The 72089-nt window shown below is 42.4% G+C and overlaps 2 protein-coding genes across 6 annotated transcripts; one reads left to right on the top strand and one right to left on the bottom strand.

Moving 5' to 3' along the window:
* The first annotated feature begins 9150 nt into the window (after window positions 1–9150).
* Ccdc90b (coiled-coil domain containing 90B) lies at window positions 9151–27315 on the top strand. The gene is made up of 9 exons (XM_048360729.1): window positions 9151–9265; window positions 14403–14522; window positions 16961–17064; window positions 20836–20937; window positions 21557–21598; window positions 21679–21750; window positions 21830–21883; window positions 23525–23639; window positions 26846–27315. The coding sequence occupies exons 1-9, from the start codon at window positions 9166–9168 to the stop codon at window positions 26905–26907; spliced, it is 771 nt and encodes a 256-aa protein (XP_048216686.1). The 5' UTR covers window positions 9151–9165; the 3' UTR covers window positions 26908–27315.
* Window positions 27316–29668: 2353 nt separating this feature from the next.
* Ankrd42 (ankyrin repeat domain 42) lies at window positions 29669–69031 on the bottom strand. Of its 5 annotated transcripts, XM_048361652.1 has the most exons (12): window positions 68939–69031; window positions 64366–64529; window positions 58628–58735; window positions 53419–53538; window positions 50792–50927; window positions 44430–44630; window positions 43486–43611; window positions 40882–40987; window positions 36285–36460; window positions 34398–34524; window positions 33461–33605; window positions 29669–29895 (listed from the first exon to the last, which is right to left on the bottom strand). In XM_048361652.1, exons 1-12 carry the CDS (start codon window positions 68988–68990, stop codon window positions 29812–29814), a joined length of 1545 nt encoding a protein of 514 aa, XP_048217609.1. In that variant the 5' UTR covers window positions 68991–69031; the 3' UTR covers window positions 29669–29811. The 5 variants fall into 5 exon arrangements, 4 of the variants coding, with proteins under 4 accessions (XP_048217609.1, XP_048217611.1, XP_048217610.1 ...); XM_048361654.1 differs by lacking the exon at window positions 33461–33605; XM_048361653.1 differs by lacking the exon at window positions 58628–58735.
* Between the last annotated feature and the right edge of the window lie 3058 nt (window positions 69032–72089).

Genomic DNA, 72089 nt, shown 5'->3' with positions numbered 1-72089 from the left:
TAAGTTACACGCAATAAGGTGGTCTGAAAGAATGAATAACCAGGGGCTGGGGATATGGCCTAGTGGCAAGAGCGCTTGCCTCGTATACATGAGGCCCTGGGTTCGATTCCCCAGCACCACATATACAGAAAACGGCCAGAAGTGGCGCTGTGGCTCAAGTGGCAGAGTGCTAGCCTTGAGCGGGAAGAAGCCAGGGACGGTGCTCAGGCCCTGAGTTCAAGGCTCAGGACTGACAAAAGAAAAAAATTAAGAATAAATAACCAGTGAAGGAACATAACGAGTTGAGGGACGTTGTGGTCTTTTCTGGCTGCTTCCTGCAGACATGGGGGGCGTCGAGGAGTCACTGGCCCTGGCCAAGGCCACCACCCTTGGTGCCCAAAGGACAACAGCCCCTCACCCCAGGTGGAGTATCCCATTGTGGGGCTGGTCAAGGACAAGGCCCAGGGACCATCACCCATTTTGTTTCTGCTTGTTTCCTTGTTAAGCTCTAGATAAGCCCACTCCAAAACCCAGTTAGCAGCACAACCCCCAAACCCACAGGATGGTCTGTGCCCCTCAATATTACACAATAAACAGCCCTCGCCTGCTGAGAAAAAATAAAAAGAATAAATAACCACTGAATGTAATGCTATAAAATAAACGATGTTTTGACAGATCTATTTCTTTATTTAGTGATTCTCCCTTTGACTCAGAATCATTGGAAAGATGTAATTGTCACTATTGATTTCCTAATACAATCAGGAAAAAAAAAATCCCAGATTTGCAGGTCGTGGTCATTTTCAAGCCATGAAAAGAAAATTGTGTTGTTAACATAAATCTACCCAAAGCAATGGTGGCAATGGGCGCCTCTGATTTAGGAATTACACAAAACCTTCCAAATAAGAGCAAAAACTGCCTTCTATTTTTTTTTCCTCAGAGACTCCCCCTAGTGTCAAGAACTCCAAGAAGAAAATAAAACCCCGTAAGGCCCAACACTGTCTGTTTCACAGTTTCCCCTCCACTGCTTTAAAAAATGCACCGGGGAAGATGATGAAAGGCCCACATTAATCAAGATGCACGCTACTTACTCATCAATGGACACACTGAATCGAAATGCTTTTGTAGAGCTACTTACAGATAACTACTCAAACACGGGGGGCTCAGGCCTGTCAAACCAGCTACTCAGGCGGCTGAGATCTGAGGATCGTGGTTCAAAGCCAGCCCAGGCAGGAAAGTTTACAAGAGTCCTACTTCTAATTAACCACCAAAAAGCCCCAAGTGCAACTGTGGCTCAAATGGTCCAGCAAGTCCACTCCTAGATATTTATCAAAAAGATTATAATCCAGGATACAGTAAAGCCATCAGCAGAGCACTATTCGCCATAGCTAAGGTGTACAATCAGCCCAGATGCCCCCTTCATGGACAAATGGGTCAGAAAATGCGACACACACACACACACACACACACACACACACACACACACAATGGAATTTTATTCATTTTTTGTTAAGAAAAAAAAGAAAGATTTGGAAAAAAAATTATGCGTGAAGTAAGTTAGGCCCAAAGAGAGAACGGTTGCGTGATTTTCCTCATCTGTGGAAACTAAAATGAGCTTAGAAACTCCTGAGAAATCCTTTAGGTGGTCTGCAAGTGTGTAAAAATGTATTCATTCAAATAGAGTGATTCAAGGAAGAATTCAAACCCCCTTCTTCCTGTGGGATTTGCCTTTGCAAAGTCAAAATTCAACCAAACAAGCACCTGGCCGTGGGTCCTTGGAAGCGTGGAGTAGGGTCAAGGGGAAAGCGGTCGCTGCGTGACGGGGAGGAGAGAACGCAGTCAAGAACTAACATAGCCTACGAGATTAAGAGAGAAGGACAGGGCTGGGACGACGGGCGAGAATGTTGACATGGGTGACACTGATCAAGATGGGTCGTATTCACACACTGCCCTACTATGTAACTGTACCCTTTTTGCACAACACCTTGTCAAAAAATTTGTGTTCAATTAATAAATAATAAAAAAAAGATGGGTCGTATTCCTACAATGATCTGTTACACGGAAACTCCTTTGTATCACTACTTAAAGATATTTTTTCTTAAAAACTGAGATCTGAAGAATAAGAGCTGACCATGAAGAAAGGACAAAGTGCTTCCGGCTGAGGAAGTACCATGCACAAAGACCACAGGAGAAGGACCAAGGAGGTTGGCAAGGTCAAGGTCACTCACTCCGATCCTCTCCCCTGGAACTCCTCCCCTACACGCTCTACCTATCCAACAGTATTTAAAACAAGACTTCATTCCTGTCTCTCCTCGACAACTGTGCAGAAAGAACAGCTCTTCCTCAAGCCCACTGAATAATTATGCATATGACACTAACCCAGCGCTGCTTTCTGGGAAAGGATATTAGATACTTGGTATATTACCCCAGCTGCATTACAAGTTTTTGGAGAACAGAAATCCTGGCAATCCTTCCATATCCCAGCAGAAGTCCTTATACATAATAGAAATGCACATCATTGTGTGCGAGTTTTCCTGAATTATTTTTTTTCTTTATATTCCTCTGAACACTTAGCCTTAAAAATGGCTCTCATTCAGGCAATTCTGTGAGATTTTTTTTATTATTATTATAAAGTTCAGAGAAGGGTAATGATTATGGAAACCTGTGATGGGTTTGAGGTCTTGTCCTATGTGCAAGGTATCAAGTAAGCCTCCCACATTGGTACAGATGCTGGGAGAAGTTAAGTCTTTCGCCAGAACAAAATATTTACTGATGACACAGCCCAGAGTACAAGCACCAGCATATCTGTGTCAGTCCTCCAGGGCCCCTAACTCCCGTGGGCTCCATACCGATGGGGCAAGTAGATGCCGGAACACGCAATGCCTTACCGGACCCCGAGCTAGAGAATCAAGTCTTTCCTAATATGTGTTGTGTTGGGCTTTCGCCCCAAAGTAAGTCATTCTATTTCCCAAGGTTGCTCACTGCACAAACTGCCTTTCAAAGAGTCCCTAAAGTGGGGCACTGGAGGCGTATGCCTACAGTCTGGGTCCTGGGCTTGGAATTTCACATGTACTATCTCCTTTGTTCCTCTCAGCAAACTAATGAAAACGTATTCTTATAAATTAAGACCTTCAACATACATATTATAGCAACAACAGAGAAGGTTAAACACGTAGGGCCATTAGAGAGAACTCAGAAAGAACTTTAGCAGAATAAAATCTAGACTCACTGCATCTGCTAGCTCAAGCATCTAATTGCCAATTACACAAGAGGGAACAATTTTAAGGATCCAATTTTAATTGGGTGATAACAGTGTGTGCGTGTGTGTACATACACACTGGACAGAATTATATTGTAAATGATAGCCAACATGTATTACTATATAGAGGCCTTTTTGCATAATCATTACTTTAAAATAAGTGAAAATATGTGGTCCCCATTCAGTGGTCTGTATCTTCTACTAGCACATGCCTCCTTCAGACCAAACTCACAAACATCATTCTATAGAATTATAATCATGAGTGCGTGCACACGTACACACACACACACACACAGTTGGTCCCTGATTTATAAGAGTTCAACTTGTACGTTTTTTTACCTTTGTGATGATACAAAAGCAGGCCCATACAACCATTCTTTTCTTCACTTTCAGTACATGAGAATTTCAACGGCTTACTCCAAAATGGGCTTTGTGTCAGCTTTTTTTTTTTTTCCAGTTGTTGGATGGTGTAACTATTCCAAGGCAAACGGGTAGGCGAGGCTGCGACACTGATGTGCTAGGTCTATGCATGTATCATTGCTACTGGACTTCTACTAAAGGGGTTCTGTCGGGGTTTTTAGCCCCCCACGCTCCCCCGACCTGCAGGAGAGATGGGGAAGGCACCCCGTGACCGGACGAGCCTAGAAAGGAAAGGGCCGGCAGACCACCCGCACCCAGCCCCCCTTTTACCGGAGGACAAACAGACAAGTCCAGAAGCTAAGTCAGTGCAAAGTCTCATTTATTTGAGGTAGATCCCACCATTAAATAAGGCACAGGAGCCAATCAGGTCAAAGATCGGCAGGAAGGGGAGGGGTGTGCACCTGTCTTGGGACTGTGAGGGGAGGCCTGAGCTGTCCGTCAAGGGGAGGAAGAGCCGGGGACCAACCCTAGAGGCGGCCAGAGTTTTCATCACAGCCCACAGAACCGCCTCCGGGTTCACTGCCAGGCGCCATCTTAGCCACACGTGGCCCCAGGGCTGGGAAACAGGCGGGGCCAGCTAGTTCCGGGCGTGTCCCACATCTCCCCCTTTTTGTCTCATTAGCAGGTGGCTGCCTTACTCGAGAGTGTGCCTGTCTTAGGTCGCCCCCCTCTGAGGATCTTACCCGTCATTGACTACCACTCTAGCTCTTCAGGCAGTCCTACCTGCAGGGCTTGCCAGCCCAGTCGAAGGAGTCGGGGGGAGGGATTGACACTCAAGAGGAGCCCTGTTATTTTCGCCTCACGCCTGTACATCCTGGCAGGGCCGTGGCCAGCCTCATAGGCTTCCCAATCGGCCTCTTGTAAGGCAGCGTATTGCTGTCGGACCACCATTAACTGAACAGCTCTGGCTCGTTAGTAGAGAAAGGGTAGGAGTGGATACCCCTGAACGAGGGGGTAGGGCTGGGCAACTGGAAGGAAGGGAGGAGTCTTGTACCCCATAAAGAGGGAAGGTGGAATGACCCCCCTTTTAGGCACAGTCAACAATCGTCGGCTAAGGTAGGGTTTGTTGAGCAAGTAAGTCTGGCTGCCTCCATTGTTGCCCACAATCGCTGATACATGCAGGCAAGTTTCCCGTCCAGGAAGGAGCAGAAAAAAATCCACCATGGTCTCTTCATTCCTAGAGAGAAACAAACAAGGAATCGTACCTCAAGAGGGGGTGCTCTTGGGTAGTTATCTTTGTTCTGGAGACCAGTATTTTAGGTCTCTAGCAGGTACCCAAATTGGGCTCGGCTCCCCGATCGGGAAAACGCATCCAAAGCCCCTCCCCACGCTAATAAGCGGGTCAGGACCTCGCCATGATCCAGTGGGGGGGGGGGGGTCCTTCCATCGGACTTCCACCTTTAAATATGGTGTCTGATCTGACCAATGCCTCTGAAAGGCCGTCAGAGGTTGGTCTTTGGAAAAATTTAAAATATTTAATGTAAGCATGGCTGTCCTTAACTGCTCATGGGGGTTGCTTCCCCCCTTTTTGTTTTATTAATTGGTCCTTTAGGGTCTTATTATGCCTCTCAATTATAGCTTGACCCCTTGGATTGTATGGTATTCCAGTGGTGTGTTTAATATTCCATATTTGAAAAAAATTTTGTAATGAGTTGCTTATAAAGCAAGGCCCATTGTGTGTCTTAACCTGTAGGGGTAGCCCCAGAATGGCAAAACATTGTAGGAAATGGCTTTCAGCATTCCGGCCCCTTTCACCTGAATGGGCAGTTGCCCAACGAGCATGTGAGTGGGTGTCTATGGACACGAATAGGACGACTGGATAATTGAGGCTTAATGGGGCAAACAGAGTCTAGCCTAAGCTCAGCCCCCAGAATCTGAAAGGGAGGTAAGGTCTGAACCTTGTCATTGGATGTGTGCAATCCTCTCCTTTGTAGGAGTGTCTGTAGCCTCCTATAGGCGGCGCCCAACACTTGGGCGTCCGCCGCCCCAATGTCATCCATATAGATACATAAAATAATATCTGATTGGCTCTGAAGGGGTTGTAGGACCTGTGACACATAATGTTAGACAGAAGGCTGGACTGTTAGCCATGCCCTGAGGTAGTACTACCCACTCATATCTTTGGTCTGGCCCCTGATAGTTAACCGAGGGGATGGAGAAGGCAAACTTGTCACGGTCCTGTGGGTCAAGAGGAATGGAAAAGAAGCCGTCCTTGATGTCTGTTACAATAAAAGTCAGATCCCGAGGAATGGAGGGGATCCACGGCAGCCCTCGCAAAGGGGTGCCCGCGGGAATCATCCGCTCATCAACTTTTCTTAGGTCCTGTAACATTCTCCATTTACCTGTAGCCTTTTGTATGACAAATACAGGACTGTTCCAAGGACTCAACGAGGTCTAATATGTCCTAGGATCAACTGTTCTGATAGTATTTCTTTTTATTTTTGTAGTTTGTCTAGGGGGAGTGGCCACTGTTCCGCCCACACGGGGGACCCGGGAGCCATCGAATGGCAGGGACGGTAGGAACAGTGGCCTCTAGGATTGGGGGTGAGGCCTCAAACGGGGGACAGGAACCTTCTGCCTCGAGGCCTCAAAAGGAGGATCTCCCCGATAGTTGCTAAGGTTACCTGACAGGCCAAATTGTTGTTAGTATTCCTCATCCTCCCAGAAATCACAACATATCCCTTGATGATCTGTGGTGATATCCGCCCCAGCTTCCCCCAAACATCCCGTCCCAGCAGATGAGCTGTTAAGACAGACGCCACCAGGGGGCGTACTGCTCCCTGACCACCACCTACATCCCTCCAGGTAAGCCAGTCCTTGGTTTCTTCAGACCTACTCTCAACCCCCACCCCCAACAACCAAGGCCCGGGGCTCAGCCTCCACTGTGGCGGAACCTCCTCTTTTCTTAATATTGCCCGGTCTCCTCCAGTGTCAATCAAGCATCGGGACCTTTTCCCCGCTATGAAGATGTCCATTTGGGGCCTAATTCCCGGGACTATTGGGACTGTCCAGTGGGCCCCAGGCGGGTCACTAGACCAGTCGCCTCCTTTGGGTGACGGGGCTGGAGGGCACCCCGCTATCAGTTTAAAGGATTCCCCTTAATGTCAAATTTGGACCTACAATTCTTTCGCCAATGAAATCCCTTCCTGCACCGGGGGCAAAGTGTTTTAGGCAGAGGTTGCCCCTCAGCCTGACCTGAGGGATGTCCTTGCGAGGCACCAGGTCTTACCCGGCCTTCGAGACACTCTCTGTTGAAGTGGCCCTGTTGGCCACACCCAGAACAGACCCCTTTGTTAGCTCCGCTGGAAGGGGCAAGGGCGGGCGCCTCGGTAAGTGAAGCAGTCAGCGACTGAGTCCGGTGGGCCCGAGCACTGACACCCTTGGTGGCAACTATCCACGTTTCCATAGATCGATACTTCAACCCTGCACAGGCTAGTTTGTGGACTGTGGTCATTCCATCCCACACCACACTCTTAATAAGCTGGTGCGGCAGGGGCCCAATAGGGAACGTACTTTCGAGGCTACTTTCCACCCTGTCGATAAAGGTGACAAGGTCCTCGGTAGCCTCTTGAGTAATTACTATTAAGGGCTTCGAGGGGCCCTTTAACCTTTCCCATGCCGCCAGTCCCAGGGCCCGCACCTGCTCTTCGTAGAGGGCACAAATAGCAGCCTGTTGGAGGCGTGTAGAGAACTGATCACTGGACCCCGACAACATTCCATAAGTTATGGGGACTGGGGGATCGGCAACTTGATTTCTCACAGCCTGAGCATAGCACTTGTCCTCAAAAATGTCACACCATTTTAGGTACAGCGGGCCAGGAAGTACGTCTTTAGTTAACCTTCTCCAATCTAGGGGGGTGTAAAGTTGATAGGCCAGGTCACGGAGGAGGCTTTTGGCCAAGCGCGAATTAGGTCCACCCTCGGAAACTGCCTTTCTCAACTCTTCAAAATCCTGGGCCTCCCAGGGCGGCCTATGGCCTCCCGGGTTAACGGTCACTGGGAAGGCCATCTCCTCCTGGGCAGCGGGAGGTCTGTATCCCCCGCATGCAAGACATTGCTCAGCAGATGCTTCCCTGGCCGAGTCGCTCCCCCTTGGGGGGTCTGGGGGAAAGCAAGCCTTAAGGGCAGAAAGGGTTGGGTAGACTCCGAAAGGGGGGTCCTCTCCCAAGTTAACTTCCCTCTTCCTCACCGCTTGTTCTACCAGGTCCCAGGTGGCCCAGTTGAAAAGACTGGCAGTGGCTAGCCAGGGCACGGCGCCCGCCAGGGTTTCCCAGACCTTTTCGGCTTGGGGGTCCGAGATCTCTACACCTCGGCTTTTGAGCATGAATCTCAGCACCTTAAGCTCCAGGTCATCAGGCTTAGTGTGAGACTGCCCCATCTTTTTGGGGTTACCTCGGAACTCGCTCGGCTTGACTCCCCGATAATTTCACTTTGGGCGCCAGCGGCACTCACCCCCACCTGCGGGAGAGATGGGGAAGGCACAGGGTTCAGCCCAACAAACACATCAGACATTGAACATACTGGGGCAACTGTCCTGCCCAGCTACAATAGACTAAGAACACTTCACACTCTATCATAAAACTTCTTAAGTCTGTGGCTGAGACTCGAACTCAGTACCTTTCTCACTTCTGCTCACCGGCTAGCACTCCACCAACTGAGTCTCATCTCTAGCCTACAAAGCATATTTTATAATAAAATGGGGGGGTAGGGTGGGATGGGAGCTGGGGGCTGAGGGGGTGGGGTGGGGCTGGGAGGTGGGGGGTTGGGGAGATGGGGGAGTGGGGGGTAGGGGGTGAGGGGGGTGAGGTGGGATGGGAGAGGTGGGGGTGGGGTGGGGTGGTGGGATGGGGGAGTGGGGGGTGATAGCCCGACCTCCTTACTGGAGAAGCAGCCGCCGAGGGGAATCCGGTGCCCTGGAGGGAGGCTCGCGGGGTCGGCGGCTCGCACCCGGGTGCGCTGAGCCGCTGGAGCCGCTCCGGGCCGCGTGCCGGAGTCTGCGAGGGTCCGAGCGCCGGGACGAACTAAAGCGTGCGGTCCTCCGTAGCACCGGGGGGCGGAGCAACAGCCTGGCGCCGGCGCCGTGGGCCCCGCTTGTCCCACCTCTTCCGGGCGGACGGCTCCGTGGTTAGGACTACAGGTCCCAGCATGCCGCGCGGCTCCGTGCGTCTTCCCCCCCCCCCCCCGGCCCTCGCGCGAATGGCCGCCGGCTGTCCCGCGAGGCCGCCGGAAGCCTCGTCGAGATCTCGCCTTCTTGGGCAGGGAAGTGGCCACGGTGGGCGAGGCGAGGCGGAGGGTGAGCTGTCTGGAAAGGCCAGCGGTGCTCGTGGACTGCAGGCCGGTCCGTGGACAGGGCGGGCGTTCCCGGGCGCCCACGTGGAGTCTCCGCCGGAAACTACATCTCCCAGCATCCTCGGGGCGCCAGCACGCCCTCTCCCGGCGGCCCTCGCGAGCGGCGTCCCGCCTTCACTTCCGCCCGCCCGCCGGCCCGCCCGCTGGGCCGCGCCGGGACCATGAGGCGGCCGGGGGCCTGGCGGCTCCTGCGCGCGGCCGGCAGCCGGGGCCGCGGCGTCTCCGCTCCCCGCGGGCGTTGCTCGCCGGCCCTGCGGAGAGGTGAGCGGAAGCCCCGGACGCCGTCGGGGGAGCCGGTTGGGCTGGGGGGTGCGCCGTCCTGGGGAAGGCGGGGGGCCACGCCCTCCCCTGGGCCCCGCCCGCGCTCCGGGCCGGCGCCGGGGGGGGGGCGGGGGGGGTGGGGGGGCGGGGGGGGGTGGGGGGGCGGGGGGGGTGGGGGGGGGCGGGGGGGGGGGGGGGGGGGCGGGGGGGGTGGGGGGGCGGGGGGGGTGGGGGGGGGCGGCGAGGACCGACGGGGCCGCCTCCCTCCTTGCTCTCCTCCGGGGGTCCCCGTCGCTTCTGTGGCCCGTTCTTGCCCGTGGAGAGAGAGAGGCCGCGGAAGCAGCTTTCGAGTCCGTTACAGCGGGGAGGGGGAGGGGACGGTCCATGGCTGAGCGCTCGCCCCGCATGCGCGGAGCCCTGGGTTCGAGTCCCCAGCCCCACAGACACTGAAAAAGCCGGAAGGGGCGCTGTGGCTCAGGTGGCAGAGTGCTAGCCTTGAACAAAAAAGAAGCCAGGGACAGTGCTCAGGCTCTGAGTTCAAGGCCCAGGACTGGCAAAAAAACAAATATATATATATTTTTACATATATATTTATATATATTTATATATATAAATATATATATATATATACACTGTGTCCTACGTAAGTAAATAATGCTTGAATGCAGCTGTTCTCACTCGAGCTCTCGCATTCTTAGAGAATCTTGGTCTCTTCACACCTAATACACTCGTATCCCTCCTCACCAATAAATATCTCTACCGGATGCCTATCATGTACTAGTAGGAGCTTACCTGATGACCACGAATCTGAAAACCCCTACGTAATCCGTGCAAGGACCTTAGTCATCCGACTCCCTTTTTGAAGACGCGTTAGTGAAGGTTTTGTAAGATGAGGGATTGTATCTGATGCCCCCATGGTATATTGTATTCCTGGTCCATTACTCCTTCCTAAGCAGTAGAACATGAGACGTTTCGGAAAACAGATCTACAGGCCTTCTAAAACTCCTCACTACTGTGTTATTTAACTTGCGAATCCAAGTGAGAATACATGCCAAAATGCCCGTTCCTTGAATTCTTCACCCAGCTTACTCTAGCGTCTCAACTGGAAAGTTAGCAATAAATATAAGCCTTTCGATTTAATGGGATGATTTTTACATGTTTTTGAAAGTAAATCTGGCCCTTTCCATCAACGAAGAGCTTAGTACAAGATAAGCCAAAGTTTGTTTTTTTTTTTTTTTTGCCAGTCCTGGGCCTTGGACTCAGGGCCTGAGCACTGTCCCTGGCTTCTTCCCGCTCAAGGCTAGCACTCTACCACTTGAGCCACAGCGCCGCTTCTGGCCGTTTTCTGTATATGTGGTGCTGGGGAATCGAACCTAGGGCCTCGTGTATCCGAGGTAGGCACTCTTGCCACTAGGCCATATCCCCAGCCCCATAAGCCAAAGTTTTAACCTGACATATGATTTAGCTCTGTATGCTTGCTAGGTCTCTAAATACTGAGTTTGTTTCCTAGTTACAAAAAAATAAAAAAAACAGAAAGAACCAAAATGAATTGACAGTTAAAGTTAAAGATTTGACACAGGTGTTTAAGTTCCGGAACGCTGTCAGGTATTAAGGACCTATTCCACTTTGAGATGGAAACATTAATTTTGGGTCATTTCATCTTATCCACTGTTATGAGACTGCCTGGGCCCCAGTGAGAACAGGAGTCACGATACCATACTGGGAATAGCTGAAGGGCTTTTCCAGTTCCTTCTTGATCGCCAAAGATGAACCAAACCCTCTAAAGTCCTACTGGCAAAAAAAAAAGAATCAGTACTTACCTTTTAGGAATAAAAAAATTAAATACAATAATACATGTCTGTGCTGGGCTTGGGGTTTGAACTCATGGCCTGGTGCTGTCCCAGAGGATTTTGCTCAAAACTACCACGAGCTCAACTGGCGTTTTGGTGGTTAATTGGAGGTGAGAGTCTCGAGTCTCATCCAGTTTCCTGCTCTGGCTGGCTTTGAACCATGATTCTCAGCCCCCAGTCTCAGCAGCTAGGATTACCGGAGTGAGTCACCACTGTTGGGCCTGGGTAACTGCAACCTTAGTCGAGTGAACCAATGCACGCTTTATTTCAGGAGGGCCAGGGTTTATATAAGGTTAGAAATCAATTTCACAGCTTCAAGGGTAAAAATTAATAGCATGTTATCCATCTCTAATACAAAAGCTTTCCTATTACAGGAGGAAGTTAATACAAAGATTGTTGATATAAAAACAAGGGATTATAACCAGTCAAGGCAGAATTCTAATTATCACTTAGGTCCTATTTCCTCAAGACTAATTAACTTTGACCATGACTTCTCCATTTACTCCTGTAGAGACTTTCCTATCTACAGTGAGAATCTTCCCCTAAAGGGAAAGTCTCCTCAGGGAGACTCTAAGCTGGGGAAAGGGAGATTCTCATAACAAAAGGTGGCTTCCTTTGGCCCGCAAACACAAAGGCCTATTAGTATGCTAATGAGGCATCAGAATAACTGCCGACGCCCAGTTTTCCACTGGTCAGAGAAGTTAATTCTCCAACACACCACCACCTGAATTTCTAAGTACAATCACTTAGGCTGAGACGGGAGGATGATTTGAGTTCTGGAGTTGAAGACTAATCTAGTCAACACAGCAAGGCCCATTTTCAGAATCAAAGCCTTGTTCATCATTGTATAGACAATGCCAAACAGTACCTTTCAACAAATACTTTTGGAGTATCTAGAATCCTGTTAGGTACTAGCGATCAACAATGAGCAAGCAAGAACAGATGTGATCTCTACCCTCCAGGACTTTATGGTTTAGCACGGGGTTATCAAATTTTCTATAACATATCACATTCTTGCCATATCAGGAGGCTGGGTACATAGATCTCATCTTAAAGAAAAACATACTAGCCTTCATGGGCCTAATAACTCCTCGTGAAAATAGCCAAGGATAATCCCATAAATCTGTAAGTAATGTTCCAATTACACTGTTTTGTTTACTAAAACTATTTAGAACAACAGATGGTGGCCACCTGAGGCAGTAGGTGGCTGGCCGTGGGCCGGTGGAGGAAGCTGATGAGCGCTCCACACGCAATAGTGCAGGGTACCATGGAAGAATGAGGAAAGGCCTGACCTTCAGGCTGACCCTTCAGTGGAAGAGACCTTGGGACTGAGTTCCGAGCAACAAAGAACAGGAGGGCTTTCTGAGTAGAGGCTCCAGAAAGAACAGTCCCCAGAAGGGAAAGCATTTGGCCTGCATACAGAATCCAAAAAGCAAAGTGGGACATGAGATGTGTTCTGCAAGGCTAAAGTTGATTCCAAAGATGAGCTTTCCTACTACATTTGTGAGTTAATGTGTGCTGACTAAAGTTAGAGGAACTGCTCATTTGCCAACTCTAAACGACAATTTTCCCAGTCCATAAAATGAGAATAAAGATTTGGTAGTACATATGAAGTATAAATATAATTACTGCTTCATTTTTCTAAACAAAAAGTAAACTATCGGGGCTGGGGATATAGCCTAGCGGCAAGAGTGCCTGCCTCGGATACACGAGGCCCTAGGTTCGATTCCCCAGCACCACATATACAGAAAACGGCCAGAAGCGGCGCTGTGGCTCAAGTGGCAGAATGCTAGCCTTGAGCGGGAAGAAGCCAGGGACAGTGCTCAGGCCCTGAGTCCAAGGCCCAGGACTGGCCAAAAAAAAAAAGTAAACTATTAATCAGAAATAGCTAATTCAAAGTTCTAAGTTCATTACTCCTAGGGCAATTACTACTGCACCATTGAAATCCCCCTTTTCCCTGTAATTTTTCTTCTTTTCCTACTTTGGGTCTGACATTGACATACAAAGACACATTTCTTTTTTTTTTTTTTTTTTTGCCAGTCTTGGGCCTTGAACTCAGGGCCTGAGCACTGTCCCTGGCTTCTTTTTGTTCAAGGCTAGCACTCTGCCACTTGAGCCACAGCGCCACTTCTGGCCGTTTTCTGTATATGTGGTGCTGGGGAATCGAACCCAGGGCCTCATGTATACAAGGCAAGCACTCTTGCCACTAGGCCATATCCCCAGCCCCAAAGACACATTTCTTAACCCTTCTAGATGGCACTCAAGCCAAAAAGAAGGCTGACAGTGCTGTTATGTGCTGTGAAAAATTGTTCCATCTTTTGCAACTGTGTACGCATACCTCTGATTGTACAGAATTCTTCTGAGTGGCCAGGCGCTGATGGCCTAAGCCTGTTATCCGAGCTTCTCAGGCTGAAATCTGAGGAGCCTGGTTCAAAGGCAGCCAGAGCAGGAAAGTCCGTGAGACTCTTATCTCCAGTTAACCAACAGAAAGCCAGAACTGTGTGACACCAGTGATTGCTCCAGGACTTAAATTTATTGATTTTATAGTAAAATATTGTGATCTGGTTATGTGCTTGAAGGGCTGCTGTAGGTTTTAAAGATACAGTAATGTTAAACACAAGGCGTCATAAGGGTTACATTCTGATTCAGAGAGACAAACAGCAAACAAGAGGAGAGCTGAGAACTCTAGCAAAATAGCTATGTGGATATGTAAAAAGAGTGGGAGGGTACAATGTTAAGTTTAGAAGGTAATATATGTAAAAATATTTTTATAATTCTCTGAGAAACTTCTCAGCACTGAAGAAAATTAGGCAGTTTCGGTGCTTTCCACTAATAAGAAAATTGAGGCAATGATGTACAAAGGATTTGATATTTGCCATATTACAATTTTAGAACAAATGTTAACGAAACACTTCTAACCTACCATAAGAAGAAAAGAAAATATTTGCTGCATGTTTGTTCTGTACAGAATAATGTCAAATTTTTCAGATAAAAGAGAGACCCAGCCAAGTCCCTCCATAAGTATCTTTCTAGCCTACAGATTTTTACCCAATGTCAGGCTGTGTGCTGGCACAAGGGGTGAAATGAATAATACCAGACAGAACTGATGTCCTCACCAGTTGATAGACTAGTGAGCAGGAAACATGTTTAAAAACAAAGCATTAACTTGTGTTAATTACAGAGCTCTTCATTCAAAGAGCTAGAACTGTATTTAAATAGGTGGAGAAAAACGTTTGGTTTATTTATCACTTATTAAAGAAAAATACAGCTTTGTCTTCTCTTTACAGATTTCTTGACTACTACAACTACGGGTGGATATGATAGGAGACCAGTAGACATAACTCCTTTAGAACAGAGGAAATTAACTTTTGATACCCATGCACTGGTTCAGGACTTGGAAACTCATGGTAAGAAATACAAATACTCCTTGGGAAAAGAAAATAACACTTATAAAATAAATTACCTAGTCAAGACATTTTTGCTATTATGAACAGTTAAGAGTAACTAAATAAGTGCCATCCATACAATGGAATCTTTTACACTCACTACTTCAACAATATTTGCTGATATTGGAAATGCTCGAGATAGGCACTGGTGGCTTATGCTTGTAATCATAACTACTGAGGAGGCTAAGATCTAAGGATCACAGTTGGAAGCCAGCTGAACAGAAAAGTATGAGAATTTTATCTCCAGTTAACTAGCAAAAAGCTGGAAGTAGAGCTGTAGTTCAAGTGGCAGAGCAATAGTATTGAGCAAAGACAGCTCAAGGACAGTGCCCAGGCCCTGAGTTCAAGCCCAAGGATCAGCACACACACAAAAAATTAATATGTACAAAATTTACCAGACAACAAAATAGTAACTATGTGATGTTACAGGAATGGAAAAGTTGATTAGTAAAACATGCTAGTCAGAGATACAGCTATATCAGTATGAAGTATTACAAATTAGGGAAACAAATATTTAATAAATGACTAGCTATTAGAAAAAATACACAATCTCCTTGGTGAAATTCTAGATAAGTACAAATCTAAATGTTAAAAAAGTTCTTAGGAATCCTTAAGAAATGTTCAGCTGTTTTGTTTTGTTTTTGGTAGACAGGTATAGAAACAAGCAGCATGCAGAAAAATAAGTACAAATAATCAAAAGTATATAGGGGCTGGGGATATAGCCTAGTGGCAAGAGTGCCTGCCTCGGATACACGAGGCCCTAGGTTCGATTCCCCAGCACCACATATACAGAAAACGGCCAGAAGCAGCGCTGTGGCTCAAGAGGCAGAGTGCTAGCCTTGAGCGGGAAGAAGCCAGGGACAGTGCTCAGGCCCGGAGTCCAAGGCCCAGACTGGCAAAAAAAAAAAAAAAAAAGATGGTTCATTTTGGGGCTGGGGATATAGCCTAGTGGCAAGAGTGCCTGCCTCGGATACACGAGGCCCTAGGTTCGATTCCCCAGCACCACATATACAGAAAAATGGCCAGAAGCGGCGCTGTGGCTCAAGTGGCGGAGTGCTAGCCTTGAGCGGGAAGAAGCCAGGGACATTGCTCAGGCCCTGAGTCCAAGGCCCAGTACTGGCCAAAAAAAAACAAAAAGTATATGTAGAGCTGGGAATGTGACTTAGCAGTAGAGTAGTTGCCTAGCATGCCTGAAGTCCTGGGTTCAGTTGCTTAGCACCACATAAACAGAAAAAGCTGGAAGTGGTGCTGTGGTTCAAGTAGTAGAGTCCTAACCTTGAGCAAGAAGAAGCCAAGGACAGTGCTTGGGCCCTGAGTTCAAGCCCCAAGACTGGCCAAAAAGAGTGTGAGAGAGAGAGAGAGAGAGAGAGAGAGAGAGAGAGTGTGTGTGTGTGTGTGTGTGTGTGTGTGTGTGTGTGTGTGTTCTTAGTCTCATTACCAACCAAGGAAATACAAATTTAGGTATAAATTAAAAGATGAAATGCTATCTTTAAACTAAGCCAGGTCTGTACTCATAAATAAAAGAGACTAAAATCCAATCAAGCCAAGGACAGTGCTTGGGCCCTGAGTTCAAGCCCCAAGACTGGCCAAAAAGAGTGAGAGAGAGAGAGAGAGTGAGAGTGTGTGTGTGTGTGTGTGTGTGTGTTCTTAGTCTCATTACCAACCAAGGAAATACAAATTTAGGTATAAATTAAAAGATGAAATGCTATCTTTAAACTAAGCCAGGTCTGTACTCATAAATAAAAGAGACTAAAATCCAATCTTGCTATAGAGATGGGAAATGTATCAAGAATTAAAATTATGGAGTACTGCTGGTGGCTCACACTTGCAATCCTAGCTACTCAGGAGGCTGAGATCTGAGGATCACAGTTCAAAGCCAGTCCAAGCAGGAAAGTCCATGAGACTCTTATCTCCAGTTTACCAACAGAAAACAAATCTAAGTGGAGCTATGGCTCAAAGTGGTAGAGTGCTAGACTTGAGAACAAAAGCTCAGGGACACCACCCAGGCCCTGAATTCAAGCCCCACAACTGACAAAAAGAAAAAGTATTGAGATACTTTTAGAGAGCAATTTAGTATGTCATTGTTAATGTTAATTATTTAAAAATGTAACAATTTAAACGTTGAAGAGGGCTGGGAATATGGCCTTGTGGAAGAGTGTTTGCCTCATATACATGAAGCCCTGGGTTTGATCCCTCAGCACCACATATATAGAAAATGGCCAGAAGTGGCGCTGTGGCCCAAGTGGCAGAGTGCTAGCCTTGAGCAAAAAGAAGCCAGGGACAGTGCTCAGGCCCTGAGCTCAAGCCCCAGGACTGGCAAAAAAAGAAAGAGTTGAAGAATATTATTCTAGTCTCTTGATAGAGATATGCATATTTTTAAAATATAAATCTATCTACAGGGTTTGACAAAGCACAAGCAGAAACAATTGTATCAGCACTGAGCACTTTATCAAATGTGAGCCTGGATACCATCTATAAGGAAATGGTCACACAAGCTCAACAGGTAATACACTTGGTTTTTTTTTTTATTATCACTTCTAACAATTTCATTAGATGATCTTGAGGAAGGGGTGAGGATACCTTTGGTAAAGTCGGTGTCACATCAAGATTACAGTAATCCACAGAATAGAATTTTGCAGTCTCTCATTATGTGAGATACGACTATTACTTGAATCATAGACTGTTAGTGGAACAACTTTTCCCTGTGGAAATCTCACTATAGTAAACAAGCTAATCTTTCTGTATAATACATTTTACTGCTGTCATTTTGCATTTCTATAATTTTCAGTCTTTCAAACTGAAAAGGCCCTAATAGGACGGGGAAAGACTTCACTGAAAGCCTAGAAAACATGTTTTACTTGACTTGATATGCAAATTAGTCAAATTACACTCCTTACTAAGACATAAGAGGCACGCTAGTTGGTATTTTTCATTTACTAGTTAGCCTAAGAACTTTGAAAAGTAGACAGAATTCTATTTTGTCACTGATGACTGGCTCAAGAGAGATTTGAATAATTTCATGAGTTTTCACACTGTGATGATATATATACGAAAGGTTATACCTTTATATAAAAGAATCAGCTAGCTGTGGCTAGCTGTGGCTCACGCCTGTCATCTGAGCCACTCAGGAGGCTGAGGTCTGAGGGCTGTGGTTCGCGGCCAGCCCAGGGCAGGAAAGTCTGTGAGACTCTTACCTCTGATTAACCACTAGAAAACTGGAGGGGCCCTGTGGCTCAATAATAGAGCCCCATCCTTGAGTGCAAAGCTCAAACACAGTGCCCGGGCCCCAAATTCAAGCCACACAGCTGACCCCAAGAAAAGCTAAGTGAGCTTCAGTAGAACAGTAATTCATGTCTGTCATCAAATAAATATAATTAAGGATGTTTTCCTCTAGTTAGTTTCAACTTTTAATTTTTTAACTCAAGCTTTTTCCCGCAGATAAATATTTCATGGACAGATAATATACTGCATAATATTAGAATCTATTGCATAAAATTCCACCCCTTTTAGGGTCATGGAGGATCACTAGCTTTTAAAAAGTATTTTACTATAATCGCCAATAGACTTTACAACTAAAACATGATGTTATTTAACTTACTTGAAATTTGTGCATGTTTTAGCCTAGCTCTCTTAGACTCAAAGCAGACTACTAAATCCACTAAAGAAAAAGTCAAGATTCACGTTTTAATTAATTCCTCTAAAGCTTCACTCTATCCTAAAAGAGCATATAACCCCATATAGGACCTACTGACAGTTTCAATAAATGAATTTACTTGTAAATTTTTTTATTTTTTTATTATTTTTTTTTTTTGGCCAGCCCTGGGCCGTGCACTCAGGGCCTGAGCACTGTCCCTGGCTTCTTTTTGCTCAAGGCTAGCACTCTGCCACTTGAGCCACAGCGCCACTTCTGGCCATTTTCTGTATATGTGGTGCTGAGGAATCGAACCCAGGGCCTCATGTGTACGAGGCAAGCACTCTTGCCACTAGGCCATATTCCCAGCCCCTTACTTGTAAATTTTTAATTTTGCATGTTATATAAGCAGTGAATTAAAATTTTATAATTTCTTGCTGCCAAGACCATTTAATCCTACATATAAAACATATTCAATGTAGGAATATCACTAGCTTGTTTTTTTCCAAAAAAACTTATCTTTTAAATTAAAATTCCGCTGTCTTTGAAGCCTACCCTTGCTCAGGCAGAGATCTCTAGGACAGAAGGTGCCATGAAAGACAGAGCTGCAGCAGGGAGCCATCAAGCTAACACATGACCCACACTGTCATTCCACAGTGAGCTCTGTTGAATGTGCGAAAGCGCAACAAAAATTACCAGCCATACTTCTGATAGGTTTTGCTGCTTAATAATAAAATATATTTTTCCATCTAATCTTTCTGAATATAGGGCTTTTTGATTGGCAATGTGTATTTAAATTAAGAATGCAGGGGCTGGGAACATGGCCTAGTGGCAAGAGTGCTTGCCTCACATACATGGAGCTCTAGGTTCAAATCCTCAGCCCCACATACATAGAAAACGGCCAGAAGTGGCGCTGTGGCTCAAGTGGCAGAGTGCTAGCCTTGAGCAAAAAGAAGCCAGGGACAGTGCTCAGGCCCTGAGTCCAAGCCCCAGGACTGGCAAAAAAAAAGAAAGAAAGAAACTTGTCCAAAACCTCATAGAAATGGCAGTTTGGGTTTGAACCCAGACAGGCTAATTCCAAAACCCACCTTTTCTTCTTCTTTTTTTGTCAATTGTGGGGTGTGAACTCAGTCTAGTAGGCACTGTCCCTGAGCTCTTTTGCTCAAAGCTAGTGCCCTACAACTTTGAGCCACAGCTCCACTTCCTGTTTTGGGGTGGTTAATTGGAGATAAGAGTCTCACGGACTTTACTGCCAGGGCTGGCTTTGAACCACAATCCTCAAATCTCAGCCTCCTGATAGCTAAGATTATAGGTGTGAGCCACCAGCACCCAGCTAAAACGCACACTTTTAACCTCCAAGAGACTATTTCTTATGAAAGTTGATTTTGAAGATGGATTCCTTCAACTCAATACCCTTTGGAGACTTGAGTTGTTTCTTTTTTTTTTTTTTTTTGGCCAGTCCTGGGCCTTGGACTCAGGGCCCGAGCACCGTCCCTGGCTTCTTCCCGCTCAAGGCTAGCACTCCGCCACTTGAGCCACAGCGCCACTTCTGGCCGTTTTCTGTATATGTGGTGCTGGGGAATCGAACCTAGGGCCTCGTGTATCCGAGGCAGACACTCTTGCCACTAGGCTATATCCCCAGCCCTTGAGTTGTTTCTTGATCATATATCTGAAATTGTTGTCCCTTCTGTTATCTAAAAGTCAAAGTGGGATTAAGGATCCTTTTATTTGGGCTTTGTTGTTTTATGAACTCTGTTAGACAAGATCCTTTTCAATGTTACACACTTCATTTTGGGGGGAAAGGGGGAAGAAAGATTAATGATAAGTCAGTAAGCTCTTGTCCAATTTTGAGAGGTTTAATGGCAGCAGTTATATTTACTCTGCTTTAAAACATTTCCATAAAAATGTCCCTCCCTCCTGCCGGGCACCAGTGGCTCACATCTGTGAGTGTAGCTACTAAGTCAGCTAAGATCTAAGGATCATGGTTCAAAGCCAGCTGGGGCAGGAATGTCCATGATACTCTGATCTCCAGTTAATCACCAAAACAATTCATAAGTGAACCTGTGGGCCATGTGGCAGGGCATTATTAGCCTTGAGCACAAAGAAAGCTGAGGTACAGTACTCAAGCTCTGAGTTCAAGCCCTAGTTCTGGCTCGAGAACACCCTCCCTCCCTCCCTCCCTCCCTCCCTCCCTCCCTCCCTCCCTCTCTCTCTCCCTGCCTCCCTCCCTCCTCAACATACATCCTCACTGCAGAGGATTATAAACATGGTAGTCAAAAGGATCATCTATGAGTCTCCTTGAACTCTTTCAGTTCTTTACCCTTTGCTACATTACATTATCCAGATACACCGCCCTATGAGTTATTAAATATACTTGGGTCATTCACTTTGATAACTATGTATCTCTACTCCTACCACATGAAAGCAAGGACTTTGTATTATTTCCTTCCTTCTTTCCTTCCTTCTTTCCTTCTTTCCTTCCTTCTTTCCTTCTTTCCTTCCTTCTCTCCCTCCCTCCCTCCCTCCCTCCCTCCCTCCCTCCCTCCCTCCCTCCCTCAGCAGTGTTAATCCTTGTAGCATGTTAACATATTAAGTTTCTTTAAAACAACCCAAATATGTCACTGGACTGTTCTTGTTTTCTAGGAAATAACAGTACAACAGCTGATGGCTCATTTAGATTCCATCAGAAAAGACATGGTCATCCTAGAGAAGAGTGAATTTGCAAACCTGAGAGCAGAGAATGAGGTGACATAATTGATTACTGATAAAAACAACTGATCTCACAAGTGTCTTGATGAATATGTTAATGACACTAAGTAACTTTATGCAGTTATTTAACAAGTTTTAGATTAAAAATATTCAGTTACCTGACCTACCTAAGTTAGTTCTTTATATACCAAAGAATAGCACATAAAAGGGAAAAGCTTTGAGATTTATACATGTACAGTTTCTAATACAGCTCATCATAGAATGTTCCTAAAGGTGAAAGTAATATTTCCCACTTTGATCCTATACAATTTGTCACTTAAAGAGAAAAATTGTAATTCTATCAGAAATTGTTCGCTAACAAGTCACATCATTTTTTAAAGTAGAACTTAAGACAAAATGCGTTTAGTATCTTATAGCAGTTACTTCCTGAATACTGTGGTTTGTTCTTTTATCTTTATTGTAATCTGTATTAGAATGCCATAGATGCCCCCTTTGAATGTTCAAGTGGCAGACAGCCTGCCTATCAACCACAAGAACCTGAGTTCTAACCCTAACCTAGTGTTTGAACTGCTAATCTAGTGTTTCATATTTTATAAATAAGTCATATTGTGACTTTTGGCTTGCTACTAATTACATGTAATTTTCTTTTGTTTAGAAAATGAAAATTGAGTTAGACCAGGTTAAGCAGCAGCTGATGGTAAGTGAAAATTTCTCCACTTAATTTCAAAACAAATATTCATTACAAGATTATTTCAAAAATACTTGTTATTTTTAAAGCATGAAACCAGCAGAATCAGGGCAGATAATAAACTGGACATCAACCTTGAAAGGAGCCGAGTAACAGATATGGTAATGTACTTTCAAATGTTCTTGTTTCTTTTTAGTCTTTTTTTCACTTTTAAAACTCTTGCTGCTTCATGTTCCTTAGTTTACAGACCAAGAAAAGCAACTTATGGAAGCAACCACAGAATTTACCAAAAAGGTAAGGAAGTATATAAAAATTTCTCTTCCGTATACTTTCTGTGCCTTGTATAACTGCTCTTATGTGTATCCATTTATAAGTTTAGCTTTTAAATAGCTAGCCCTAAAGAATCCATTATTCCCATATAGCTATTGTTTCCTGTACTTATTTAGCAAAGCTGCCCCGGGTATTTGGTGTATAGCAGCTGGGACATGGAAGCATGAATTAAGCTTTCTGAATAGCATACTTAACCTAATTATTTTTACATTGGTAGTAAATTTTTTTGTGTGTGTATGTGTGCCAGTCCTAGGACTTGAACTCAGGCCTGGGCACTGTCCTGAGCTTTTTTGTTCAAGGCTAGCAGTCTACTTGTGGCTTTTTTGGTTAACTGGAGATGAGAGTCTAACAGACTTTCCTACCTAGGTTGGCTTCCAACCATAATCTTCAGATCTCAGCCTCCTGAATAGCTAGGAGTACAGGTGTGAGCTCCCTAGCTATAAATATTCTTTTAAAGATAGATTTTCAACTAGTATTTTAAATGAATGTACAGGATTAAATGATTATCTTAAATATTTTAGCTATAGTGAATGTTGATAAATACATATTACATGCCAGATACTATTTTGTGTATTTTATTCTCTTAATTCATTAATCTTCATGTCAGCTGATGTTACATAGTTACTATTATTCCCACCTTCCCAATTTGAAAAATGAGACACAAAGAGGTTAATAAATAAGCTAATAAATGATAAGAGATAAGAACTGATATTCTGGGCTGGTAGTGTGGCGTATATGGTAAAGTGCTTACCTAGTATACAAAAGGTAATGGAGTTCAAACCTCAGTGTAATGGTAACTTACATACATAATCTCTATGGTTTGAATGAACTCCAGCTTTCTGTCTGTCTCATCTTTTTCTTAAAAGTTAAAAGCTATTTGACTTACTAATAGAAGAGACACCACTCCTGCTCAGAACTTAATAGAAGGGAAGGTCATATATGTACTTTCAAGGATCCTATTCTTTCTTCTTTGGGCCAAAGGATATCAGGAACAAGGAAAATCAGCAAATTTTCTCAAAATTACAAGCCCTAGGAGCAAAATTTCTGTTTCTCAGTTGTAATCTAACAGGCTTAGGTAGGTTGGCACTCTTGTGAGGTTTCTAGTAAAATATGCCAGTAATGTGACAATCCTAAGATCCTCAAATTTGAAAATTGAATGTGATTTGTCAGTTGGCTTGATGGGATTTTTTTTCTTATTTCCATTACCTGGAGTTCATTTTGATGAATATTTTATATGATCAGATGCATATAGGCATTGTGCCTTTGCATTCCTCCCCAAAGAGTGTCCTTCTTTGGTCTCACTGTGTGTGAATGCCTAGAATCCTGTATAATTTATCGTGTCCTGATGTATTTTAGATCTAGCTTCTGCGTATGAGAGGAAACATGCACCATTATCTCTCTGATCTTGGTTTACCTCTCTCAACATGATTTGTTCTAGGTCCATCCATTTCCCTGAAATTGTCACAATATTATGTAATGACTGTGTCGTTGTTTTTAAATAACAGTATGCTTTTTATTAGATTTCCCCATAATTAGCACATAAGTAAAATTTCCTAATAAAATGCTTTTGTCCATAATATATGTGATTATTTATTCTTACTGCAGGATACTCACATCAAAAGTATTATTTCAGAGACCAGTAATAAAATTGATACTGAAATTGCTTCCTTAAAAACATTGATGGAGTCTAACAAGCTTGAGACTATTCGTTATCTCGCAGGTAAGGTTGTTTGAGAGAGAGAAGAATTGTTGCCATTGTTTGCTCTGTAGTGCTTGACAGATCCAGTTCCAAGACATGGACCACTCTGTGACGCAGTGATAGGAAAAGAAAAAAGTGCAAAATAGTACAAGGATAAACTGAGTAGTCCACAATGGAAAATTTTATTGCTTATGCTGTTCTTTAAAGTTGTGAGTAGAATTAGAAAGATCACTAAAGTAAACACAGGCTGTTAAAAACCAGTTAGCAAAGGGAGAGGGAGAAGAGGAGAAGGCAAACAACCTCTTACCTTGTTTTAGCCATAGAATCCTTTCAAAGAGGTCCTAAGCATATCTTTCAGCACAGTTACTACCCAAAAATGAGATTATATATTGCCTGATAAGCATCATCCAGGTGTCACAGTATAAATAAAGATAACAGAAACAACTTTGGAGTCAAAAACACCTAGTCTTGAGTCCTGGCTCTCCACTTGTTAGTACTTGTTAGCACTTGTTAGTGAGGATAGTATCACCACTTCAGAGAGTTTTATTTATGGTTAAATAAAGTAATGTATGCAGTTGCTCAGCACATTAGCATACTACTGGCACATGGTAGATACTCAAGGCTACTGCTCTACCACTTTGAGCCACAACTCCCAACTGCTGGTTTTCTGGTGATTCACTGGAGTTAAGAGTCTCACACACTTCACTGCCTAGATTAGCATCGAACCACAATCCTCAGATCTCAGCCTCCTGAGTAGCTATGATTACAGGAGTGAGCCACCAGCACCCAGCTGACAAGACAGTATTGTTATTCTTTCTCTTCAAATGTCCAGCTTACATGGGTTTCTTAGAGGAACCTAATCCCATTTCTTTTTCTTTTCTTTTTTTTTTTTTTTTTTTTTTTTTTGCTAGTCCTGGGGCTTGGACTCAGGGCCTGAGCACTGTCCCTGGCTTCTTTTTGCTCAAGGCCACTCTGCCACTTGAGCCACAGTGCCACTTCTGGCTTTTTCTCTGTGTATGTGGTGTTGAAGAATCAAACCCAGGGCTTCATGAATATGAGGCAAGCACCCTACCACTAGACCATATTCCCAGCCCCTAATCCCATTTCTTAAAATAAGGAAATCATCACAACCAAGTTTCAATATGGAGTGTAATGAAATGGGACAATATACCTCCTGAGTAGCTAAAATTAGAGGTGCGGCGCTGAAAGTTTTTTTTTTAAAGAGACAGGTTCTCATTTTGTTGCCCAGATTGGCCTCAACTAGCTTGAAATATGGCCAGGTATAACTGCGCCCATGCTGAAAAGGCAATTCAAATTTTCTTGGGCTAGAGATGCAATTTAGCTGAAGAAGGCTTTTGCTAAGTATGTTTAATGCCTCAGCACTTTGAAAAAAAATACTAATTTTTATGCAGGTAAGAGTTATATTCATTTGTGTTAGGAAATTTGAATTTATAGTTCTTAAAAGTAATTTTTAGGGGTTGGGGATATGGCCTAGTGGCAAGAGAGCTTGATCCCATACATGAAGCCCTAGGTTCGATTCCCCAGCACCACGTATACAGAAAACGGCCAGAAGGGGTGCTGTGGCTCAAGTGGCAGAGTGCTAGCCTTGAGCAAAAAGAAGCCAGGGACAGTGCTCAGGCCCTGAGTCCAAGGCCCAGGACTGGCAAACAAAAACAAAACAAAACAAAAAAACTGTATGCTGTAAACCAACTGTACAACTCATGGGGGGGGAATTGAGAGAGGGGGTGATGAGGGAGGAGGTAACAAGTCAGATAAAAAAATGTATGCACTGCCTTACATGTGAAACTGTAAACCCTCTGTACATCACTTTGACAATAAAGAAATAAAATTTTTTAAAAAGTAATTTTTAATGTTAATGACTTCACTGTTTAAAGATTTCTAAGAGACATGCCATCTACAGTTTAGAATTATCTTATTTTTTAAAAGTATAGGAAGCTTTTAAGAAAAATTGACCCTACTCCTGCCTTTTAAGAATATCTTTAGGGCTGGGGATATAGCCTAGTGGCAAGAGTGCCTGCCTCGGATACACGAGGCCCTAGGTTCGATTCCCCAGCACCACATATACAGAAAACGGCCAGAAGCGGCGCTGTGGCTCAAGAGGCAGAGTGCTAGCCTTGAGCGGGAAGAAGCCAGGGACAGTGCTCAGGCCCTGAGTCCAAGGCCCAGGACTGGCCAAAAAAAAAAAAATCAGGGCTGGGGATATAGCCTAGTGGCAAGAGTGCCTGCCTCGGATACACAAGGCCTTAGGTTCGATTCCCCAGCACCACATATATACAGAAAACGGCCAGAAGCGGCGCTGTGGCTCAAGTGCCTGAGTGCTAGCCTTGAGCGGGAAGAAGCCAGGGACAGTGCTCAGGCCCGGAGTCCAAGGCCCAGGACTGGCCAAAAAAAAAAAAAAAAAGAATATCTTTAATCCCTAGGAAGACTATTGGAGATGTAGAGGGGATGTAGGCAAGGTAACTAAAAGGAAGCAATAGATGGGGTAAATATAATCAAACTATGTTGTACATGAGTATACAAATATTACAAAAATTTCCCATTTCTTTGCACAATTAATAGACTAATGAAAACAGGAAGTAGAGCATGGGCATTGTGGTACACATCTGTAATCCCAGCACTTCCTAGACAGAAGCAAGAGGTTCATGGGTTTGAGGCTAGCCTGTACTACATAGTGAATACTTAGTGAAATACTCAGTCTTTCAAAAACCAAGTGGTAGGTTCTAACTTAGTGGTAGAATCTTGCCTAGTGTATGGAAGGCACTAGATTCAATTCCCACTAACCCCATACCAACAGAGAGAGAAAGGGAAGAGAGATCCGGAGAAAAAGAGAAAAGAATATTTTACCCTTAATTTTCTTTTTTTGCCAGTCTTGGGCCTTGGACTCAGGGCCTGAGCATTGACCCTGGCTTCTTTTTTCTGGAGGCTAGCCTTTGCCACTTGAGCCACAGTGCCCCTTCTGGCTGTTTTCCATATACGTGGTGCTGGGGAATCGAACCCAGGGCTTCATGTATACAAGGCAAGCACTCTTGCCACTAGGCTATATCCCCAGCCCTTACCCTTAATTTTCTAGAGGACAACAGGCATAGGGTAGACATTCACTTTGCTATGTTTTTGTTATATAAACAGAAATGGTATTGTTCTGTTTATCTCTGCAAAGTGACTGCAAGTAGTACTTAACCTTTAACATCGTTGTGTTTTCTCCACAGCCTCCGTGTTTACTTGCCTGGCAATAGCATTGGGAGTTTATAGATTCTGGAAGGACTCCTAATGCTCCTACTGCTGCTGCTGACTTCTTAGAGCACTACATCAGGACAGATTGTCTTTTAACAGTGTCAGTTTAGCAAACATTTACTACAGGATTATTCAAAGTATGAATGGACTGCTGAGAAGTATTTTATCTTTATTTTACATGCTGTTATTTTATTATGTTGAAAAGCTATCATCCAAAATCTGATTTATATAAGACAGAAAGGTATTTTTGTCTCTAGAGTTGTTTGGTAGTTAAAAACTTAAACAAGAGTATTGTGTTTGAACAGCTTTGTAAATCAAGTAAGGTTTTGTTGATATCTGCTGCAAATTGAAAATACTCCCTCTGTACATACTGACTGGCTTAATTTTCCTAACAGCTATTGCACAGTTAAATTTTTATAGAAAATAAAAACTTACTATGACCAAGTTTTTTAGCTTCTTGAAAGTGTAGGTTTTCTTTCTTTTTGTAATCAACATACAGGTTCAACTCCACAGTCTATTTCAAAATAATACGTCTTCCACTGGAAGTACACCACACCTAGCATGAAGTCCACAGTCAACTTCAAAATAATGTGTCCTCCACTGGAAGTACATCACACCTAGCATGAAGTCCACAGTAGCTCTGTTTATCTGTTTATCTTATTGTAGTTTAACAAATGAAATACAAGAATAAAGTAGTAAGTACACCATACCCATTTTTATTACCTATAACGTAGTTTGGGGGGTCAGATCAATTTTTGTTGGGAGATGGAAATATCTAAAATGAATGGCCCTGTGCCTCAAAACCATACCTTTTTTTAGCATAAAACAGCTGTTCTTGTATATGACTTCCTGTACTAAGCTGTAAGTTCTTAAAAAGGCTCTAACTATTAAATTCCTATGGAATAATATGAATCTTATCCATGAGTAAATATCAAGGATGTAGGCCAGACTTTGAAATATTTGAAACATTTGATTATGGATATGCTGAAACATTTGATTATGGTTATGCTAACAACATATCATTTATACTGAGTTTCTCAAACCACTATACCTCTTGGGCATTTTCTGTGAATGGTAAGATGCTCTATAAAGGATTTGCTGCTTCACTTTGCTTCACAGTCATGTGGGGACCCTGAATCACAACCTCACAACCTGCCCATTTATACTACGGTGACAAGACAGACCAGGCTACACTATGCAAGCACCAGTCCTGAGCCTGGGAAAACCTTTCCTTGTCATTAAGATTACATTGCTTATTCTGTAAAACATTTAAGAATTTAGAGTGAAGAGTAAAGAGGTAGGAGAAAAAAAAGAATTTGCATATGTAGTAAGTTATTTTAAAATATATATATATATATATATTTTTTTTTTTTTTTTTTGGCCAGTCGTGGGCCTTGGACTCAGGGCCTGAGCACTGTCCCTGGCTTCTTCCCGCTCAAGGCTAGCACTCTGCCACTTGAGCCACAGCGCCGCTTCTGGCCGTTTTCTGTATATGTGGTGCTGGGGAATCGAACCTAGGGCCTCGTGTATCCGAGGCAGGCACTCTTGCCACTAGGCTATATCCCCAGCCCAAAATATATATATTTTTTGTGCCAGTTCTGAGGCTTGAACTCGGGGCCTAGGCATTGTCCCTAAGCTTTTGGGGGGTTTTGGTTGTTTATTTTTTTAATTTAATTTTATTGTGTCAAGGTGATGTACAGAGGGGTTACAGTTATATACGTAAGGTAATAAGTACATTTCTTGTCAAACTTATTACCCCCTCTGTCATTTTTCTCCCACTTTCCCTCCCCCCAAGTTGTAGAGTTAATTTCCAATGTATTGTCTTGTGAATTTTGCTGTTGCACAACTTTACCCTTTGTCCTTTGTCTCAGCGTTTTGATTTTTCTCTTCCCTTACCTAATTCAGATAAACATATATACAATACCCAGGGTATTGAACTCAGGGCTTAGGCACTGTCCCTGGCTTCTATTTGCTCAAAGCTAGCACTCTACCACTTTGAGCCACAGTGCCACTTCTGGCTTTTTTTTTTTATTATATATGTGGTGCTGAGGAATTGAATCCAGGGCCTCATGTATAAAGGGCAAGCACCCTACCACTGGGCCATATTCCCAGCCCCTCTAGATGCCTGTTTTTTTTTTTAAGTCATTTGAAAAATAATAAAATTGGGGGAGGGTGTTTCAGTTTTTACTACTGTCTTTCAGAGAGGGTCTCACCATTTAGCCTGCATGGGCTGCCAAATTCATGGTCCTCCTACCTCAGCCTCACAAGTGATGGGATTACAGGTGTGTATTACCATGCCTGTCCAAAAGCACAATTTTTGAAACCTTATGTACAGTAATAATAGTAAAAGATACTCTCTAGAATGCAAAAGAAATATTCTCTGGTGCAGTCATAATCATATTTTAATAAATTTTAATACCTAGAACTAGATTTCTAGACTTGATTATTAGACTAACATTATCTCATATTTTACAGCTTATATGGGTAACTTGCAAAATTACCTCTACTTGCCTCTATAAATGTTTAAAATTATATTGGGAAGCAGTGTATAACTGAGTCAGTGTAACTTTAAAAATCTTTTATATCGGGCTGGGAATATGGCCTAGTGGCAAGAGTGCTTGCCTCCTACACATGAAGCTCTCAGTTCAATTCCCCAGCACCACATATATGGAAAACGGCCAGAAGGGGCGCTGTGGCTCAAGTGGCAGAGTGCTAGCCTTGAGCCGGAAGAAGCCAGGGAGGGTGCTCAGGCCCTGAGTCCAAGGCCCAGGACGGGCCAAAAAAAAAATCTTTGATATCATACAACATTTCTTCAAAATGGGAATAGTATCCTGTCCAAGTAAATTCAAGGTTTATATAAATTCCAAATTTATATAAGTTTATTACAACGCTTCTTTGCAATGAAAGAGAAAAAGAAGTTGATTTAGACTGACTTCACTGATTAGTACCTTCTCACAAACACTCCCCCAGAAGGCAACTTCTTCACTCGCCTCTTCTCTCTGCTGGGCTCACAGGGGTCTTCTTCCTGGAAGCAAAGGAGAAAGAGCCAAATTCAGTTCATTTGTCTATATCGCCTCGTCAAAAGGACAAATGAACCATGCTAAGTGCTTTCAGCTCTGATTAGACCTCTTAAGAGTTTTGTGTGAATAAATTCACACATCTGCCAGATCTTAAAACAGGAAGGTACCCTAAGAAGTCAATCTGTCCACCTCACATATCCCAAGGCTCACACCCTTGTATGTCTCCCTCCATCTGGACTAACATTTCATGCCATGCAGCGAGCTGAAATGTACAAATAATAGGAGGAAGAAAAGAAAGCCCTTTTCAAGCCCCACAGGACTGGGATTTACAGCTCTGGCCCTCTGCCTTCTAGTATGTTTTTGCAACACCCCTTCTCCTTTTTTTTTGTTTTTAATTTCTTTATTGTTAAAGTGGTGTACAGAGGGGTTACAGTTTCATATGTAAGGCAGTGAGTACATTTCCAACTTGTTACCTCCTCCCCCCACACACTTTCCCCGTTCCCCATTCCCCCCCCCCATGAGTTTGTACAGTTGGTTTACACCATACGGTTTTTGTAAGTACTGCTGTTGCATTGGTTTGTCTTTTTATCCTTTGTCCCTTTACTTCTCTTGTCTCATCTACTTTTCCCAGGCCCTGATGTTCCTGAACATTTCCCATCTTGGTAGTCTCATGACCTAGCACAAAAGAATAAACGTTGTAGGAAGGGCTGGGGATATGGCCTAGTGGCAAGAGTGCCTGCCTCATATACATGAGGCCCTGGATTCGATTCCCCAGCACCACATATACAGAAAATGGCCAGAAGTGGCACTGTGGCTCAGGTGGTAGAGTGCTAGCCTTGAGCAAAAAGAAGCCAGGGACAGTGCTTAGGCCCTGAGTTCAAGCCCCAGGACTGGCAAAAACAAAAACAAAAACGTAGGAAGAATTAAGGGAAGGGCTGGAAACACAATGGATGTTCACTATTTGAATATTTCTAGCAAAAAAAAAAATGCTCTCTCTGTACCCATTAACTCAGGATAGATGTGAACTTACACTCCAAGGACAGGAGAAGGCACCTCTCTGGGAGGCGCAAACATGGCAAGAGTTCTTTCCCCAAAGTGCTCCAGCCCATACCTTTGCTGATGAGCTTAGGTAACTTTATAGGAGTATGTGAACATGAAATAAGTTGCCAGCATTAAAACCACCTGGAGAAAAAAGACATGGCTGTGTTCCTTCCTTTTCCCTCAGCTGCAACCTTGCTATCATCCAAGTTCTTAAAGACAAATTTTCCTTACCAAGATAGCAGAGGGGAGGGGTTTCTAGTGGCAGTAATAAGTGATATAAAAAATATAGACTGTGCCAAGCAGTTATGTTGAGATTATGACTATGCATCTAACTGTAAAACTACAATTACTGTATCTGACACTTAAGTTCATAACAGGATAGCACCTTCTGAATATAAACTCTTGTAACAATATGTAAGTACTCAACTCCTTATTGTTAATAATGACCAAGACATTAAGAAGGTAATAAGTAATCTCTTGAAATGTAAAATTTCAGTACCAAGGGTCTAAGTATCTAGCTGTTGTACAAATAATGAGGTGTCCTCAAAGCAGTACTGAACACTTGGAAGGAGAGATCATATATGATCAGAGGTATTCAGCAAGGGAGGACAAATGATTCCTAGGGAATTTCAAGAAACAGCATTGATGGGGAGACTTCAGGTATAAGGACAAAATGAGCGAAGTCTTAGCAGTGGGAAAGTGGAGTTTAAGTTCAAACCCGAAAGAATAAACAAGATTGGCATAGTGGATTAGAACTGCCAAGCTGAGGAATCAGTACTTTATACAGGCAAGGAAGGTTTTTCAACCCAGGAGGTGACAAGCTAACCAAGCTCACTACGGTGAGTAAACAGCTGGAAGCAGACACAGACACCTGCTTAGGGCAGCAACGAATGCACAGGGCATGCTCCTGTCCACGAGCAGGTCTGTGGATGGGCCGCCTGTGCGATGGCCCACTTTTCTGGGCTGAAGGAAAAAAAAAACACTAATCATGACTTTATGAATCCAAAACTGGGTAGTTAAGAAGATAGTGAAGCTGCTACTTTAAATGTAGAGCTGCAGAGAGTGCAGGATCGGCCCTTGGTGTTGAATTTAGTACTCAGCACTTTTCGGAGATGTTTAGGTGGACGTGTCCAGTCGGCAGTGAGGAATACAGGCAGGGGCTGGGCACCATGGCTCACGCTTCTAATCCTGGCCACTCTGGCTTCGTGGTCAGATTTGCAGCTCAAAGCCAGCCTGGGAAGGCATTCACTTCCAATTAACCACCAAAAATCAGGAATTACAGCGGTGGCTCAAGTGGTAGGGCACTAGCTTTAAGCACAAAAGCTAAGGGACAATCCAAGCCCTGATTTCAAGCACCAGGACAGGCACAAAAAAATAGAGGGAGGGTGCCTTGGTAAGGACAGGGTCTAAATCTGATAATCACATGCAGAGAAATAAATGGAAGTAAAGCTTCTCAGTTTGTTCCTGCTTCGCCCTAGATCTTAGACACTCATTGTAGCCAGGTATGGTGTCACATGCCTGTAATCCCAGCACTTGAGAGACTAAAGCCAAGCCAAAAATGAGAAAGACCCTGTCTTTAAAAATAAAGAACAAGCAACATCAACTTGTATGCTTTTGATATTCTTAAAAGTAGTGAAGCTTTTCAAAATGGATTCCACTCAAAGCACTTGATTTTTGTTATTTAGAATATTAAATAATGCATACTCTTTGCTGTCTCAGATTTCTTTGCTTACAAAGAATATCTTCATTATATGGTATAAAAATAACGCAAACTAGCCTGATGTGGGTTTTCTTTTTTTGTAGGAGGGAAGCATGGGGGTAGATGTGTACAGACAGTTGCAAATAGAAATATAGGTATGTTTCTGTAATTCAGACATCAGCTCTATGAAGTATGTTATTATCTACATTTAACTACTGAGGCACAAAGAGGTTAAATGATTTAGCCAAATCAAAAATGGTTTTTAGCCAGGAATTAAACTCAAATAGCCCTAACCCAAATCTTATACTCTTACCTACTCTTGTATACTTTTTTGTGTGTGCTAGTCCTGGGGCTTGAACTCAGGCCCTAGGTTCTGTCCCTGAGCTTTTTTTCACAAGGCCAACACTCTAGCACTTGAGCCACTTTTGAATTTTTAGTGGTTAATTGGAGTTAAGAATCTCATATATGGGCTGGGGATATAGCCTAATGGCAAGAGCGCTTGCCTCGTATACATGAAGCCCTGGGTTCGATTCCCCAGCACCACATATACAGAAAATGGCCAGAAGTGGCACTGTGACTCAAGTGGTAGAGTGCTAGCCTTGAGCAAAAAGAAGCCAGGGACAGTGTTCAGGCCCTGAGTCCAAGGCCCAGGACTGGCCAAAAAAAGAAAAAAGAAAAAGAATCTCATATACTTTCTTGCTCAGATTGGCTTTGAATCATGGTCCTCAGGTCTCAGCCTCCTGAGAAGCAAGGATTACAGGCATGAGTCCAGCACTTGGCCTTCTTGTATACTTTTTATCAAGAAATGTAAATGTGTTACAGTCACCAACCATAGGCACAAAGCTGGGGACCTGAGTTTTCTCCATGTTTTCCTTGAGTTGATCCACCTGTGCTCGATATTCATCCAGCTGACATTCTAACTTTTCTCTACGGAGTCGTTCATACTCCAGCTGATCCTGAAGCTCTTTGATAGTCCTATCAAAAAGAAAATGTTTTTCAGTCAACCTCTAATCTCAACTAGCATCCATACACTGTATTTAAGGCAAAGAAATCACATCTTCCACAACTAATGTGGGCTAGGAATGTGGCTTAGATGTAGGGTGCTTGCCTAGCATGCAGGAAGCCCTGGGTTCGATTCCTCAGTACCACATACACAGAAAAGGCCAGAAGTGTCACTGTGGCTCAAGTGGTAGAGTGCTAGCCTTGAGTAAAGAAAGCTCAGGGACAGCGCCCAAGCCCTGAGTTCAAGACTCAGGGATGGGAAAAAAAAAAAAAACAGATAAAAAGCAAGCAAAGATCAAGTGGTAGAGGCAGAGTGTCAGCCATGAGCAAGAAAGCCAAGCATAAGCATGAGCCCCAACACTGGAATATGCACATACATGTGCTCAGTATGTGCTCATGTGTGCAGACATGCAGAGACACGCGCGCGTGCACACACACACACACACACAGGGCTTAGGTATCAAAACACCTTAACTCCTTAAAGAATGCCAGTTTTAGTAAGATGAAGCATTTGGGAGATTCGTTGTATAGCAATGTAACACTACTGTAATAATACATGTAATACTACTGAAAAGTACACCAAAAATAGCACTTTATGTTACAGGGCATTTTTTATCATAACTTAAAAAATCTTAACTTCTCTATCTTGAGGACTTAAATGGAAAAACAGGAAAGAACTTTTGGTGGCATAAAAGAACAAGTTTCTGGTCTACATGGTTTTTAGACAAGAACAAAAATATAAACCACGAGTTTTAAGGACATTACTTTTCAGACTCAAGCTGTTCTTTCTTCTGCTTTAGATCCTCTTCTGTTATCCCACCCAAGTGTCTGTAGTTGCTTTCAGCAATTTCCAGGAGGCGTCTCAACTCTACGATTTTCTTATAAGCTCTCACTGTAAGACAGAGTTGAATAAAAACACAGTTTAGACAGAAAAGAGCTCCTATGCTCGCAGGGTGTTGGTCTTTTCAAGCTCTTTCTTCTAGATGCACTGTCTGGCTTGAGGGAGTGGTGAACCCACACACCGATACCCACTGAAGAGTACATATCAGTGACAGGCTTTCAGATGTGCAAGCAAGGAAATGCCAAGGGGGAGGGTTCTTCCTTGCAGAAGCAGGCTCTGAGGGAACATGGAGTCGATTATGAGGACAGTTAACTTTATAAACAAGAAGGTTCACAAAAGTGGACAAGGACTACTAGTATAATACAGAAGTATGTAATTTATGTTAGAAATTCCAGTTCTCCCTTGGGCATATTCAATAGGGCTCTTCTACCTGAGCGTGAGGTCACACCTGACAAGGGTTCTGAGAGCTACGTAATAGTTGTTACGAGAAAAAAAAAATAAGCAAGAAACCTAGGCGTAACTTCTATTGTTTACTTAGAAAGTAAAATTCTGGTATAACTAGGTCTTCCTGCCAGAAAAGACAACTGACATTTCTGACCTCTACCAGGCACTAGCCACCACCCTTTCTTTAATCCTCCTAACAGTTCCACCAGGACAGTACAATATGAATACTGTTGCTGTCGTAGGTGAACGACCTGAGGTTGAGAGTGTCACGTAGTAGGAAGTGGCAAAGCTCTCACGTCTGAATCCAGGGCCCCACATTCCCTCACTCGGTGCAGCTGCCTGGGTCTCAGTGCCCACAGATTATTTTCACGTTTCTTCTATGAAGAGAGCCACAGAAACAGATCTTCTCATCCATCAGTACAAACCACGACTCTCTGACCAAAAATCATGGGAAGTGAAACTCAAGTTGCATCGCATTTTAAAACACTCCATGTGTGGCACACGGGCGCTGTGGAAGGAAGTCTAAAAGCCTTGCTTCTAAGGAGGAATAAAATGGACCCTCTACTTGGAAAAGGAAGTGAGGCAAAGGGCTGGGGCATGGCTCAACAGGTAGAGTACTTGTCCAGCAACCCCCAGCTCCACCAAAACAGAGACAAAAATGCCATCCAACCACAGGAATCCTTAAGTTGGTGTGGGATGATTTAATAGGACACAGTCTCTCACTATGTAGTACAAGGTAGCCGCAAACTTGTTATCCTCCTGCTGCAGTCTCTCCAGCTGTGATTACAGCATATACCACCATGCCCAGCTCTTGAGTTCTTTTTCCCTGTTTTATATGATTCATTTTTTAAAATTGTCTTAGTGGGGCTGGGGACATGGCTTAGCGGTAGAGAGCTTGCCTAGCATGCATGAAGCCCTGGGTTCAGTTCCTCAGCACCACATATATAGAAAATGGCCAGAAGTGGCGCTGTGGCTCAAGTGGTAGAGTGCTAGCCTTGAGCAGAAAGAAGCCAGAGACAGTGCCCCAGCCCTGAGTTCAAGACCCAGGACTGGCAAAAAATTATCTTAGTAACTTCTACTTCTTGAAGTATAGGCTAAGACTGTGCCTGACACTTAATACTTTCAACAACCCCTAAGACAAAAATTTAGAATTGGTTTGTCAAAACACATACAACCATGTTATGGAAAAAAAAAACCCACATACAAACACATACACATATTAGCACATATAATACATAAATATTAATTTTATATTATATAAATACAAAATTTTCAGACATTTACCTTAGAATACTTTTCAAACTTGTAGTTTAAAGTAGTTTCATTATGTCTGAGAGGAAAAATCACAACGAAGGCCACATACTTACTTCTGGCATCTGTTTTTTCAGATTCACTCAGACTTAAGTCACTCTTGGAATCAGTACTTCCCTCAACACCATGCCTTATAAAAAATTTCATATCATTGTCATCAATTTCATTCAGATCATTGATATCATATTTCTGTAACCCCTCTAATAGCTTCACTGCTGCCAAATGGGCAAACCTGTAGAAAAGAATCAAGAGTTAACCAGATTCACCATCATCATTATATTTAAACTGTTATTTACACTTAGGCAAGTCTGCTCTGTAGGTTCTTCCAACAGCCCATCTCACAGCCAAGGAACAAATCTCTATCTGAAGGTCAGTAAGAATGTGGCATATATTTATTATATGGGAAACTCAGTTACTTGACAATAACAAGTATTCATATGTAAAACTGATTCCATAATTTTTACTGGTCAAATCCATTGGAAGCCAGGTGCCAGTGGCTCACACATATAATCCTAGTTAAGCAGGAGACTAAAATCTGAGAATCAAGGCTCAAAGGCAACCCAGGCAGACAAATCCTTGAGACTTGTTTTTTGGTGTCAATCCTGGGACCTGAACTCAGGACCTGGGTGCTGTCCCTGAGCATTTTTGCTAAGGCTAGCAGTCACTTGAGCCACAGCTCCATTTCTGGCTTTTTGTGGTTAACTAGAGATAAAAATCTCACAGACTTTCCTGCTGGGGCTGGCTTTGAAGAGATCCTCGAATCTCAGCCTCTTGGGTAGCTAGGATTATAGCCATGAGCCACTGGTACCTGGCTCCTTAAGATTCTCCAATTAACTAGCAAAAAAAAACAAAAAACAAAAAAAAACTGGAGACATGGCTTAAGTGGAAGAATGCTAGCTGCAATAGAAAAGGCTGAGCAAGAGCTCAAGGCCTTGAATTCAAGTCCCAGTACTGGCATACACAAGCAAGTATGTATATGTGCATGCATGCACAACAAACACACACAATTCACTGGAAAAGGAGATCCAATACCAAATGAATGTTGGTGTGTGCCAAATAGCAATACTCACTTGATTTGAGGACCCTACTTTATTCTCTATACTTACTGCCTTAGGTTGGTCCAGTTCAGATGGTAGATTTAGTTCTGGTTCCAGTTTTAGAGCTAACTATAGATCTAACCTCTTTATTTTATTTTATCTTTCTCTTTAGTTGTACAAGGAGTTGCCACTCAACGTAGTATATCACTACAATGACTCGATCAATGTTACCCCTTTCATTATTCCCCCCGTCCCTCCCAAACTCACCACTTCCCTTCGTTTTCATAATTTTGTAGAATATGCATTGAATTTTAATCTTCAACCCTCTCAACACAAAGCATTTGGCAAGGTTTTGATTTTTTTTTTTTTTTTTTTTGGCCAGTCCTGGGCCTTGGACTCAGGGCCTGAGCACTGTCCCTGGCTTCTTCCCGCTCAAGGCTAGCACTCTGCCACTTGAGCCACAGCGCCACTTCTGGCCGTTTTCTGTATATGTGGTGCTGGGGAATCGAACCTAGGGCCTCATGTATCCGAGGCAGGCACTCTTGCCACTAGGCTATATCCCCAGCCCCTTGGCAAGGTTTTGAAATTTCAGGTAGAAGTAATGGTTTGTCTATTCCATATTTTCAATTCTCTTTGTTCTTTCTCCTATCTCTGAAACTTCCAATAATAAACTCTTGATTTAGAAAGTTTTACTGTCGTGCTTATACAAAATTGACTTTTTTTCAACAATTTTGCTATGTAGAATATTTAATACTGTCTCTTGGGACATAATTACTAAGAAAAAATATTATTTTCCTCATAATTATATAACCACACACATATATAACATACATCCTTATCTAAATAAAAATGGCAAAGAAACACATGAGGAAATGCTCAACATCCCTGGCCATAAAGGAAATGCAAATAAAAACAATGATGAGATACCACCTTACCCCAGTAAGAATGGCCTATATTCTGAATTCAGACTACAACAAATGCAGGCAGGGATGTGGAGAAAGAAGAACCCTACTGTACTGCTGGTGGGAATGTAAACTAGCACAACTACTCTGGAGAACAGCCTGGAGGTTCCTCAAGAAACTTAGCATAGACCTACCCTACGAGCCTGCCATACCACTCCTAGGCATCTACCCTGAGCAACAGGAACACCTGCACCTCCATGTTCATTGCTACACTGTTCACAATCGCTAAGATATGGAAAAACATCTAGCATGAGGCTGCAGGGAGAAGTGGAGTGGTATAGGAAGGCACTGGAGCACATTGGCAACAGCAGACAGATGAGACAGGTGAAAGCCAGAAATATTAAGACTTTAGATTTGGGGGGGAAAAGTAATATTGGGCACTCGGCAACACAGTGCCTAGTATTAAGCAAAAGAGAAAAAAAAAAGTCTCAGTGATTTCCACAGGCACAGAATCTGGTGCTCCACAAACACATGATAAAAACCAAAGATGTACCATCCACAGGACGGGGAAACGACTGGAGAAAGGGCTCCCTGCAATGCCGAGCTCGCTCACTGGTGCTGTGGTGAGGAATCATTCTAAGGTGGAGTCTTACTGCCAAGCCTTACGGAGGGCAGGGAAGGGCTAACATTTTTATATCTCCAAGTCCCAACTGCCTCTCCCAAGAAACAGGTCCAAGACGACTTACATGCAGCCTCAAAGACTTATAACTATGTAGTGGCTGTTGCAGACTGAGTGGTAAAGGGAAGTAAAGAGTACTTGCAATTGGGAATTCCACGTGGGAAGATGAGTGAGACCAGCTGTATGTGGACATGAGCTGGAGCAGAGACAGGTGTGGGTAAGATCACGCGGTACCCATGCTTACACCCTGGCCCCGTAGTAGACTGCTTTGATCCCTTCACTCTTGGGGTCCTGGACATCTTTGGTGAAAGTACAGACATACCTTGAAACCTCAAAATGAGAGACCTGGAGGGAAATCCACATATCCCTATTACCTCAGCAACGAAGAGCTACTGACTAGTCTGGTTTGTTGTTGTTTGGTTTGTATCTGCTTTGTTTTCCTCAATATTATTTCTCAGATCTACATGCCATATATCTTCTCTTTCCTATCTTGTTTCTCTCTTTCCCTTTCCCCATTCTCCCTCTTTTCTGTCTTTATCATTAAGACTTTACTATTCTCTTTTACCTATGTACTCCAGGTACCAGTGGCTCATACCTGTAATCCTAGCTACTTGAGAGGCTGAGATGAAGATTACAATTTGAGGCTCACCCAGCAGAAAAGTTCACAAAGACCCCTTTTCAAGTGAGAAATGTGCAGTAGCTCACTCCTATCATCCTAGCTATGTAGAAGGTTGAAACAGAGAAGATTGAGGTTCCAGGTCAACCCAGAAAGAAAAAGGTCTGTGAGACTTCATGTCAAGAGAAGTTGGAAGTGGTAGCCTGTCGTCCCAACTATGATGGGAAGTCAGGAGTAAGACTGTGCTCCAGGCACACACTCTACACCCCAGGAAGGAAGCAAGACCCTGGCTCAAAAATAACCAATGCAAAAAAGGGCTGTGGGTGTGGCTAAGTAGTAAAGCACCTACTAACCTGGTAAGTGTGAGACCAAGATCAAACTACAGCATCACACACACAAAAAAGGACAAACCATTCAACTAAAAAATGGACTTACAAAACTGAACATTTTTAATAAATTAGTACAACTGGACAATAAATACATAAAAAAGCTTCAACTTTTGCCATCAGGAAATTGCAAATTCAAACTACATTGAGAGTCTATCTCATTCCTCAAAATGGCTATTACCTGACTCCTTATTGGCAAAAGACTGTTCTCATCTTTATAGTCGGACTTGTAACCATGGAAACCTAAACCATGGTAACCTAAACTGTGATGAGTTGAATGAAAGAACCATCAAATGAACAAATAAATGTGGATTAAATATTCCTTGACCTCAATGGACTGGTGGTGTTCATTAATAGGTATTACATTAAATCCAAAGGCAGAGGCTGGGGATATGGCCTAGTGGTAGAGTGCTTGCCTCGTATACATGAAGCCCTGGGTTCAATTCCCCAGCACCACATATACAGAAAATGGCCTGAAGTGGCACTGTGGCTCAAGTGGCAGAGTGCTAGCCTTGAGCAAAAAGAAGCCAGGGACAGTGCTTAGGCCCTGAGTTCAAGCCCCAGGACTGGCAAAAAAAAAAAATGCAAATCCATAATCATGTTTCAAAACTCTTGTGTTTTTTATGTTATCAATATTGGGTTATACTTCTTTTTATCTTAACAGAGTATTATAGGCATTTAATTTTGGTTGGAATAACTCATTATACACAATTACAATCACTGGAGAATATTTAGCATTCCTGAACCTGACCACCTTAAATATTAAATGGTCATTGTGATGATCTTTCCCTTCATTTTAAATGACCCTTCTCCTAGCAAGGGGAGTGACATTACCTAACAGTTAATAACCACTACTTTCCAGAGAAGCTCTGATACAAAAGCAAATGTCAAATTCAGTTTTAAAATGGCAATTCTATCAGCATTAGATTGGGCCCTAAAATTCTATTAAATTCTTGGAAATTTCTAGGTATATAAAAGCGCATGCAGAACTTTAAAATCAAAAGAAAGGAGGAAAACATAACAAAATCTATACCTCTTAGCCACATCACTTGGTTTCTCTCCTGCTTTGTTAGTAATATTACTATCTGCTCCAATTTTAATTAGCCACTGCAAACACTCTAGGTGGCCTTGTCCAGCAGCTGTTAAAAAAAAGGAAAACAAGAAATACAAAAAAAATGTTTTTACTAGTAACAATTTTATAAATTTTGGACAGCATTATTAGTGTACTCTAGTTGCAATGAAGATTACATGTGACAAAAGCCTTTAAGCTCTGTTGAGTGGCACATAAACAAAAAGTTAATCAAAGCCGGGAAGTCCTAGAAGAATAGTTGATAAGCATGCCTTTCCAATGCCCATGTCTGTCTACTGGGCAGGAACTTGCCAGTCATCTGTGATAGTGGTTAGTAAGGGTAAGTTTGTCAAATGAGAGGATAGATTAAAATCTCAACCCCCCGTATTTACTCAAAGCTCTGACTGGCAGTGAGAATTTTAAGCTGATACATCTGTTTAAGAAAGATATTGTTATAATTTTCTTTTTGCCTTCTTTCCTTACTACCCTGGCTAGTGTTGATGTTATTTTGGCAGCTCACTCCAAAGTGAGGTGACCCCCTTATTTTAGGTAGTTTTGGGCTTGCTCAGGAATATGGGTATAGCTACCCGACCCTTAGAGCACAGCTGAGAAGTTTATGTATTATTTTGTTGCTTACATTTGGATACTAAACACTATACAGCAAATGGTAAGTCTGTATAGCTGAAAGTTAATTTTCGGTTTGCAGTAATCCTGCAGTCCCTTGGTAAAGTAGATAAGGTTATATGTTCCTGGCTAGGTAAGGTCAACGTCCCTGAGTCAGCCTGAAGAAGTTACAGAAGATGGATGATCTTCACCCATCAGCCCCCCTTTAAAACCGAGGGACCAGAGTTGTTTTTGGGAAGATGAGGCAGGATAAACTAGAGGCATGCAAAACAGAGGTACAGAGACTGTACTTGTGAGAAATGGTGACAGGCCCTTTGGTTACTACTTTGGGTCCTATTGGCCCATGCCTTATCTCTATATCATCCCCTAGACATGCAAGCCATTGAAATGGACAGAATGGAGCCATGATTGGCTCCCAAGGTACCAAAAAGAAAAAGGGGGAAATGAAGTGCCAGACTTTGAAGTCAGGCCCCACTTTACCACGTGAACCCCATTTTACCACGTGAGCCCCATTTTAGAATCGAACCCTGAGCCAATCAGATTTGTACCTGTGTCCTAATCTTGCTTGCTTGAACAGCTGATTGTTGTAACCTTGTTCTTTGCCTTTATAAGCCCTGTGTAATCGCAGCTCAGGGCTCCCTCCTAACCTCCGCTGTGTCGGTGGGTAGGACGAGGCCCGAGTTGCAGCCTGCTTAAATAAAGCCTTGCCTTGCTTTTGCATTTCGGAATGTCTGAGTCTCGGTGGTCTTCTTGGTGGTGGTCTTGTGACTTGGCACAACAATACTAGTACCAGAGTCATTGAGCCATACTCAATGACAAACTGCCATATCACTACAGGCCCAAAGCTGCACTGGAAAAGGTCTACGAAAACTCTTGTTTTGCCTTCTCTGCCTGTCCTGACTCTTACCTTCTGCCTCTCCCCTTTCCTCTGTCCCTACTTAACTCCCCACCCCAGCCACTCCTCTAACTCTCCTATCCAGAAACAACTAACAAATAAATACCTCACTTTAGGAAAAAAACAAAAAAAACAAAAAAAACCTTTCCTGTCCTCAAATATTTATTACAAGTATGTATTATCAAATTCTATGTGGAAGGAGAGAACAGTGACAGATACCTTTAAAACTTATTCAAATCTAATAATATTCATTGATATTTATGTGTACAATAAAAATCATTTTGGGGGGCTGGGAATGTGGCTTAGTGGCAGAGGGCTTGCCTAGCGTGCATGAGGCCCTAGGTTCAATTTCTCAGTACCACGTAATCAAAAAATATTCACTTTTATAGAGGTCTAAAGAAGAAAATTCTGTGAACAAGTGCAGCACTATGTTGAAATAAAGTGTACAACTGGTGGATGGAGACAGGGAGAGAGGAAAGGGGGGACACTGTCTAAAAAGAAATGTACTCACTACCTGACTCTGCAAGTCTAACTCCTCTGTATATCCTCTATTTATAATAACAATAAAAATACAATTCTGTAATAACTTTTTTAAAAAACATGATTTAAAAACAGAAATATTTTAGTATGAGCCGATAGGTCTTTTGCTTGTCTTGAAAAAAAAAAAAAAAGTCTTGCTCTGTAGACAGAGTGACTTTGGGCTCACAACCCTCTGGCCTTGGCTTCCCAAGTGCTGGGATTACACACTTGTACCACTATACCCAGTGAATAGATCATTTAAAAAAATGTGCTCTAAGAACATTTTTACATCTTCCCCAACATAACAATGATACAAAAGAAATGCCATTAACACTACTTCAAACGTGACCATCAGTGTATAGATGGCTAACATCACAAAAGGCATGTGACCATGAACTGGAATTTAGCCATCAGTTTATAATATAATGTAGACTGATATCCACTAAGGCATGCTTTTGATGAAGTTACATTAAAAGTAAATGCAGCAACTATTTTAGAACTGAAAATGAATTAAGACTATAATAACTCACCTTTATGCATTGGAGTCGATCCATTATCATCACGCTCATTAAAATTGATTACTCCGTTTTCTACTAATTTCTTAAGCATTGCTAAATCACCCTTAAAGGCAGCCACATGACCTGGAAAGTCTAAACCTATGAATAAAGATATTCACTATTACAGCAAACACAGGAAGAACTTGGAAGACCGTAGGCCTCTGAATGGCCACACAAAACAAATTCACTCTTTAATCTGGCCTGCCATATACAAGAAATAAATTTCTGTATCTTGGGCTGGGAATGTGGCTTAGCGGTAGAGTGCTGGCCTAGTATGCACGAAGCCCTGGGTTCCATTCCTCAACACCACATAAACAGAAAAAGCTAGCCTTGAACAAAAAGAACCTCAGGGACAGTGCTCAGGCCCTGAGTCCAAGCCCCAGGACTGGTAATAAAAAAAAAAGATTTCTGTGTCTTTTAAGCCACTGTATTTTAGGATTTATTTGTTACAACAGTTTAGCCCCCCCAAAAAATACAAAGAACAATGTTATATGTTATTATGAATGTGTGTGTATATATAACATATACATATATAGTATCTATTTTTTAAAGTAACATAACATATAGCATAATAACATATATATGTGTGTATAGATATAACTAAGATATAAAAGCATACAATGAATTGATAAATGATAAATAAATTACAATTTGGCTGGAGGATGAAGAAAAGGAAGAGAAATAAGCAATTCAACTTTAAAATATTTTATTCTTATGTTATACAAGCAGTGCTCTTTAGTTAATATTTACATACATTTGTCTAGAATATTTGATAACAGAATTTGGATTAATGTCTGGATAATAATATATAATAAATATCAATGTAATATTGCCTTACAGGTTCTGTCTTATATTACATTGATTCTAACTCATCTGTATTGTTATTATTATTAAAACATTTCAGGCTAATTACTTACTTTCCTGGTCTTCTGGATTATTTCCTTCATTCTCAGTCCCCTGGACAAACTGTACAATGTTCTGTTTAAAGAACCTCTGGGCCAGATCCAATACATTTTCTCCATTATCATTGAAGGCTTTTAAAGCTTGTTTCTCACTGCTCATCTTACTGACTAGGAATTTAAAACAGTGAAGATGGCCTTCCATGGCTGCTAGGTGAACTATAGGTAAAAGGCAAAAGAAGACCTTAATTTTAAAATTGTAATTTAAGTGACTTGGAAAAAGAAACACATTAGCTGTAATTCTCATCCTTGCTCCTATGAAAGGGACTTTTCCCCAAAGAAGAACTGAGCATTCTCTCTGTCACCATGCCTTAAATGGCCAGCCATCTAGAGATATGAGAGCAATAAACTACATGATTGAATAGGTGTACTTCACGGTGAGTATAGAGAGACCCTTTACAAAGGACAATGGAATTCACACTGGACCCAAAATGGAAATTCAAGTTGCTACATTAGGTATAAATGGTGCTGGAAAAACTACTGTTTAGTTTACGTTAAAACAGAATACGTTCATGCATTCCAACAACAGATTTTTTTTTTTTTTTTTTTTTTGGCCAGTCCTGGGCCTTGGACTCAGGGCCTGAGCACTGTCCCTGGCTTCTTCCCGCTCAAGGCTAGCACTCGGCCACCTGAGCCACAGCGCCCCTTCTGGCCATTTTCCATATATGTGGTGCTGGGGAATCGAACTGAGAGCTTCATGTGTAGGAGGCAAGTGCTCTTGCCGCTAGGCCATATTCCCAGCCCATCCAACAACTGATTTTAATGTGGAAACTAAAATATAAAAATCTAAAATTCACTATCTGGGATGTTTGTGGAAAATACAAATTAAGACCATTGTGGAGGGCTGGGAATATAACCTAGTGGTAGAGTGCTTGCCTTGCATACATGAAGCTCTGGGTTCGATTCCTCAGCATCATAAACAGAAAAAGACACAAGTGGCGCTGTGGTTCAAGTGGCAGAGTGCTAGCCTTGAGCAAAAGAGAAGCCAGGGACAGTGCTCAGGCACTGAGTCCAAGCCCCACGACTGGCCAAAAAAAAAAAAAAAAAAATTGTGGAAATACTATTCCTTTAATGCCCACGTTGTTGTATTTGTGTTGACAGCAGTCAGAGAGATGGAAATAGTAGATCATATAGTGAACTTGCAAAGTTGCTAAAGGAAGAGAAACTATGGAATTCTGTGCTCCTGGTTTTTGCTAACAGAGAGTGCAGTTCTAAGGCAAGGTCTTTGTCCATGCTTATGCACAAAACTGAGAAAATCTTTTTCAGCTGAGGAATATAAAGGACGGGAAAAGGAATCTAAGAAATACTCATTGAACTAATACACCTCATGAACCAAGCCCTCCAGAAGCCATTTCGAAGGACAAAGATGAATAGAAAAATAGACTAGGGTCAGACCTAGCCCTGGATCCTTGCCCTGGAATGGAGTGATGGGAGCACACAGAGACAAGGCAGGAGGAGGAGTTGCGAATGGAAATGGGTAAGGTACACAGTGAATCCAAGGCTGTAGATCTTTGAACATAATTTTTTTAAGTTATTCCTAAAACTCTGAAGGACTAAAAAATGAGAATGACATGAACAAACAAGAAATTTACATATTCCTAAAAGCATATTGGATCAGACTGAGTGACAACCATAATCCAAACCTTTTGCAACAAAATGGTTATGAGGCAACAATTTCAAAAATCAAGTCTTTACATCTCTTATTTCTTTGAAATAAGCCCAATGTACATGCAAACACTGACTGTGGAGAGGCAAGGGAGTACTCACGCAGTCAGAATAAATCAGGAGAAAGAAGTCCCAGAGCCCAGAGCTAAGATGCTGTCACAGATCACACTATAATGGGTCATCTGCCCCAACCCAACCAAAAGTGATCTGGCGAAACTTCAGATACACTGCTTGCTCAACATGTGTGCTTATATGTCTCCAGATTTCTAACTTAACACATCAAAAACTAATTCCTCATCCTCCTCACATGTATTTTCCTTATATAGTGTTCTACATCCTAGTGGAAACTTTTCCTAATCCATGTCTTCAAGAAAAAAACCTTGGAGACATTCTTGACACACTTTTTGTCACTCCTCACACCCAATACACTAGCAAATCCATCAATTCCTTCAAACTATACATAAAACCCAATTACTTGACTTACACTGCTGCCTCTGTACTGCATTCCATTAGTGCAACCCAAACAACAGGTTACATTAGGCTCCTAACTCCTCTCCCCCTACTTACTCACCTGCTGTATTAGGGACTGAATCCAGGGACATAAGCATGCACTGTGAAGCCAATGCTGGTCTCAAACTCACAGTCCTCCCTCTGCAACCCCCAGAGTGTTTGGTATGACAGGCATGTGCCACCACACATGACCATACACACCACACCATACCACACCACACTTGGCTGCCCTTCCTACTCCTTGCATTGCCACCCTTCCCTCCTCAACAACATACATCCTTGCTGCAGAGGATTACAAACATGGTAGTCAAAAGGATCATCTATGAGTCTCCTTGAACTCTTTCAGTTCTTTACCCTTTGCTACATTACATTATCCAGATACACCACCGCCCTATGAGTTATTAAATATACTTGGGTCATTCACTTTGATAACTACGTATCTCTACTCCTACCACATGAAAGCAAGGACTTTGTATTATTTCCTTCCTTCCTTCCTTCCTTCCTTCCTTCCTTCCTTCCTTCCTTCCTTCCTTCCTTCCTTCCTTCCTTTCCTTCCCTCCCTCCCTCCCTCCCTCTTTTCCTTTCTTTCTTTTGCCAGTCCTGGGGCTTGAACTCAGGGCCTGGGCACTGTCCCTGAGCTTCTATTTGCTCAAGGCTAGTACTCTGCCACTTGAACCACAGCGCCACTTCTGGCCTTTTCTGTTCATGTGGTGCTGAGGAATCAAACCCAGGGCTCCATGCATACTAGGCAAGCACTCTACCACTAAGCCACATGCCCAGCCAAAAGATGGCTTTTTGTTTTGTTTTCTCTTTGTTTATGTGGTACTGAGGGAACATACCCACGGCTCCATGCATGCCAGGCAAGCACTTTACCACTAAGCCACATTCCCAGCCCCACTTTGTATTATTTTCTGAGATGACACAGCACTTAGAAGAGGGATTGGCATATGGTAGGAACTCAATAAAAATATTGTATATTAATAATTTAGAAGACACTTGAATATATGCATTCTAAGCCCAAGGCCATATTCTTAACTTTTGCAATATAGTATTGTAAAAAAAAAACTGCATATGTTTGTTTAGAGAAGCAAAGACCAATAAAAATGGCCTGGATGAAACTAACTTCTACTTGTATTATGCAAATAAAAAGTTAGGGATCTAAATGGAACACTAAAGTAATGAAATAAAAGATAATAAAAAGCAATCTCTCCATGCCTACAGAAGATTTTTTGAACAGGATATAAAAAGCATTAGTCATAAAGGAAGAGATCTTAAAAGAAAAATTAACGAGCAATCATTGGATAACAAATAGCTTACATATGTACTATGTGTAGAATTTTCACAACTCAGTGAGAAAAAGACAACAGCCAAAGGAAAAAAGCCTTCATAAAAGAAAAGGACTTCATAAAAGAAAAAAACCGGGCTGGGGATATGGCCTAGTGGCAAAGAGCTTGCCTCGTATACATGAGGCCCTGGGTTCGATTCCCCAGCACCACATATACAGAAAACGGCCAGAATTAGCGCTGTGGCTCAAGTGGCAGAGTGCTAGCCTTAAGCAAAAGGAAGCCAGGAACAGTGCTCAGGCCCTGAGTCCAAGGCCCAGGACAGGCCAAAAAAAAAAAAGAAAGAAAATAACCAGGTAGCCAGCTATTATACAAATGAAATTATGTTAAGTATATTCAGTAGAGAATTTAAAAAAATTACAAAGAAATATCATTATACATCCATCAGAATGAATAAAACTTAAAAAAAAAAACCAACAAAAAACACCCACGAATGCCCAGTATTAATGAGAAAATGAAACAATGGAAAAGTTTTGGGGTTTTGTGTTGTTGTTCTTTGAGACAGGGTCTCAGTGGGTAGCTGGAGCTAACCTGAACTCGTGACCTTCTTGCTTCTACTGCTTAAATCTGGTATTATAGGCCTTTGATGCCACACCCACCTGCAACTGGAACTCTTATAAGCCACACAGTGTATTATTTTATCCCATAGAATTTAAAAATGAAAGAATGTATGGACAAAATAAGTAAATTTACATGTTAATTTATATATTACAGATATAGATATTAGCTATTTCAAGTAACAGGAAAAGGACATGAGGGAAACAGCTGGGTACTAGTAATATTCTATTCTTTTTTTTTTTTTTTTTTTTTTGGCCAGTCCTGGGGCTTGGACTCAGGGCCTGAACACTGTCCCTGGCTTCCTTTTGCTCAAGGCTAGCACTCTGCCACTTGAGCCACAGTGCCACTTCTGGCCGTTTTCTGTATATGTGGTGCTGGGGAATCGAACCCAGGGCCTCATGTATACGAGGCAAGCACTCTTGCCACTAGGCCATATCCCCAGGCCCCTTCTCTGAATTTCTATATTGCTCCTTAAAGAAGATGTGCTGTTCAGAGTCTAGGTCTCAGCTATATCGGGTTAGACAACCACAGTAGGAAATTAATTATTATTTAACTATTATAAATAGCTTTAATTTTTTTAGTTGCTTACTCCTATTATCCTAGTGGCTTATTCCTATGATCCTATCTACTCAGGAGGCTAAGATTTAAGGATCATGATTCAAAGTCAACAGACATATGTGTGAGATTCTTATCTCCAATTAATCAGCAAAAACCCAGAACTGGCATATGGCTCAAGTGGTTTTCCTTCATCAGCTGTGCACTCAACAAGTTGAGCAAGAGGGGCTGGGAGTGTGGCCTCGTGGTCGAGTGCTCGCCTCGTATACATGAAGGCCTGGGTTCCATTCCTCAGCACCACATTATATAGAAAAAATCCAGAAGTAGCACTGTGGCTCAAGTGGCAGAGTGCTAGCCTTGAGCAAAAAGAAGCCAGGGACAGTGCTCAGGCCCTGAGTCCAAGGCCCAGGACTGGCAAAAATAAATAAATAAATAAATAAATAAATAAATAAATAAATAAGTAAATAAATAAAAGTTCAACAAGAGTGCAAGCAAATCCCTGAGTTCAAACCCCAGCCCTGGCAGAAAAAAAGAAGGAGAAGTGTGGCAGGCTGGTCACCAGCTGCTTATGTCTGTAATCCTGTAAAGCTATTTAGGAGGCTGAGTTCTGGGGGTGGCAGTTCAAAGCCAGCAAGGGAAGGAAAGTCCATGAGACTTTCATTTCCAGTTAACCACCAACAATCCAGAAATGGAGCTGTGGCTCAAGTAATGGAATACCAGCCTGGAGCAAAACCACTCAGGAATAGCATTCAGGCCCCTCAGTTTAAGCCCCGGGACAGGCATTAAAAACCAAAAACTGTGGCAAAGTGGTACAAACTTACAAAATAACACGACAGCTTGGTGTGTAACTCAGTGATGAGGCACTAGCCTGGCATGTGCAAGGCCCCCAATATAATCCCCAATACCACACAGAAAAAGCTAAAAACAAGAGCACCCTTGAACAGTAGGTGAAGGAGAAGGCTGGCAGAAAGAACCAGATGTATAATATGTAATTTTGCGAGTTGCTCTTTTGCTTCTATAGTTCCAGGACAAAAATTAGTCATAAATAGGCATGACATAAAATAAAAATGCTGAGTGTAAAATGGGGACTATTTGCAGAACTACTTCGAGGCAGGAGAGTTAAAGGAGAGGATGATGAGGTGAACATGAACAGGGTATTTTATAAAAAGAAAATAATGAAGCCCACTGAAATTACAAAAATGAAACAGGGCTGTGGGGGGTAAGAAAGAGTAACAGAAAGGTGAATATAGCCTAAATATATACATGTATGGAAAATCATTCTAAAACACCTCTATATAATTACAATATACTAATAAGAAAAGGTACATATCAACATATTTACTATTGTACTTCTACAAGCAATTGACAGAATGAAGAAAGATTTTTTTTTTTTTTGGTCCTGGAGCTTGAACCCAGGCCTAGGTGCTGTTGCAACTTTTGCTCAAGGCCAGCACTCTACCACTTGGAGCCACAGCACCACTTCCAGCTTTTTCTGAGTAGTTCACTGGCAATGAGTCTCATGGCCTTTTCTGCCCAGGCTGGCTTTGAAACACGATCCTCAAATCTCAGCCTCCTGAGTAGCTAGGATTACAGGCATGAGCCACCGGCACCCAGCACATTTCTTAAATATTTCAGGCACTTAAAAGTTTGTATTAATGAAAAACTGAAATGTTTGCTTTGGTAGCATACCCGGGAGGTTCCCATTGCAGTCTACCTCTTCTGTGCCACATCCCCACTTGACAAGAAGTTGCAAACAGCCGAGCCGACCATGAAAGGCTGCATAGTGTACAGGTCTCCATTCTCTCTTGTCAGTCACACTAGGATCCTAAAGGTAACATTCACAAGTACTCAGTTTCTTTCTATTTTGGAGGGAAAATATTACATCTAACAGCTTAATTCTGCAAATGAAAATTAAAAGCTGTTCTTAAAATTATAAGCCAAACACTAAGTAGAATAAAAAATTTGCTGCAACCATGGATTTGAACACATGAGTAAAGAAAATTTTAGTTAACATTTTATAAAATAACCTTGAAGGTTGGAAACGTGGCTTAGTGGTAGAGTGCTTGCCTTGCATGCATGAAGCCCTGGGTTCAATTACTCAGTACCACATAAACAGAAAGATCCAGAAGTGGTGCTGTGGCTCAAGAGGTAGAGTGCTAGCCTTGAGCAAAAATGAAGCCAGAGACAGTGCTCAGGCCCTGAGTTCAAGCCCCAGGACTGGCCAAAAAAAAAAAAAACTTTAAAAATACAACTGGTCAGGGTTCAATGTCTCACACCTGTGATCCTAGCTACTCAGGAGACTAAGATCTGAGTGTTGTGGTTCGAAGTCCAAGAGACTGTTATCTCCACTTAACTAATAAAAAAGCTAAAAGTGGAGAAATGGCTTCAGTAGTAGAGCACTAGCCCTTAGCAGAAAAAGATAAGGGAGAATTTGAGGCCCTGAGTTCAAGCCCCAGCACCAAATAACCCAACTAATCATACAAAATAATTCTTACAAAGGAAGTAACCATCTATTTTACTACTCAGAGATTCTTGACCAATAAGACTGACACATTAAGATGACAAAATTATATCATTGAGGGCTGCGATGTAACTCAGTGGCAAAGCACTTGCATAGCAAGTGCAACACCCAGGGTTCAATCCCCAGTACCAAAAAGTAAAGACCAAAAAACAAAAACAAAAAATTATATCATTGAGAACATAACTCATGAAAAATATTTTCAATTTAACTATAAAACAAAAGCTGTTACCACAAGGTCTTTATTATACATAGTGTTTTTTTTTAAAGATAAATCAGTTCTTTAATACAAACATCAATTAATGCAATAAAATGCAATCCTAGATGTACAGGAGGCTGAGATCTGGAGGACAGTGGTTTCAAAGCCAGCCTGGATGGAATAGTCCAAAAAACTCTACCTCCAAAATCACCAGCAAAAGTGGGACGGGCTCAAGTTGTAGAGTGCCACCTGAGCAAGGAAGCCAAGCAAATTTAAGTGCATGAGTTCAAAGCCTGTTATGGAAAAGGGGCAAGGGCACTGGTGGCTCATGCCTGTAATCCTAGCTATTCAAAAGACTGAAGTCTAAAGATCAAAGCTGGAAAGCCAGACCAGGCAGGAAAGTCTATGAAATGCTTATCTCTAATCAATGCTGAAAAGCTGGAAGCAGAGCTATGTGGCTCAAATGGTTGAGCAGGAACCTTGAACACAGTCATGGACATATACATAGTGTTTTTAAAAATAAGATCTTATTTTTTTACCACCAATTGGTAATATTAAAGTTTTTTTTTCAATCAATAAATGAAATTTCTGGAAAATAAGTCACTATAAATTTGTATATAAGAGTTTCAAAAAAAATAGGCAGACACACAGAAACTCATGAAGATTTATAATCACCTGGTTATGGCTTTTTTAAAAGGTATCTCCATATAAGAAAATTTTTTTTAAAAAAGCTATCTCCTCAGTTAAAATTCAAACTGACACACATGCACACACACAAATACATAGTCTCGGAAATACTCTGTACTACTAAACTGTTTTGTTTTTTTGGGGTGCAGGGAGAGATATTTGCCTAAATTATTGATTTCCAAGAAGTTTCTTTTTTTTGTACTGTGTGTAGTCATTTCTTTTTTTTTTTTTCCCCCTTTGGTTGTTCCCTGTTGTCATTGTTTTTTTTTTTTTTTCTGTATCCTTTATCTTGTATATATGTTTATCTGATTTGGGGAAGGGAAGGGAAATCACAAAAACAATTGGACAAAGGGTGAACCAAGGCAACAGTGATACTCATTGGACACTAGGCTGGAAATGAACTAGGGGAGGGGGGAAGGGAAAGAAAATGAGGGAGGAGTTACACTATTCAAAAAGAAATGGACGGGCTAGGAATATGGCCTAGTGGTAGAGTGCTTGCCTTGTATACATGAAGCCCTGGGTTCGATTCCCCAGTACCACATATATAGAAAATGGCCAGAAGTGGCGCTGTGGCTCAAGTGGTAGAGTGCTAACCTTGAGGAAAAAGAAGCCAGGGACAGTTCTCAGGCCCTGAGTCCAAGCTCCAGGACTGGCCAAAGGAAAAAAAAAAAGAAAAAGAAACGGACTCATTACCTTACTTATGTAACTATAACCCTCCCCCATGTATCACCTTTACAATAACAATTTTAAAAAAATAAATTATTGCTTCCATGTTTAAAGATAAAAAACTAATGGGAACAACCAAATTACTTCCCCAAGTCAAAGAAGGAATTTAGGAAAAGATGATCAGACTACCAAGCAGTATTCTATCTGTACAATTAGATCATGTCATATCGTAACAGGATTCCTCACCACTCCACTTCGGAGCATTATTTGTAAAGTGAAGGAATGTCCATGGGTAGCAGCGAGGTGCACAGGAGTGCATCCACGATCATCTTGAGCTGCCAGATCTGCTCCATTGATGATAAGAGCCTAAAATCGGAGAAATGAGTTTAGTGAGTACAAAAGTTAAATCATACAGGAAAATACAGATTGAAGGCGGGCAATTTATTAACCTATAACAAAAACCATTACTTCATTATATATGTGCTATGTAGGTAAATAATGAGATATTCTTAACACTGCCTAAGGAAACGCTTACAATCCTGATTTTTACATGCTGATATGAGCATGAATATACCATCTATAAGGCACAGTTTTCAAGCACAGATAAGGAAAATATTATTTTTTACTGTTTCAAAAGTAGATTCTTGGGCTGGGAATATGGCCTAGTAGCAAGAATGCTTGCCTCATATACATGAACTCCTGGGTTCGATTCCCCAGCACCACATATATAGAAAACAGCCAGAAGTGGCGCTGTGGCTCAAGTGGCAGAGTACTAGCCTTGAGCAAAAAGAAGCCAGGGACAGTGCTCAGGCCCTGAGTTCAAGCCCCAGGACTGGCAAAAAAAAAAAAAAGTAGATTCTTTCATAAACTGGACTTTGAAGTCAATAAAATTATTTAATTATTAAAAATTACCTAGTTCTCAAATCCAGATCACACTTCTAAGGAAGTTTAATCTTAATGCTCAATTCAGTTTCTATATATGGGCTATATCATACATCTACAAAATATAGAGTAACAGGTTTAAAAGAATTAGAACTTGGACAGAGGAACTAATAATACAGTGAAAAAGATTTTCCTTTCAACAAATGTTGCTGGAACATCCAGACACTCACATGCACCCACAATGAATCCAAACGCAGCTGTAACATCCTTCAAAACGTTATGTCACAGTGGGTCACGCACGACATGAAAAACTATGAACCTCTGAGAAGACCGCATAGGAGAAACCTAAATGACTTAGTAGTCAGTTATAGCTTTTGAAATACAATACCAAAGGCACAATTAATGAAAGAAAGAATTGAACATTAAAATTAAAAACTGCTTCTCTGCAAAGACACTGGGCAAGAGAACAAAAAGACATCTCTGGATTTGTCACAATGGAAATAACACACCATTCGTGGACCAATTATTTATAATAAAAAGAGGGATGAGGGGCTGGGGATATAGCCTAGCGGCAAGAGTGCCTGCCTCGGATACACGAGGCCCTAGGTTCGATTCCCCAGCACCACATATACAGAAAACGGCCAGAAGTGGCGCTGTGGCTCAAGTGGCAGAGTGCTAGCCTTGAGCGGGAAGAAGCCAGGGACAGTGCTCAGGCCCTGAGTCCAAGGCCCAGGACTGGCAAAAAAAAAAAAAAAAAAAAAAGAGGGATGAAAGATGCACATTAATTTCTACTGACTGTGGTTATTAAGGATTATTTGTATGTTAATAAAGTAATAAAAGTTTGCTAATGCCTTAGGTTTAAAAAATGGGGCAGGAACAAGGGAAGGAGTGACACTGTCCAAAAAGAAATGTACTCTTTTCCTGATTTATGTAACTGTAACCCCTCTATATATCACCTTTATAATAAGAAGTAAACATAGGGGGCTGGGGATATAGCCTAGTGGCAAGAGTGCCTGCCTCAGATACACGAGGCCCTAGGTTCGATTCCCCAGCACCACATATACAGAAAACGGCCAGAAGCGGCGCTGTGGCTCAAGTGGTAGAGTGCTAGCCTTGAGCAAAAAGAAGCCAGGGACAGTGCTCAAGCCCTGAGTCCAAGGCCCAGGACTGGCCAAAAAAAAAAAAGAAGTAAACATAAAGAGGTGTGGTAACACATTCATGTAATCTCTGCTACACAAGAAGTACAGGCAAGAAGTCTCAGACTTTCCCCAAAAAGAAAGTGTGAAACCCTATCTGAAAAATAAAAGCAAAAATGGCTTGGTATAGCTGAGTGCTTGCTTAACATGAAGGATGCCTTGGGTTCAACAAAAGACACACAAACACACACGGGTGCCCCCAACATACACACACAGAAAAGAGCTAGCCACCTCAACAAATAAGACATATGAATGGCACATGGGATATGGAAAAATGCTCCATCTATCAAATATCATCAGGGCAACTCAAATTAAAGTAAGACACCACTACCGACATATTAGAAAGGCCAAAATTAGGAACACTGATGCCAAATGCTGGCAGAAATGAGGAACAACAAGTATTATTCATTGCAAGTAAGGAGCTAACTTGAAAAAATGGTATGCCTACTTTGGTTTTAAAAAAATTGCAGTTTCTTAAAAAACTAAATATATCCAGGTATTGCTGGCTCACCAGGACAAAACTTTTTTCCTTCCACCATATCCTAAGTGCCTGCTTAGTATGGCCAACTATCCTGGACACAAAGATAAAAGGCACACCCTTTCTTCTCAAGGAAGCTATGCTTTTGAGAAGATAAGCAAAGAAAAGATTTCTGAACGAGAAATACACATTAGGAGCCATGTTGGTGGCTCACACCTGTAATCCTAGCTACTCAGAAGGCTGAGATCAGAGGATCCATGGTTCAGATCCAGCCTGGGAAGACAAATCTGAGAAATATCTCCAACTAAGCAGCAAAATACTAGTACTGGAGGTATGGCTCAAGTAGTAGAAGGCCAACTAACCAAAAAAGCCAAGGAAGAGCTCCATTTGGCATGTGCACACACACGCGCGCACACACAAACACAAACACAAGAAACTAAACATAATCTCACAATCCAGAAAGCATACTCCTTGGTATTTACCCAAAAAAAGTTGAAAACACAAAAACCTAAGTGTGAATCTTTATTGTAACTTTATTGATAACTGCCAGAACTTGAAAGCAACCAAGATACCCTTCAATAGGTAAATGAAAACCAAGTAGTTGTACATTCACACAATGGAACATTAGTCAGTACTAAAAGAAATGTGTACCAGATATGCTACTGCGTGTCTATTATCCCAGCACTTGGAAAATAAGGCAGGAGGATCTCAAGTTGAAGGCCAGGTTGGGCTACATAGTGAGACACTGTCTGATAAGAGAGGTAAGAGAAGTTTATTTATTTTTATTTTTATTTTATTTTTTGCCAGTCCTGGGCCTTGGACTCAGGGCCTGAGCACTGTCCCTGGCTTCCTTTTTCTCAAGGCTAGCACTCTGCCACTTGAGCCACAGCGCCACTTCTGGCCATTTTCTATATGTGGTGCTGAAGAATCGAACCTAGGGCTTCATGTATACGAGGCAAGCACTATTGCCACTAGGCCATATTCCCAGCCCCAGGTAAGAAAAGTTGAAAGATGAACTACCAAGTTATGAAAAAACTTGTATATTACTAAGTGAATGAAGATAATCTAGAAAGGCCAAAATCCATGTGATTTTAACTATATAGCATCCTGGAAAAAGCAAAATTACAAAGAGAATTTTAAAAAATCAGTGGATGCCAGGGGTTAGAAGGAAGGGAAGGATGAACAGATGGATCACAGAGGAATTTTAGGAAAATGAAACTACTCTATATATTACAATGGTAGAGATATATAGGTATAGATATCCATCTACAGATATGTCTAGAGAAATAGATAAATATATAGACACAGATATCTTAAAACCAATAATGAACTCCAATGTAAACTACTGATGTGAGGTGTTTATGAGGTGTTAGAACAGATTTATCAGTTAAGAAATCAGTTCTTCCACTCATCAATGAGAAATCTCTGTATCTTCTGCTCAATTTTGTTAAAACTAAAACCTCTTAAAAGTAAACTATTTCTTTTTTTAAAAAAAGCTATTAATTTTTTGCTTGTTGGTGCTGAGGATTTAATCCTGAGACTTCACCACTCTGAGCACACATTATATTATGAAGCTACATGCCCAGTCCCTCATTAATATTTTTTTAATTATTTTCTTCCTCAGCTTTCCTCTCCCCACTATTTTCTCTTCCCGCCTGTCCCCTTTCTCCTTTCTACTTCTTCCTGTTTTGTGTGGGTTTTTTTTTTCTCATTATATAGGTCAAGATAGACTGAAATTCTCTATATAGCCCAAGCTAGCTTTGAACTTGTGATCCTCCTGTCTCCCCTTACAGAGTTCTAGGATTACAGTAGGGTATCACCACATCTAGCCCTTCCTCTTTTAACCAATCGTTGTTTATCATTATCTCAAAAAAGGACTCCTCAGACATAATTCCTATGAAGGGGTTTAGGAAGAATGTTCTCTATACACTTTTGTCTGATAAACTAGCAAATAAGTATAAATGATATACTGAGCACTTACTGTGTTCCAAGATCATGAAAAAGTATAAAACTTAGCAATGTAGAAAATTAGTACACAGAGATAAATATCATCAACAAAGCCTGGCACTAGTGACTCACACCTAGAATCCTAACTACTTGGGGATCTGAGGATCCTGGTTCAAAACCAGACCAGGCAGGAAAGTTCATAAGACTCTTATCTCCAATTAATCGGCAAATATTACTGGAAGTCAAATTGTATTTAACTGGTAAAGCACCAGCCACCAGCCTTGAGCAGAAAAAAACTAAAAGAGCTCAGAGCCCGGAGTTCAAGATAATTGATAATACATAGCACTCCGGAATAAGGAAAAGCTAAAATAGCTATAAAGGATAACACACACACACACAGTACCACAATATCTCTAAGAAGGAAGAAATGGATGTTCAAAGCACAAGGAATGACTTGAAGTAACAGTTGGCAAGAGGAAAGCATCAAGAAAAACTTTATTTGATCCTGATGTCCTCTGAAATTACTTCTGTACTCTTCTCTTTCCTTTCATTAGCTTCTCAAATTGATACCCAGCATTTGAGGGTTACGATTTGAACATGTTAATTTGGACTCAGCAGCAAGCTATAAATATAGTAGGTAATGCTCTGAGTAGGTAACCGGAAACAGCAACCCTACTTCCCAGATTAAAGGATCTGTAGTCTCATGTCATTTGTTTGAATTGGTAATTGTTATCAATATATGAGTCACTGGAAACAAATAATTTCTTTAATTTAGATTTAACTACCTCAAATGGATCAAGTAGAAAATATCCCTACAAATATGCTAAAGTAAGTGAATTCACTGAATTTTTAAAAAGATAAGTTTACGTTTACCTGACATATTAAGTGCAACTCCTCTATACAACACTTTCATAATAACAATAAGAAATTAAGTAAGCTAAGTTGTTATTACCTGCATACAAGCATCCTGACCCTTGATTGCAGCTATGTGAGCTGCTGTCCAACCTCTCACAGTACTTTGTGTGATATCAGCTCCATGCCAGAGCAGCCAATGAAGACACTAAGGGAAGAAAATAACCATGTTATTAATAAGAGATAAACTGAATGTGGCTGGTATTTTTATAGCTTTTTTTTTTTTTTTTTTTGCCAGTCCTGGGCCTTGGACTCAGAGCCTGAGCACTGTCCCCGGCTTCTTTTTCGCTCAAGGCTAGCACTCTGCCACTTGAGTCACAGCACCACTTCTGGTCATTTTCTGTATATGTGGTGCTGGGGAATCAAACCCAGGGCTTCATGTATACGAGGCAAGCGCTCTTGCCACTAGGCTATATCCCCAGCCCCTTTTTATAGCTTTTAAATGTAGTCCACTATAATGAAATTTCCAGTGAGAAACATCATAAATGACTGGAAAAAAAAACAACAGAAAAATAAAGGCAAGGACTGAAAGTGTGGCTCAAGTGGTAGAGAGCACTTGTTTAAACAGCACAAGGCTCTCAGTTCAAACCTCAATACTGGAAGAAAAAAATGGAAGAACAAAACCATAAGCACAGCAACATGGTATGATCTGTAACAGAAATCAGAAACCAACAAAAATGTTTTAAATGCTCAGTCTCACTAACAATCAGGAATTCATTCACTTATTCAACGAATATGCATAGAAGACTATTATGTGTTAGCATTATTCTGGTACTGGAAAATAAAGCCACTTTAAACTTTCATATCTTGATTTGACACTGCTCTTGAATAAACATGTAGAAACAATGTCTGTGGGATACAAAAATAATTATGTTTGTTTTATTTTTTAAAAAATCTTGCCCAGCTGTTTTCCAGATTGGTTGTATCACTGGTTGTATTTTACAGTCTCAGCAGCCAAAAATGAGAGTTCCAGATTCTCCATATTCTTGGAAAAATTTGGTATCATCTTTTGGGGGATGTTTTGTTTTGTTTTTGCCATTCTTACAGCTTCATAGTGGCATCTCATTATAATTTAATTTTCATTTCACTAATGGATAATGATATTGAACATTTCCATCCATATATTTTTTTGAGAAAATGTGTATTTTACTTTTTTGTGTGTATGCTGGTACTTAAGACTTGAACTCTGGTCCTCTCAGGCTCTCACTTACCTTTATCACTCAAGGCTGGCGCTCTAGCACTTGAGCTACAGCTCCACGTCTGGCTTTTTGCTAGCTAATTAGACATAAGAGTTTCTCAGACTTAGCTGCCCTGGCTGACTCTGAACCACAATCCTCAGATCTCAGCTTTCAGAGCAGCTAGGATTACAAGCATGAGCTACTGGCACCCAGATTTATTTACTCTTTTGCCCATTTATGGAATATTGCTTGTTTGTTTTACTGCTGCATTCTAAGAGTACCTTATTTTATTTTATTTTTATTTATTTATTTATTTATTTTGGCCATTCCTGGGGCTTGGACTCAGGGCCTGAGCACTGTCCCTGGCTTTCTTTTGCTCAAGGCTAGCACTCTGCCACTTGAGCCACAGCGCCACTTCTGGCCATTTTCTATATATGTGGTGCTGGGGAATTGAACCCAGGGCTTCATGTATACGAGTCAAGCGCTCTTGCCACTAGGCCATATCCCCAGCCCTAAGAGTACCTTATTTTAAACTGGCTACAGTTCTTTGTCAAGTATATAATTTACAAAGATTTTCTCCTAAGTTTTCTTCTATACGTTTTACAAGTTTTATACTTAGCTATTGTCTGTTTTGAATAGATTTTGTATATGGTACCTTCTGTGGGTCAAGGTTCACTTTCTTACATATGAATGTCTAATATTGCCGGAACCACTTAATAAAAAATACTATCTGCCGGGCACTGGTGTCTTATGCCTGTAATCCTAGCTACTCGGGAGACCAAGATCTGAGGATTGTGCTTCAAAGCTAGCCTGGGCAGGAAAGTTGATGGGACTCTTATCTCCAATTAACCACCAGAACAAAAACAGAAGTGGAGCTGTGGCTCAAGTGATAGAGCACTAGCCTTGAGCTGAAGAACTCAGGGACAGTGCCCAGGCCCAGAGTTCAAGCCCCACGACTGGAAAAAAAAATTATCTGTTCCCCATAAACTGAATTTGCACCTTCATCAAAAATCAACTAAGAGCTGGGAATATGGCCTAGTGGCAAGAGTGCTTGTGTCGTATACATGAAGCCCTCGGTTCGATTCCCCAGCACCACATATATAGTAAACTGCCAGAAGTGGCGCTGTGGCTCAAGTGACAGAGTGCTAGCCTGGAGCAAAAAGAAGCTAGGGACAGTGCTCAGGCCTTGAGTTCAAGGCCCAGGACTGGCAAAAAAAAAAAAAAAGTCAATTGAACAATTGAGTCAATTGAGCACAGAAGTGTGCATCTGCAGTCATAGCTACTTAGTAGGACGAGATCTCAGGATTATGGTTCAAAGCCAGCCTGGGCAGACAAATCAGAGAGATTTTCATCTCCAATTAACCAGAAAAAAGATGGAAACTGGAAGTGAGGCTCAACTGGTAGAGCTCTAGCAGTGAACAGAAAAAAGCCTCTCGAGAGCTCAAGGCCCTGAATTTCACTCCTACTACTGGCACAAAAAGTTAAATTACATATCGAAGCTTTTTTTAAGGCTGAGCAGAGGCATCAGTGGCCACACACTGTGGGGGAAATGGACTCCAAACAACGACAAATGAACAGCAACATTCACCCTTGGGTAGGGAAAGAAGGACCCGATGCCAGCATTATTATATTCTCTAAAATGTCCAGTTTTCAAAATGTCAAGTAAAACTTTAAAAATTATGAGACATGCAGAGAAAAAGGGCAGAGATATTAGACTTAGCAAGACTGCAAAACAGCTACTACAAATGTACTCAAGAACAGATATTGTATTTAAGAACTAAAGGAAAGTATGCCAATGACTCATCAAATAGAGAATGTAGATCAGCACAGAATAATTATTTTTAAAAATTAGATGTAAATTATTTAGATGAAAAGTATATCTGAAATAGAATGCTCTCTACAGAGGCTCAATGATAGATTTCATCTGATAAAAGGAAAAAAATGAAGGCTAATAAAGCAGTTTTTCATCAGCTGTCAGTTTAGTGATTGCTTCATACTACTAATGTTCAAGTGCCACAAGTCTCATGAAGTAGCAGAAGGATAACAAAATGTGAAGGTGCTCCACCAGAAGGTCATCTGTTAGTATTCATGTAAAAACCACTAAAATATTTTGGCTTACGTTTGCTAAGGCTCAACAAACTTTTGTTTTGCTATTCTGGTGCTGGAGCTTGAACTGAGGACCTTTCACTCTTGCCTGGCGTTTTCTCTCAAGGCTGGCACTCTACCCCTTGAGCCACACCTCTACTTCTTCAATAAACTGTTCTTTTTTTTTTTTTTTTGGCCGGTCCTGGGCCTTGGACTCAGGGCCTGAGCACTGTCCCTGGCTTCTTCCCGCTCAAGGCTAGCACTCTGCCACTTGAGCCACAGCGCCGCTTCTGGCCGTTTTCTGTATATGTGGTGCTGGGGAATCGAACCTAGGGCCTCGTGTATCCGAGGCAGGCACTCTTGCCACTAGGCTATATCCCCAGCCCCAATAAACTGTTCTTAAACATCTGCTGTGTACTATGTTCAATACTAAACATACAAATATAAAATTAATTCAAAAAATTCAGCAGTACAACAAACATTGACTGAAACCTAGGATGTAACACCAATATACTGGACACGGTGCTAGGTGTTATGAAATAATAACTATGTAATATAGTAAATGGTACCTTCAAAGAACTCAAATTCTGACAGATAGCATGACTCAATGTGATAAATGCAATTTGGAACATGTAGAAGATTTAGGGATAGTCCTCAGGAATAAGTAAGTAGTTGGATGATACTAAAGGAAGAAACAGAAGTCATGACCTACTCATGCTGCCTACTCCAGGATCTAACAAAAAAACCAGGGGAAAGAGGAGACACCTAGGAGATGAAACAGCATAGATATGCAATGTATAATATGAAACAGTGGACTCATTTGAAAAATGACAGTTATCATTTCAGCATTCAAAAAGTATGATAGGAGATAGAGTTGGAGAGATATATGTATAATAGGTGGATGGAATCAAACAGAACTCAGGAAAGAATCAACTGAGCTACTAACCAGTTCTGACTGCATCATTATGTGTCATGAAGGGTACTGCGACCTAGACATATGTTAATAATGTGAAATATCCAACACATGTAATAACAACAGAATACAGATCAGTGATGGGAGGACACAGAGAATAAACAGTAGGGCTACAAGCGCACAGAGAACCATTGTCTATTATAATATGTACCACTGACAGGCCAAAGTGAAAATTTCTTGTTTACTTCAATTGAGGCACACAAACTAATACAGAGAGATTCTCTGAACCAGATTTTGTTATGTGAAGCAGAAGACCAAATAAAGACAAAAACCACATCAAATAGTCATGCTTATAGAGAGCTGTATGCCCATGTGTGCATGTTATGTGTATGTGTATGGATGTGTGTATGTGTGAAAAGACACATTTGTGATTGTGTGTGGTACATGAACCCAAGAAATGTAGCAGTTTAAATAAGCACCCAAACCACACAAAATCTTGATATATGAGAAAAATTCCTGTTGGTCTTGTATACAGTCCAAGAATAGAAGATGACATGCACAAAAATATTTATTAGCCAGGTGCTGGTGGCTCATGCTTGTAATGCTAGCTACTCAGGAGGCTGAGATCTGAGGATTGTGGTTCAAAGCCAGCCTGGGAAGAAAAGTCTATGAGACTCTCATCTCCAATTAACCACGAGAAAACTGGAAGTGGCACTGTGCTCAAGTGGTAGAGTGCTAGCCTTGAGCTGAAGAGCTCAGGGACAGCAGCCAGGCCCGGAGTTCAAACCCCACAACTGACAAAAAAAAAATATACATTGTTTGAATAAGCTAAAAAATAAAACCATAGATAGAAAAAGGAGTAAATTAAGCTATTTTCAGTGTAGGAATAGACTATTATTATAATTGTTGAAAGAAATTAACTAAATTACATGTATTAATCCACATTATTATTAAAGTTCAAAATCATACTCTTGAACAAACAAACCATAACTCACAAAAAGGCACACAAAAGCCAGCCAACCCCAGACACCTGTGTGAACAAGGTTTGTGAAAATTCTGACCCCAGCTCTTGAATCTTCCAGCTGACATTATGGAGCAGAGACAAGCTATTCCTGGGATCCAAGTTCTTGGTTCACTCATGAGCATAAATATTTCATGATACTGAGTTTGGAGATGATTTGCTATAAAGTCCTAGTAAAGCATAACATCCAAATATTAAGCTAACTGAAAAAACTATTTGCAATACCTAGCATAAGATCCCAGCCCAATGGGGATATGGCCTAGTGGCAAGAGTGCTTGTCTCGTATACATGAGGCCCTGGGTTCAATTCCCCAGCACCACATATATAGAAAATGGCCAGAAGTGGTGCTGTGGCTCAAGTGGCAGAGTGCTAGCCTTGAGCAAAAAGAAGCCAGGGACAGTGCTCAGGCCCTGAGTCCAAGCCCCAGGACTGGTAAAAAAAAAAAAAAAAAAAAAAAAAGATCCCAGCCCAAGTCACTATAGTTATAAAACTGCTAGCGCTGTAAAGTTATCTTAGTTTAATAAAAAAAAAATGTGTGTATATATACATATATATATATATATATATATATGTCTTCTTACCTCCAAACTTCCAGAATGTGCTGCCCACTGTAAAGGGGTAAATTTATGAAGAAGATCAGCTTCATTAATATTGGCTCCATGTTCTATGATTTCTGAAAGCTGCTTTACATCTCCAGCCCGTACTGCGTCATGAATGCTACCAAAATGCACTTTCTTCTTGGAATCTATTGAAAAGTCAAATACTTCAGAACCACAAAAAAAAAAAAAACTAGACCAGACCAATGATTCAACAGAAACAACAAACTCATATCAGCTTTCCAATTAACTGACTACAGAGATATTTGTGACAAACACCTTAACCCCACTTCCCATTTTAGCTCTGACCTAAAAGCTGTCACTCTCATTCTTATAGGAAAAAAAAACACGTAATACACATACTGAAAACCGACAGCTTTCCTTGGACCTGTCAGAGAACTGAGACCTCAAAGCTAACTTCCCTCTCAAATGTGGAAAGGAAGACAGATGACAAATGTAGCTGAGTGACTTGCTCAGGGTATGATGATCTTAAACGGGAAACACATCTGTCACTGGTGGCTCAGGCCTGCAATCCTAGCTACTCTGGAGGCTGACATCTGAAAATTGAGGTCCAAAGCCTACCCAGGCAGGAAAATGCAATTCTCTTATCACTAATTAACTACCAAAAGCCAGAAGAGGAGGTATCGGTCAAGCGACAGAGCACTAGCATTGACCAAAAAATGCTAAGGAACAGTGTCTAGGCCCTGAGTTCAAACCCTAGTACTAGCACAAAAAAGGTGTGTGGGGGGGGACTTCTAGAGGCTTTGGTCTTAGAGAGAGCCCCTATATTTTTACCTTTAGAAACCCGACAAAGTATCAATGTAAAAACGCAAGAACAAATCACTTCACATCATTGCAGGGCAAACAGAGCATGATAACTTTGAACAAAGTATACTGAATTCTTTTTAACAAAAAACTACTCACCAGTGGAAAAAACTGCCACAGGCTTATTTCACATATACAAATGTATGTTATAAATATTTTCCTTTTCTAATTTATGAGGCTTACAATCAGAAAAAAAATTACAGCTCACAAGTTTTAGCTTTAGAATATATTCTAGGACTGGGAATGTGGCTTACGGGTAGAGTGCTTCCCTACCATGCATGAAGCCCTGGATTTGATTCCTTAGTACCACATAAACAGAAAAAAGAAGCCAGAAGTGGAGCAGGGCCCAAGTGATAGAGTGCCAGCCTTGAGCAAAAGCTCAGGGACAGTGCCCAGGCCCTGAGTTCAAGTCCCAGGATTGGCAAATACATATATATATATATATATATATATATATATATATATATATATACTCCAGTGATTTACATTTTATAACTCAATGCTCTAAACATTGAATACATTATCGAGCTTACTGGACTGTGAAACATCTTAATATCCATTGTAAGCCAGCAACAGTAAAGTTATCTAACAGTTACTGAAGGAGGAAGAAGGAATACCTCAATCAAAGCATTCTTTAAATACACACACGAACAAAAAACAAGCAAGATTCATAATCTCTAGTTGTGCTGAAAAGTCCATATTTGAGCAAATTACCTATGCACACTAGTACTAGTATTTACTTGTATATACCTGTGTTTCCTCTTCACAACCAGAATGCTAATTTCTTTTTGAGACAGGATTCCCTTACCTTGTCTGTGTTAAGCTCAGACGGCTAGACTTCACTGATCGTCTCACCTTTGTCTTCCAAGTACCTGGGACTGCAGGCTCACACCACCAAGCCCAGTAATCCATTTCTTAAAGGCTAGAATCATGTCTGACAGTAAAAGCACACCTTACACTAATCCTTAGCAAAAGGTTTACATATACTCAAAACTCCTTCCTATCATGTACTAGGCACTATGGCTACATTATAGACATATACGTGGATTTTAAACATTTCTTTTCCTCCAACACCTCTGAATCTATTTGGATAAACATGAGAAAAAAATCACACACACACACATACACACACACACACACACAAATTAATGACATTACAGAGAAAGAGGAAACAAGAGCAAGACCTTGAAGAACAATAAAGATATATACAAATAGGAAAGCGATCAAGAAAGACGCAAACACTAATAAATGTTTAACGATGTTAGTCCACTGGGTTAGATCTCTTTAACTATCTCTTTAAACTAGTATAAGTAGTATTTTACCCATTCTAATCTACTTTATATGGAAATATTATCCTTGACCACTTTAAGTCTCTTCTCTAGTGGCCACATGTAGTCTACTGAACAAAATCCAAACACTCAATATAACAGTTCATTTCCCCCATCATTTGACTCCACCTAACTTTCTTTTTTCTCACCATATTCCATCCCAATTCATTCTTTTTTTTTTTTTTTGGCCAGTCCTGAGCCTTGGACTCAGGGCCTGAGCACTGTCCCTGGCTTCTTCCTGCTCAAGGCTACCACTCCGCCACTTGAGCCACAGCGCCGCTTCTGGCCGTTTTCTGTATATGTGGTGCTGGGGAATCGAACCTAGGGCCTCGTGTATCCGAGGCAGGCACTCTTGCCACTAGGCTATATCCCCAGCCCCCAATTCATTCTTTTTAACAAACCAATCCTTTCATTTCAATTTGATGACTACTAAAACTATAAAAAGATGAAGACATGATCTCTACCCTCAGGAACTCACAGAAGGAAGAAACACAAATTATAAAACAATATGGCAACAGCAATGACAGAAATATCCATGAGAAGTGATGGATGCAGGTAACATCTAGCACAGCCAGGGCAGGAAGGAAGAGGACTTTCTAAGATGAAACTACAAGAATTAGCAAGCGTTTACCATGTAAGGTGGGAACATGACACATTCTAGACAAACATTAGGACACAGTTTGAAAAACATGAAATTCTACAGTTGAAGCATAAAATGGAAGAGGTTGGAACCCGACAAAGGACAAACTACTGTATAAGTCATTTCAAAAATTTTTTTAAATCTGATGTTCAGAAAGTAGAAAATTGTCTATGGCCATACCACCCTGAACGCGCCCAATCTCGTCTGATCTCAGAAGCTAAGCAGGGTCGGGCCTGGTTAGTACTTGGATGGGAGAAAGTAGAAAATTGTTGAGGGATTTTAAACAGAAGAATTATAATAAACAGCTTTGTAATACCAAGTTAATGTGAATGGCAGTAAAGGAAATTTATTGACTAGGGAGAGAATTAACTGCAAGACAGTTATTAGAATCTAGACCAATGGAACTGAAATGAAGAGCCAACAAATCTTAAATGAAGTAATATGAACTAAATTTTTTTCCAGTCCTGGGACTTGAACTCAGGACCTGGACACTGCCCCTTAGCTTCTTTTACTCAAGGCCAACATTCTACTACTTGAGCCACCATGCCACTTCCCCCCTGTACTGTTTATGTGATACTGAGGAATCAAATCAAGGGCTTCCTTTAATGCTAGGGAAGTACTCTACCATTAAGCCACATTCACGGGCCCCATAGGAACTAAATTTTAATGGTTGTAGTGGTTGAAAAACAAGGAAGGGGCATGATGGAACTCCAAGGTATATTACATTTGGTCACTGAAGTGCTACGGTGTTGTAAACCGAGGTACCAAATACTAAGTAAGGGAAAAGAGGACTTATTATGAACAAAACTACATTTTACCATGTTGATCCTGGGGTGCCCAAAGATGATTACCAGAAGGGAAGTATATAAATAAACCTCATCTCAGAAAAGAGACGTGGATTTTAGGTGCCAATATTATATTTGTCTTAGTGTTAGCTTTTTCTAATCTGTGTGCTGTGGTACAGGCCTATTATCCCAGTACTAGGAAGGCTGAGGCAGGAAGAGAGAGAGAGGAAGAAAGGAAAGAGAGAAGGGAAGGGCAATGGGGGGGGGGGGGTCGGGGAAGCTGAGTACCTGGTGTCCACACCTACAGTCCTAGCTATCGAGGAGGACTAGATACACAAGATCGTGGTTTGAAGCTATCCTGGGCAGACCAGTTCTCAAGACTCTATCTCGAAAACTGCCAGCTAACAAGGCAAGGCCGGCCACGCACCAGTGGCTCACACCCGTCATCCTAAGCTGCCCAGGGGGGGCCGACGTCTGAGGGCGGTGGTTCAAAGCCAGGCTGGGCGGGGAAAGTCCCTAAGATTCTCGTCTCCAATGAATCGCCAGGGAGCTCGAGTGGAGCAGTGGTGACGGGGGCGGAGGGAAGGTGAACACAGCGGCGGCCCTGAGTTTCCAGCCCCACCCAGAACCGACACACACACACACACACACACACACACACACACACACACACACACACGCGATTTATTAAACTGAACGGACTCTGCAAAGCAGACTGAAAGGAACCGTGCGGATAAAAAGCAAATGGGGGGCGGTGGAGAGGGCTGGGAGGTAGCTCAGTGGCAAAGTGCAGCTTGCCTCCCGAGGGCAACGGGTCCTGGGGTTCCATCCCCAGCACCAAAAAAAGAGACCGGGGGGGTGTGGGGGAGCAAATGGGAAACCCGACGCGGGGAGGGCGCACAGCTTTGGGACTGGATGGAAAGAAGCCGGCGGGGGGGGGGGGGGGACGGCGGGGCGGGGCGGTCCGAGTGTGGACTCACGGGGGTCTGCGGTCTCTCGAGGGGGCCGCCGCGGCTCGTCCACCCCCGGCATGGCGGGTGCCCGCGCCCTGGGGCTCGGCGGGGACTCCCGACCCCGGCCGCCTGCGCCGCCGCGGCGCCGGTCTTCGCCGGCCCCCGCCCGGGAGCCCCCGCTGCGGCCGCGGCGGTCGTCGTCCTCCCCCCCGGTCCTCCGGCAAGCGTGCTCCTCCCGCCGTCGGGCACCTTCGTCTTGGCTCTCCCGCTCCCAGCGGCCGCTCGGGCCGGCGTCTTCGCCGGGGCTCCCCGCGGAGGACTCGCTGGCCGCGTAGCCGCGGTCCTCGCCCGCCCCGAGCCAGGAACCGCGGGGGAAGCCGCGGCCGCCCCTCACGCCCGCCCCGGAGCCGCCCGCGACCCTCTCCCCACACGCCGGGCGAGGCCGGGGCTGGCCGAGCACCCGCCCCGCGCTCCTCGCGTCCCGGCCGGAGCAGCCCAGCTCGCCGCTGACCCTGCCCGCGGGGCCCCGGCAGCCGCGCCCCTCGCGCGGCCGCTCCCCGTCGTCGCGGGGACCCCACTCGCCCACTCGCTCCCGCCACCGCCGGCCGCTCGGACCCGGACCGGCCGTCGGTCTCCCGCGCGTGACGGCGGCGGCCGCCGTCGGCTGACAGCCCCTCCGGGGCGTCGCTTTCCAGCCTCTGGACGTCGGCGTGGGGGCGGGGCCGGAGCCATGGAAACAGGCAAACTTCCGGCGCGTGCGCTCACTTCCGGACCCGCGCGCTGGCGTCACTTCCGGCTTCCTTCCTTCCTTTCACCTTTTTTTTTTTTTCCCTCCCGCTGCCAGGCTTCGCCCGGGCGGCCGCCGTGCGGTGGTGATGGGCTCGTTCTCGGTGGGCGTCCTCTCGGGCCTCGCCACGGTCGGTCGGTCCGTCCAGCCGGCCGGGCTCGCCCGTCTCGGGAACAGCCTGACTTCGCTCTCGCCTTCCTGGTGCTCAGTGACCCCAAGGCTGGGCCCCACCGGGCGGCCATTTGCCTAGGTGACCTGTGTCAGCGCGGCCCGGGCGGGGCCTTTTCGTCCTTGGCAAGCCTGCGACCATGTCTTTCTTTCTTTCTTTTTTTTTTTTTTTTTTTCAGTGCTGGTTGCAAAAAAAAAAAAGAAAAAAAACTGCTTACATCACCTTTTTAAAAAAATAAATATAAAACTCTAAAGAGGAGTTAGCAGCTGCGGGCGCTCTCAGGGAGGGCTGCCCGACTCCCGGCTCCTCGGCAGCGCCTTCCGGGCTGCTCTCCTCCTCCTCCTCCTCCGCGTGTCCAGACTCCAGAGACCGAGGATTTGCTAGTGCACACGGCAGGTGAGTCCTATAAAGCCAGGGATCGTGGGCGAGAAGACTCCTGGAAATCCGAGGCTTTCTCTCCCCGTAGGCAACGCGGTGGCTTTCGAGAACGGGTTGGCTCGCGTCTCCGCCCGTCGACCTCATCGTGTTAAACGCTTTGTGCCGTTCACTTGCGGATTGCACAGTTGTGGGTGAGGTTTTGTGCCAGCCACCGAGAACGGAGAAAACTGGGCTTGTTCCGTGGACACTGGAAAAATGCCCCTTGACCCTTCTTCTGTCTCGAGGTACCGTAGATTACTTTTCCTCATACTCTGTGTGTGTGTGAGCGAGAGAGAGCTGAATAATTGCCATTTCCTGAGTTTATATGATCAGCCTGACACTGTGAGTGCTTTATATTCATTTTCTTGTTACTATACCCTCCTAAAATAGGCATTCCGCCCCCCCCCCCCATTTTACAGATGGAGAAACAGGCACAAAACTTAATTGCATGACACACAGCTAGTGAGTAGTAATACTTAGGATTCCTGTCTGGGTCCTTGATTGTGTGGCACATCCTGCTCAAAATTTGAATTCCTTCAGCCTTTTCGTTCGATCTCACCACATTATCAATACCTATTTAACGATTGGTCCTCACCCCACTATCCAAGGACTCTGAGCATCTGAAAGGTAGGGGTGGTACCTTGTTCATCTTGGCATTCCTAACATCTGTTTACTTACTTAGAAGCTATTTTGGAGGTGGGTGGGTGGGTTGTCATGTAGATGAAAAACAATTTCACTTTTGGACAGGGATATGGGATTTATCATTCCGGGCCCCTTCTTAAAAACAGAGACAAAGGCCTGTCTGAGGGCTAGTCAGTTAAAAAAATGGTTTCAAAATATTTTCAAAATTAATCTGTATCATTTTTATTTTTACAGATGAAGGAACAGTTCAGATTTGACCAAGATGACACAAGTAGGAGTTGAGAAATTGGAACCTACAATGATTGACTCCAAATTAGTACAGTTCTTAGAATCACTTATATATGACAAAGCCTCTGTTTTTCTAATGCTATAGAGTAAATAAAGCACATCCTTAAAGGAAGGACAGAAAAGGAAGAAAATAGCAAGAATCTTCACAAATAAAACTTAAAAGCAACTAAGAAGAAAACCCAAAATTTTAAATAGCCAATAAAGTTGATAATAACTAGTATTGGAAAAGAACAAACATGGGCACTCAAGCCTGAGAAAGAAAAGAAGACAATATTGGAAAGCAAGGGGACATATAGATAGGAGAGCCACTGAACATCAGAAGTGAATTATTTTATGTAGCCTTATAGTAATCTGAAAATAAGACTTGGACAATTTTTAGGAAAATATAAATTTTTTAAAAACTGGCATAAGTTAGATAACCTTAAAATCTTAGTCTATCCATGACAAAAATCACCAGGAAAAAGCAGAAAGAACAATGGAATGTTTACAAACTATGAAGCCAGCAACCCTACTACAATATATATGAAGCCACAGTTACATGTTTTTAAGTCCTCAAATAGTTTGCTCAGATTTGTACTCTAGTTGCTTCAGCAGTTGTCGTTATAATTAGAGTAATATCTAAATTATAATACATTTATAATACAAAATATTTCACAGTAGTACTAATACATAGTATAGGCAAGGAACAAAGGTACACAATATACAATCTAATTTCTAAATATTGTAAAGGAATTTTAAGTTTGATAAGGATCTATACCAATCATACTACTCAGTGGTTACTTAATAGTGCAAGAAAGTATGAAAAGGAGACTTGACCTTTAATCCTTAAATTTTTTATATTTTGAGAAAACAATTAAATCTTAGTGCATCTTCTG

This window comes from Perognathus longimembris, chromosome 13, assembly GCF_023159225.1.
Source record: "Perognathus longimembris pacificus isolate PPM17 chromosome 13, ASM2315922v1, whole genome shotgun sequence".
NCBI classification, from domain to species: domain Eukaryota; kingdom Metazoa; phylum Chordata; class Mammalia; order Rodentia; family Heteromyidae; genus Perognathus; species Perognathus longimembris.
This window is presented reverse-complemented; position numbering and strand designations above follow the sequence as displayed.

Excerpts from the sequence above, each read along its gene's own strand:
- Ccdc90b (XM_048360729.1), top strand. The coding sequence starts at position 9,166 with ATGAGGCGGCCGGGGGCCTGGCGGCTCCTGCGCGCGGCCGGCAGCCGG. Across the intron at positions 20,938-21,556 it reads ACCTGAGAGCAGAGAATGAG|AAAATGAAAATTGAGTTAGA; the intron begins GTGACATAATTG and ends TCTTTTGTTTAG. Across the intron at positions 21,884-23,524 it reads CCACAGAATTTACCAAAAAG|GATACTCACATCAAAAGTAT; the intron begins GTAAGGAAGTAT and ends TTCTTACTGCAG.
- Ankrd42 (XM_048361652.1), bottom strand. The coding sequence starts at position 68,990 with ATGCCGGGGGTGGACGAGCCGCGGCGGCCCCCTCGAGAGACCGCAGAC. Across the intron at positions 58,736-64,365 it reads CACATTCTGGAAGTTTGGAG|TGTCTTCATTGGCTGCTCTG; the intron begins GTAAGAAGACAT and ends TTCTTCCCTTAG. Across the intron at positions 44,631-50,791 it reads CTGCAATGGGAACCTCCCGG|TTCACCTAGCAGCCATGGAA; the intron begins GTATGCTACCAA and ends TTTTACCTATAG.